The sequence below is a fragment of the Silurus aristotelis genome (assembly GCF_946808225.1).
Source record: "Silurus aristotelis genome assembly, chromosome: 14".
Taxonomy (NCBI): domain Eukaryota; kingdom Metazoa; phylum Chordata; class Actinopteri; order Siluriformes; family Siluridae; genus Silurus; species Silurus aristotelis.
The window spans coordinates 16,581,831-16,653,097 of record NC_139587.1 but is presented as its reverse complement, the minus strand read 5'-3'; the positions used below and the strand labels follow the sequence as shown (position 1 = coordinate 16,653,097).

General features: G+C 38.0%; 6 protein-coding genes across 20 annotated transcripts in view; 3 read left to right on the top strand and 3 right to left on the bottom strand.

Moving 5' to 3' along the window:
* Positions 1-12,485, top strand: part of tenm2a (teneurin transmembrane protein 2a) — a 295,269-nt gene extending 282,784 nt beyond the window's left edge. For all 10 annotated transcript variants that reach the window (XM_083561554.1, XM_083561553.1, XM_083561551.1 and 7 more), the window contains 12 exons: positions 178-321; positions 639-888; positions 1,010-1,030; positions 1,162-1,391; positions 3,665-3,819; positions 4,091-4,980; positions 5,823-5,998; positions 6,959-7,194; positions 7,291-7,587; positions 7,779-9,396; positions 9,564-9,694; positions 10,215-12,485. In XM_083561554.1, coding sequence (XP_083417680.1) covers positions 178-321; positions 639-888; positions 1,010-1,030; positions 1,162-1,391; positions 3,665-3,819; positions 4,091-4,980; positions 5,823-5,998; positions 6,959-7,194; positions 7,291-7,587; positions 7,779-9,396; positions 9,564-9,694; positions 10,215-10,955 — 4,889 coding nt within the window. In that variant the 3' untranslated portion in view covers positions 10,956-12,485. The remainder of the gene's footprint in view (positions 1-177; positions 322-638; positions 889-1,009; positions 1,031-1,161; positions 1,392-3,664; positions 3,820-4,090; positions 4,981-5,822; positions 5,999-6,958; positions 7,195-7,290; positions 7,588-7,778; positions 9,397-9,563; positions 9,695-10,214) is intronic.
* A 3,262-nt stretch (positions 12,486-15,747) lies between these two features.
* tstd1 (thiosulfate sulfurtransferase like domain containing 1) lies at positions 15,748-18,811 on the top strand. The gene is made up of 4 exons (XM_083561668.1): positions 15,748-15,843; positions 16,671-16,796; positions 17,792-17,954; positions 18,095-18,811. Exons 1-4 carry the CDS (start codon positions 15,759-15,761, stop codon positions 18,147-18,149), a joined length of 429 nt encoding a protein of 142 aa, XP_083417794.1. The 5' UTR covers positions 15,748-15,758; the 3' UTR covers positions 18,150-18,811.
* On the top strand, positions 18,505-24,449 carry cfap96 (cilia and flagella associated protein 96). Of its 5 annotated transcripts, XM_083561645.1 has the most exons (12): positions 18,505-18,633; positions 18,863-18,962; positions 19,402-19,530; positions 19,610-19,696; positions 19,951-20,103; positions 20,240-20,371; positions 20,550-20,769; positions 21,460-21,597; positions 21,965-22,040; positions 22,148-22,330; positions 22,425-22,597; positions 23,626-24,449. In XM_083561645.1, exons 6-12 carry the CDS (start codon positions 20,278-20,280, stop codon positions 23,675-23,677), a joined length of 936 nt encoding a protein of 311 aa, XP_083417771.1. In that variant the 5' UTR covers positions 18,505-18,633; positions 18,863-18,962; positions 19,402-19,530; positions 19,610-19,696; positions 19,951-20,103; positions 20,240-20,277; the 3' UTR covers positions 23,678-24,449. The 5 variants fall into 5 exon arrangements, with proteins under 5 accessions (XP_083417771.1, XP_083417772.1, XP_083417770.1 ...); XM_083561646.1 differs by lacking the exon at positions 19,610-19,696 and having other exon boundaries at positions 19,402-19,544; XM_083561644.1 differs by having other exon boundaries at positions 19,402-19,696; positions 20,266-20,371.
* On the bottom strand, positions 24,123-34,341 carry pdlim3b (PDZ and LIM domain 3b). 2 transcript variants are annotated; one of them, XM_083561640.1, is made up of 8 exons: positions 33,993-34,341; positions 29,408-29,559; positions 29,021-29,105; positions 26,639-26,706; positions 26,173-26,364; positions 25,817-25,944; positions 25,280-25,391; positions 24,123-25,140 (listed from the first exon to the last, which is right to left on the bottom strand). In XM_083561640.1, exons 1-8 carry the CDS (start codon positions 34,083-34,085, stop codon positions 24,951-24,953), a joined length of 1,020 nt encoding a protein of 339 aa, XP_083417766.1. In that variant the 5' UTR covers positions 34,086-34,341; the 3' UTR covers positions 24,123-24,950. The 2 variants fall into 2 exon arrangements, with proteins under 2 accessions (XP_083417766.1, XP_083417767.1); XM_083561641.1 differs by lacking the exons at positions 26,173-26,364; positions 26,639-26,706 and adding an exon at positions 27,107-27,294 and having other exon boundaries at positions 33,993-34,337.
* Positions 34,342-39,675: 5,334 nt separating this feature from the next.
* Positions 39,676-68,028, bottom strand: LOC310736459 (sorbin and SH3 domain-containing protein 1-like). The gene is made up of 28 exons (XM_083559968.1): positions 67,858-68,028; positions 65,404-65,457; positions 64,245-64,340; positions 63,165-63,191; positions 62,892-63,016; positions 61,943-62,425; positions 61,068-61,391; positions 59,874-60,015; positions 59,073-59,227; positions 58,387-58,453; positions 57,716-57,766; positions 57,402-57,603; positions 57,002-57,116; positions 55,566-55,649; positions 54,995-55,051; positions 53,396-53,445; positions 51,761-51,963; positions 49,092-49,177; positions 47,602-47,648; positions 47,360-47,474; positions 47,131-47,259; positions 46,227-46,412; positions 43,805-44,617; positions 43,434-43,619; positions 42,284-42,394; positions 41,193-41,230; positions 40,890-40,996; positions 39,676-40,661 (listed from the first exon to the last, which is right to left on the bottom strand). The coding sequence occupies exons 1-28, from the start codon at positions 68,006-68,008 to the stop codon at positions 40,600-40,602; spliced, it is 4,266 nt and encodes a 1,421-aa protein (XP_083416094.1). The 5' UTR covers positions 68,009-68,028; the 3' UTR covers positions 39,676-40,599.
* Positions 49,833-51,629, bottom strand: LOC310736460 (sorbin and SH3 domain-containing protein 2-like). Its single transcript, XM_083559969.1, has one exon. The coding sequence runs from the start codon at positions 51,567-51,569 to the stop codon at positions 49,944-49,946; it is 1,626 nt and encodes a 541-aa protein (XP_083416095.1). The 5' UTR covers positions 51,570-51,629; the 3' UTR covers positions 49,833-49,943.
* Positions 68,029-71,267: the final 3,239 nt, after the last annotated feature.

The window sequence follows — 71,267 nt, the reverse complement described above, 5'->3', positions numbered from 1 at the left end:
TTTTTTTTAATGATTCAGCTTTAATGTGGAGATTGACATTTAATCAATTAAATGTGGTTTTAATGTCTTTTGAGTGACATGCCCTGTCCTCTCTCTCTCTCTCTCTCTCTCTCTCTCTCTCTCTCTCTCTCTCTCTCTCTCTCTCTCTCTCTCTCTCTTTATATATTGTCTTTGCAGTCTCCGTGGGTTATGAATATGAGACATGTCCTAGTCTGGTGTTATGGGAGAAGAGGACAGCTGTACTGCAGGGGTATGAACTTGAGCCCTCTAACCTTGGAGGATGGTCTTTGGACAAACATCACATCCTCAACCTACGCAGCGGTATGCAGTTCCTTCTAAACCTGTTGCTCTCGTCTTTTTTCTATTGAGTCCTGAGTAGTACTTAGGTCTATACACGTTCCTAATAAATAATTGCACTTATTTAGAATTTTGTCAGATTATAAATGGATGTATTGCTTCTATTAAGTGGCATTGACGGACCAAACCTGATAAAGAGCTGCGGTGTATTGAATCAGTCAATAACCTAAAGCATAGTCTAAGAATGTGGAAGCAGCAATTAAAACACAAAGCTTATAAAATGCAACTTGTAAACAGCTTTTATTGAATTCGTACATATTCTGCTTTCTGTTAAATTCTAGGGATCCTTCATAAAGGCTGTGGAGAAAACGTCTTTGTTTGCCAGCAGCCCCCAGTCATCACTAGCGTTATGGGCAATGGGCGTCGGCGCAGTATCTCGTGTCCGAGCTGTAACGGATTGGCAGATGGGAATAAACTGTTGGCACCAGTCGCACTGGCAGCGGGTATCGATGGCAGCCTGTACGTGGGTGACCTGAATTTTGTACGCAGGGTGTATCCATCTCTCAATACTACTCGTGTGCTAGAACTCAGGTACCGCAGGAGAATTACATATATTTCTTGCATATACTTTGTAAAATTTACTATAGTTGCACATGTCAGAATAATTTTTTCTGTTTTATTTTCTTATAAAAAAAAATTTCTGCCACCAAAGAAATAAGGATTTTCGACACAGGTAAGACTTTTTTAGGTAACTTTAGTGTTATGAATTATATATTATAAATATTATAAATTACATGTAAATTTCATATCTTTGATATACATAATTAAAGCTGTAGTTGACTCCGTCATGATAATTTCCTGCAGCAACAACCCAACACACAAGTACTTCCTGGCTGTAGACCCAGTCACAGGAGCTCTGTTCATCTCAGATACAAACTCCCGAAGGATATACAGAGTGCGTTCACTCACTGGGGGTCGGCTTCTGGCTGACAATTCTGAGGTGGTAGCAGGAACAGGAGAGCAGTGTCTGCCTTTTGATGAGAGGTGTGGAGATGGAGGAAAAGCTGTGGAGGCTACTCTTATGAGCCCAAAAGGTAAAAAAAAAAAAAAAATAAAATAAAATAAAATCTAAGTAAATTTGGGTGCATATCAGGCAGAGGTGATGATTTAGTACTATTGGTTCTCGTTCCTTTGGCATTTAAACAATACTGAAAAACTAAAATTTTAACCCTCAACATACCTTGGTATATTATTGTCACGATCATACAGTTTGGACAATTTTCAAATAAACACGTTCCCTCATGATATGAAGTGAAAAATACTGAATGTGGAATATGAAATATGAAATTTTGGGTAAGACTCACATTTCATATAAATGCAGTATGCACCATATAACAGATTTGAGCTATGTGCATGTGGTGAGTTTCACTGAAACCCGAACACAACTCTTCAATACAGAACACTGAGTTGCAGAGGACTCGATAAAACACTGTTTTTGTACACACACTGAACTTGCACAGACTCAACAAACACTCAGTTTTTGCACAGACTCTTTTCTTTAATTCACCTTAAAGTTTTTAGTGTTTTGTATTTCTTAGTATTTATCGCATGCCTTATTGCCTGTTTGTGGATACTGCTGGAAGCTGTAAATCTATCTATCTATCTATCTATCTATCTATCTATCTATCTATCTATCTATCTATCTATCTATCTATCTGTCTGTCTGTCTGTCTGTCTGTCTGTCTGTCTGTCTGTCTGTCTGTCTGTCTGTCTGTCTGTCTGTCTGTCTGTCTGTCTGTCTGTCTGCCTGCCTGCCTGTCTGTCTGCCTGCCTGCCTGCCTGCCTATCTGCCTGTCTATCTGCCTGTCTATCTATCTATCTATCTATCTATCTATCTATCTATCTATCTATCTATCTATCTATCTATCTATCTATCTATCTATCTATCTATCTGTCTGTCTGTCTGTCTGTCTGTCTGTCTGTCTGTCTGTCTGTCTGTCTGTCTGTCTGTCTGTCTGTCTCACATCAGTATTCAGACTTCATACCTAACTACATCTTAATTATTTAAATACATTTAACACTCTGCAAATTCACCAAAACATGGGGACATTTTTTTAATAATAATTATTCAACATAATAGCTAAAATGTAAAATAAATACACACACCATTTTCCTCAGTTTCACTAACTTTAGCATTTTCACAGGTAAGGACTCTTGCTGGGCATTTCTGCCTGGCACTACTCTGACATTGTAGTTGTGCCGACTGCATGGTCATTGGCTCCTGTCTTAGGACCCCACAGCCAGCACAATGGTACTGTCGGAGTGGCGCCTGGCAGAAATGCTCAAAAAGTGTACCTACCTGTGTTCCTATCAAGCGTAGAAACAGGAACTTTTATGTTTTATACTGCTGTCAGTCACGCAGAAATGACGATTTGCTGTATCAATTATTATTAGTTGTCTTGCAGCCAATTAATGCAGGTGGAACTCGTATTGTCAACATTTAAAAAAACTTTTCAAAAATTGCCTGTGTTATAATATAAACAGAGTGTAAACTGTACTTGTTATTGTCTTTTTACAATTTATTAGTTCTTGCTTGGCATGTTACATTACAGTTGACAGCACAGGAAATAATGCTGTCTGCTTTGAGCACATTTTGTAAAGCTCGTCCTAAAAGCCAATACGCTAGAAAACTAAAATCTCCTGTTTCAAAAGGCAATTAACAAGAAAGATCTGGCAGATGTAAAGGTCTAAACTGTTCATTGGGCAACTGAATGGAAAGGATATTCCCTGTTTAAATATTGACAAGTTTGTTGAACTTAAGTTGCCGGTTCTAAATATGTACCTTATTGTGAAATCCTGTGATTCATTGTATAAAATAAAAAAAAGAAACTTGACACCAAACTGTCAGAAATGTCACACTGTCACATTTTTCATCTATGACATGGAATCATGAATAGAAAGGGTAGCAGACTACACAGGCCTGATTCCTAACTCCCAGATGACTGTGAGAAGTGCACTCTTGCATCTACTGTGCTCTGCATTTGCTCTTTTCGGGTTTGTCTTCCTGTCTTTCTGCTTCTCAGTTTAGTCACAACGGTGGTGCAAAGCACCTTTGACCTCCACCATCAGACACCTACACAGTTCCCTCTACTTGTTTCTTATTGTCTCAATGTCTCCAAAAAGCTATTTTGGTCTATTTCATCCTCCGCCCCCATATGTGAACCGATGTGCTTCAGAGAAGGTGGCGTTTGATGGATGGATATCATTGCCGAAGCAGAAATTGGATAGGAGGGTCTGATATTTAAAACAACTGATGGCACATTTGGAAAAAAGAACCCATGTCTTACAATTTCTCTTAATGTCTTAGGTATTGCAGTTGACAAAAATGGAATGATGTTTTTTGTGGATGCGACCATGATCAGGAAGGTGGACCAGAATGGGATCATCTCCACACTTCTGGGGGCTAATGATCTCACCGCTGTACGACCACTCAGCTGTGACGCCAGCATGGACGTCAGCCAGGTGCGCCAAGAACACTAATCCTTGCATGCTCAGAGGATCACACAAATCCTCGAAATAGAAGTCTTTTTTTTTTTTTTGTCTTGTTTTTGCATTGGAGTAGTGAAATGGTTTCAGATTCTCAATCTGTGTGGCCTTAAAATGCAAGTACACAGGCAGCTCTGTAGATGCTGGATTGAAAGATGTGTTATTAATTCTGATTTAATAGGCTACTAACAATGATTCCTGAAAAATGTTTCTACTGGCACATGAACCATGACTGCTGTTGTTTCAGGTACGTTTGGAGTGGCCCACTGACCTAGCAGTAAACCCCATGGACAATTCCTTGTATGTTTTAGAGAACAATGTTATCCTACGCATCACTGAAAACCATCAGGTCAGCATTGTGGCTGGTCGGCCCATGCACTGTCAGGTTCCAGGCATCGACTACTCCCTCAGCAGGCTGGCTATCCACTCAGCACTGGAGAGTGCCACTGCCATTGCTGTCTCCCATTCTGGTGTACTGTACATTGCTGAAAGCGATGATAAAAAAATCAATCGGGTACGCCAGGTCAGTGCCAACGGGGAGATCTCATTGCTGGCTGGGGCAACGTCTGAGTGTGACTGCAAGAACGATGTAAACTGCAACTGCTATGCGGGCGATGAAGGATATGCCACTGATGCCAGCCTCAATGCCCCCACCTCACTAGCAGTGGCTCCTGATGGCACACTCTACATCGCTGACCTCAACAACATTCGCATTCGAGCTGTGCACGCCAACCGCCCAGGCCCAAACGCAGCTGGCCAATATGAGGTGGCATCACCACGAGAACAGGAGCTCTATGTGTTCAGTGAGGAGGGTCTCCACTTGCATACCATCAGTCTGGTCAGTGGCATGAGTCTCTACAACTTTAGCTACACGCCTGAGGGAGAACTTGCTGCCGTTGTGGATAACTGTAACAACACCGTGCTAGTGCGCAGGGAGGGTGGAAGCCTGGGTGGCGCTAGCACAGTTAGACTCCACCTACTCCCTGACAACAAGGTGTTAACTCTGGGGTTGGATATAGGAGGCAGTCTGCGCTCTATCTCCACCTCTGACCAGGAGATTGTACAGCTCAGCTACAGTGGCAGCACAGGTCTGCTCGCCAGTAAGGCTGACGAGACAGGCTGGACCACATTTTATGAGTAAGTGAGTGAGTATGTGTGTGTGCGCGTGTGTGTGTGTGTGTGTGTGTATGCGTGCGTGTGGGTGTGCTTCGTCTATTGTATTCTGTTTAAAAACACATACACAAAAGAACTTCACATTTTAATAAGGTTCAGATTCAATTTCCTCTGAATAAAAATGGGTTGTGGAGGTTTATATGACGTGTCTATTCCCCTATGACTGTGTGAAATCAGGATGTGTAAATATTTGTATTCAGGATCATCCCTACATAATGGGAATTATGTGAAACATTGCTTCCATCTGCTGTCTGCCTATGTAATTGCACCTGCTTTCAAAAAAATAAATAAATAAATAAAAATGTAAAGAAAGAAAGGAAGAAAGAGGGAAAAAAAACAAGCAGCTGAACAGGGAGAACGTGTTCCCTCTACAGCACTCCACTAAAACAGACATCAGTTAGTCTGGAACAGATCTGTGATAGGCTCTAAACAGTGTCTCCATGGAATTCCAGACAGAGATTGAGAGAAAGAAAGTGAGAACACAGGCTAGGGACAAGCCTGCCAATTGAGAACCTCACCATACGATAAGCTTTCTAATATTTTGATCTCGGATATTACCATACAAGTTCACATGAGAGCATGCCTGCTTTTATGTGACAGAATTGTCATACACCCACAGTGTCTGCTGTGCCTCTGATGCTAAAAATCAGTCAGACCCAAATGATGCAATGATGCATTTATATGAGAAACTGTCTGCTGCGGCAGTTTGAAAGTCATAGAAATCACAGAACTTGATTGTGGTTCCACGGGTTATTTCAGAATTGTTTTCTATTAAGTATATTTTTGTAAACTTCTTGCGCCTGCAGATATGACAGCGAGGGGAGGCTTACGAATATGACCTATCCAACTGGAATGGTGACAAGTCTGCATAGAGAGATTGAGAAGTCCATTAACATCGACATCGAGAGCTCAAACAGAGATGATGACATCACTGTCATTACAAACCTTTCATCAGTTGAGGCATCCTACACTGTAGTGCAAGGTGTGTGCGTTCAAATGTTTCATTATGAACTTTGCCATGTCGTTGCCTCTGCCATGTCAAACCGAAATATGTTTTGGGAGAAACAGTAAATCCATGTCATTCGGGGAGAGAGAGAGAGAGAGAGAGAGAGAGATGATAGATAGACAGACAGACAGACAGACACACACACACACACACACACACACACACACACACATACACCCATACATACATACATACATACATACATACATACATACATACATACTGGAACAGGTAAGAAATATACACCAAGAGCGGTTGGCCCCTTTCCCTGAACCATACACCAGATGAGATAGAGCCTAAAGTAATAGCTTTACCTTGCATTCTAGGGGCATAGAGAGGGAAAATGTCCAAGTTTAATTAAGGATTCAGCCCAGGAGGGCAGTGAAAGAGGAGAACTTTCAGCTACCTGAAGTTGAAAATCATTAAAATCTCCAGATGTTTCCTGTTCGACATCTGTGCACACAGATTTCTAATTAAAATCCTACTTCCGCCTCTTAATTAACTGTATAACTTAGTAATACAGATAAGCGAAAAACGGCATATTTATAAAACATTTAGTCTGTTGGTCTAATGAACGAAAAGACGAGCATTTTTAATAGCCAACCCCACATTTATTTTATTATACTGTGATAATTATGTAGTGGGTGGGTGTTATACAGCATGCTTGCACAAAAGTAACCAGAAGTTATTTATAGTCAAAGGCAATATAATTTAAATCTGAAGCTATTTATTTGTTTTTTTTTTTGCTGAAAAAAAAAAAAAAAAAAGGAAAGGAAAGGAAAGGAAAGAAAAGGAAAAAAAAAAGGCTCGTGCTAGAATCTAGGATATAATATTTACCACCAATTAAAAAAAGGCTTGTGTGGAAGTCCAGAGATGAAATATTTAGCACAAATTATAAAAAAAAATGTTGTCTTTTCCCTCTGTTTGTCTCTCCAGATCAAGTAAGGAACAGCTACCAGCTGTGTAACAATGGCACGCTGAGAGTGATCTACGCTAATGGGATGGGTATCAGTTACCACACGGAACCTCACATTCTGGCGGGGTCAGTGAGCCCTACCATTGGCCGTAGAAACATCACTCTGCCCACCGACAATGGACTCAACTCTATAGAGTGGCGACTGCGTAAGGAGCTTACCAAGGGCAAGGTCACGGTGTTTGGCAGGAAATTAAGGGTGAGTAAAGCTGCTTAGTTTTCATCAAACATTCGCAGTTAATGGGGTCAGACTCTCTTCAAGGAAATTACCCTTTTACTGACATCTTTTTTTCAGGCCCACGGACGCAACCTGCTCTCCATCGATTTTGACAGGAACACACGGACAGAGAAGATTTATGATGACCACAGGAAGTTCACACTAAGGATTACTTATGATGCTCAGGGCCGACCTGCTATTTGGCAGCCTAGCAGCAGCCTGGCTGTAGTAAACGTATCCTACTCTTCCACTGGACGGCTGGTGGGCCTGCATCGGGGCAGTATGAGTGAGAGGACAGAATTTGACCAACAAGGACGCATCCTCTCCCGCGCGTTTGTTGACGGCAAGGTGTGGAGCTACAGCTACCTAGACAGGGTGAGTTCTCAGGTTGTCAGTGTCAAATAATTTCAATTCCAAATCAACTCTAGCTACAGTGCTATATGTAGTATTGTATACTAGACTAGTGTAGTATTCTAAATGGCTGTTAAACTATAAAAAAATTTTTAATCGGTGTATAAATCTTCGATTGCAATAAAGATAAATGTCTTATTTTTTTCTTTATACAGTCGGTGGTGCTGCTCCTGCAGAGTCAGAGGCAGTACATCTTTGAGTTTGATCCATCTGATCGTATCACTGCGGTCACTATGCCTAGTGTGGCTCGACACACAATGTTTACCCATGTGTCCATCGGCTATATCCGGAACACTTATAACCCCCCTGAAAGCAATGCCTCCATTATCTATGATTTCAGTGAAGATGGTCGCCCTCAGGCCACATACTTCCTGGGTACAGGACGCCGTGTCCTTTACAAATATGGCAAACTGGCCAAGCTCTCCGAGATTTTGTATGACAGCACTGCTGTCACTTTTGGCTATGATGAAACATCTGGTGTGCTCAAGATGGTCAATCTGCAGAGTGGAGGCTTCTCGTGCACTATAAGATATCGTAAGATGGGTCCCCTAGTGGACAAACAGATCTACCGCTTCTCTGAGGAAGGCATGGTGAATGCCCGCTTCGACTACACCTATCACGACAACAGTTTCCGAATAGCGAGCATGAAGCCAGTCATTAGTGAGACGCCACTACCTGTGGACCTGTACCGCTATGATGAGATTTCTGGCAAAGTGGAACATTTCGGCAAGTTTGGTGTCATTTATTATGACATCAATCAGATCATCACCACAGCCGTAATGACGCTCAGCAAGCACTTTGATGCACATGGTCGCATAAAAGAGGTGCAGTATGAAATCTTCCGCTCGCTCATGTACTGGATGACAGTGCAGTATGACAACATGGGTCGTGTGATCAAAAGGGAGCTGAAGATTGGGCCGTATGCCAACACCACGCAGTACCGCTATGAGTATGACGGTGATGGGCAGCTCAGTGGGGTCAAGGTCAATGACTGGTCCACCTGGCGCTACAGCTATGACCTCAATGGTAATCTGCACCTACTAAACCCTGGCAACAGTGCCCGTCTCATGCCACTACGCTATGACCTGCGGGACCGAATCACGCGCCTTGGCGACGTGCAGTACAAGCTGGATGAAGATGGCTTTCTTAGCCAGAGGGGTTCTGACGTCTTTGACTATAACTCCAAAGGACAGTTGGTGAGAGCGTATAGCCGTGTAGGAGGAGGATGGAGTGTGCAGTACCGCTACGATGGAGTTGGACGACGAGTCTCTACCAAGAACAGCCTGGGGCAGCACCTGCAGTTTTTCTACGCTGACCTGAACAACCCGGTGCGAGTCACGCATGTTTTCAACCACTCAAGCTCAGAAATCACTTCACTCTACTATGACCTGCAAGGCCATCTGTTCGCCATGGAGGTGAGCAGCGGTGAGGAGTACTATATTGCCTCAGACAACACAGGAACACCACTGGCCGTTTTTAGCAGCAACGGACAGATGATCAAGCAGGTGCAGTACACGGCCTACGGTGAGGTGTACCACGACTCCAATCCTGAGTTCCAGCTGGTAATCGGATTCCACGGTGGCCTCTACGATTCGCTGACCAAGCTCGTGCACTTCACACAGAGGGACTATGATGTATTAGCAGCCAGATGGACATCACCTGATTATACCATGTGGCAGAAGATCAGCAAGGACCTGGCTCCATTTAACTTGTACATGTTCAAGAACAATAATCCTCTCAGCGATATGCTGGATGTGAAGAATTATGTCACAGGTAAGTAGTGGTCTTATATCAGGGTGAATAGGCTCACCAATGAGGGTGGCACAAAGCCTTTGAGATTGAGAGCCTTTAATGTGATTCATTCAATACAAGCTTTTGACATCAACATAGTGGGTTTCTGTGAATTAAAAACTCACGGTTTTTATATGTTTCTTGCTCAGATGTAAAGAGTTGGCTGGTGATGTTTGGCTTCCAGCTCAGTAACATCATCGCTGGCTTCCCTAAACACACTTTATACTTTGTGGATCCGCCATATGAACTACAAGCCAGTCAGGAGTGTGAGAATGGCCAGGTGAGTTTTCAAGTTCAAGCAATTGTAAATCCTATCTATAAGGGGGAATGCTATTGATTATAGAAAAATTTTAACTTTCATTGCATCTGTAGTGTATTGATGATTAACACTACCAATAATTTCAATACATTTCCCTTTTACACAACTTATTGTTTTTACTCAAAATTTAAAAACCCGTCCAAAACATTTATATTGACATTTATTCTATAAATAAATCACCATATAATAAATGATTTTATGAACAAATGATACTACTGTAACCAAACACTGAATCAATACAAATTCTTGAATTTTATAATGTGATCGTCTGTAAAATGAAGCACTTCCTTGTGTACTTTAAGCTACAATGACAGCTTTTCCTGAAAATGAGTTGATGTAAGCATAACAGAAAAGGTTTCTTAGAAATATTTGTACTGCCCTAACAACTGTCCTTGGATGTTTGGTATTCTTGTCTGTGGTAATTATCCCTATTTTTAAAGCGTGCTGCCACTAAACTCCAGCCGTTTCCTTTTTCTTGCAGCTGATGTCAGGAGTTCAGCAGGAGGCTGAGAGGCACAACCAGGCTTTCATGGCTTTAGAGGGTCAGCTGCTCAATAAAGATCGACAGAACAAGCGTGATAAACCAGGTCATTGGTTTGGCACAGTGCCATCCATCATTGGTCAGGGCATGATGCTGGCTGTGAAAGAGGGCCGTGTAGTGACGGGTGTCTCTAGCACGGGCAGCGACAACAGCAGGAAGGTGGCTCTGGTTCTCAACAACGCCGTGTACCTGGAGGGCACGCATTACGTGCAGGATGGTCATGACTGCCACTTCTTTGTGAAGATCGGCTCCGCTGATGCAGACTTGCTGGCGCTGGGGCTCAGCAATGGGCGCAGGGTGCTGGAAGGGGCCGGTATCAACATTACAGTGAGTGGGCGCTCGCGGCGCGGCGTTACCGTCGAGCTGCGGTCGACTGCACTGTCCCTGAGCGTGCGCTACGGCCTGGCGCAGGACACGCTGGATGAGGAACGCGCCCGGCTGCTCGAGCTGGCACGCCAGCGGGCACTGGCAGGCGCCTGGCTGCGAGAGCAGCAGAGGACACGAGATGGTAAGGAAGGGAGCCGCCTGTGGACCGAGGGTGAGAGGCAGCAACTGCTCTCGACAGGGAGAGTTCAGGGCTATGATGGTTACTATGTGCTACCCGTGGAGCAATACCCTGAACTGGCTGACAGCAGCACCAACATCCAGTTTCTCAGACAGAATGAAATGGGCAAGAGGTAACAGAACTCCGAGCGCATTCTTATCTTCTGCATTTTTCATTCTCTTTTCCTCTGCACCACTCTGTGTCTCACCCCTGTTCTCTTTTGACCTATCTCCTTTACCCACGGAGAATAAATAAACTTAAGGGGTAACTCTCTGAACGCTGCAGGGACTTTTAAAAAGAATATTATTGTTACTGCCATGGGCAAAAAATAATTTGCAAGAACTGTTTTTGTGCACTGCAAATAACTGAAACAGATCGGCTGTTAATATTAAAATAAAAAATTAATCCCCTTTTTAAAAAAGAAATACTATTTTTACCCATATTTTTTGGGTTCGGAGAGGATGTTGGTGCCACGTGGTACTATCTGTTTCTGCGTGATCTGGATTGCAGAGAGGATGCTTCTCTCGAGTTGTCACAGGGGCCTATAGTCACAACACTGGAACTGAGCAACATCCACAAAGTGGATTATCAGTCATACCAGTCTCAGGCCTCATACTGTATTCTCAATAACTGCGGCTGTGTAAAGTACCATCCACAAACTGCTTTATGTTCCTTCATAAGAGCAGAACTCCAACAATGGATAACTGTTTCTTTGTTTGATTTGTTTTTTTTTTTTTTGTTCTGTTTTTTGTTTTTTGTTAAACAAGGAAAATTATGGCTATATTTGCATAAGATCAGTGTCCAGCATTGTTCTGTTTTGTCACTGGAGGAGTAGAATAATATCTGTGGTGTGTCAGTGAACACTGATGTTCTGGGTGGGCTTTAGATGAGATAGTATTGTACATCTCAGTTGCAGTAGATTTGTGAGACTCTAACCGGGGCACTTCTGTACAGAAACATCGGGGAAAAAAAAGAAAGATACATTCATGCTATCCAGATTAAACTGCTTAACTGTAACTAGTGTAAGAAACAATTTTTTATTTTACGTTCATTCTTTTTATTTATGTATTTATTATTCTTAGTACTCTATGACAATCATGAAGACGTCACCATTTTTAGCCAAGAAAACAGAGTATTTTCTTTTGTAAAATATGTAAGAAATGTTCATTAAGTTTTTATATTAATTTTGAGTTGCTTAAGCAAATTAGTCATAGACAAAAAATCATTTATGTAAAGTGTTCAAAATTGTTTATACTTTAAATAAAGTTTAAAACTGTGAAACTTGCTTTTTTTCGAAATATCTCTATGTACAGTGTATAGATTTTCCTTTATGCAGTAGAATATTGTTCATAATATCACATTTTATATTTCTAACAAAAGGTGGCTTGTAATGTGCAAACCTATAGCTGGTATAAAGACGCTAGGATTTGTGGCACTCCAATATTCCAGATAAACAGTATTGATCCCCAGTTTGATGTTTTTGTTTGATTAGGTTTTGTTTTCATGCAAAGTTGCTGTACTAGAACCCAAAACCGTAGAAATGGATTCTATCCACTGTGAAGAGACTCATTATGGATGTCATTATGTACCAAATCAGTATTGAGGGATCCGTACATTTAAGCAAGTCTTCTCTGAGACCTTATCAATAAAAGGTTTACTTCATGTGAGTTTGATTTGTCTGTTGCATTTCTGAATACCGAAACGACCGATGGATTAATCCATAACTGTAACCAAACCCAACAAAGCAAAGACAACAGTTTGTCTGTAATGAAGGCCTATGTGTAGCTTTCAAAAAGGTCTGGAATAAAAATACATGAATATTTATAATGAACAACCATGTAATTCTTAAATCTGACTGGTCAGAGGCAGATTCATTTTCTACAACTGAAGCTCTAATAGTTAACAATTACTATCATTGCTCATATTAATATTTTCATTCTAGTGTTATTAAATTATCTGATCATATAATATACTATTTAGTATAATCAACATTGATATATTTTCGAACCATGCTCATCTATGTTGCATTATACCAAACATTATATTGAAATTTAAGCTGCCATGGATCCTCTCATTCATTCATGATTTCATAATATTTAAATATAAATAAATACAAATATATTACTCTGTAATCTGTTTACTAACGCAGTTGTGTTTTGAAAGTTCCAGTTCAGTAAAACTTATAGTACAATTAGAAACAATCCAATTTATTGTACAGTAGAGTTCAATGCCTAATACATCTCTTCAGTGACCACTAATGACATACATGAAGCTTGTTCTTATTCAAAAGTCTTTCCAAATGCCATTTTTCCCTGTTTTTTATCTTCTCATATACGGTATGCTGGGCAAAATAAAAGGTCACCATGGACCATTACACATCTCACTACACCAGACTGTACAATCTACCCTTAATACAGTAAACATGCCACACATGCACCTGCTGAACCAGTATACACCATACATAAGGCATAACATTATGAACACCTGCCTAATATTGTGTTGGTCCCCCTTTTGTTGCCAAAACAGTTCTGACCCATCGAGCATCAACAGCATTAACTTCTTCAGCAGTTTGAGCTACGAGCCAGCCTTCGCTCCACACATGCATCAGTGAGCTACGTCCCTGTCGCCGGTTCACTACTTTTGATAGATACTGAGCACTGCAGACCAGGAACATCCCACAAGTGCTGCAGTTTTGGAGATGTTCTGACCCAGTCCTCTAGACATCACAATTTGGCACTTGTTAAACTCACTCAAATCCTTGCGCTTGCCCATTTTTCCTGCGTCTAACACATCAACTTTGAGGACAGAATGTTCACCTGCTGCAAATATCTCCCACCCAATAACAGGTGCCATGATGAAGGGATAATCAGTGTATTTCACTTCACCTCTCACAATGTTTAATGTCATAATGTTATGTCAGTGTATATACACTGTATATGTGTGTATGTATAAAGGGGTTATACAGTGGGTACGGAAAGTATTTAGACCCCCTTAAATTTTTCACTCTTTTTTATTTTGCAGCCATTTGCTAAAATCATTTAAGTTCATTTCTTTTCCTCATGAATGTACACATAGCACCCTATATTGACAGAAAAACACAGAATTGTTGACACTGTTGCAGATTTATTAAAAAAGAAAAACTAAAATATCACATGGTCCTAAGTATTCAGACCCTTTGCTCAGTATTTAGTAGAAGCCCCCTTTTGATCTAATACAGCCAGGAGTCTTTTTGGGAAAGATGCAACAAGTCTTTCACACCTGGATTTGGGGATCCTCTGCCATTCCTCCTTGCAGGTCCTCTCCAGTTCTGTCAGGTTGGACGGTAAACGTTGGTGGACAGCTATTTTTAGGTCTCTCCAGAGATGCTCAATTGGGTTTAAGTCAGGGCTCTGGCTGGGCCATTCAAGAACAGTCACGGAGTTGTTGTGAAGCCACTCCATCGTTATTTTAGCTGTGTGCTTAGGGTCATTGTCTTGTTGGAAGGTAAACCTTCAGCCCAGTCTGAGGTCCAAAGCACTCTGGAGAAGGTTTTCGTCCAGGATATCCCTGTGCTTGGCCGCATTCATCTTTCCCTTGATTGCAACCAGTCGTCCTGTCCCTGCAGCTGAAAAACACCCCTACAGCATGATGCTGCCACCACCATGCTTCATTGTTGAGACTGTACTGGACAGGTGATGAGAAGTGCCTGGTTTTCTCCACACATACCGCTTAGAATTAAGGCCAAAAAGTTCTATCTTGGTCTCATCAGACCAGAGAATCTTATTTCTCACCATCTTGGAGAACTCCATGCGGGCTTTCATGTGTCTTACACTGAGGAGAGGCTTCCATCGGGCCACTCTGCCATAAAGCCCCGACTGGTGGAGGGCTGCAGTGATGGTTGACTTTCTACAACTTTCTCCCATCTCCCGACTGCATCTCTGGAGCTCAGCCACAGTGATCTTTGGGTTCTTCTTTACCTCTCTCACCAAGGCTCTTCTCCCCCGATAGCTCAGTTTGGCCAGTCGGCCAGCTCTAGGAATGGTTCTGGTCGTCCCAAACGTCTTCCATTTGAGGATTATGGAGGCCACTGTGCTCTTAGGAACCTTAAGTGCAGCAAAAAATGTTTTGGAACCTTGGCCAGATCTGTGCCTTGCCACAATTCTGTCTCTGAGCTCTTCAGGCAGTTCCTTTGACCTTAATGATTCTCATTTGCTCTGACATGCATTGTGATCTGTAAGGTCTTATATAAACAGGTGTGTGGCTTTCCTAATCAAGTCCAATCAGTATAATCTAAAATTTCTGGACTCAAATGAAGGTGTAGAACCATCTCAAGGATGATCAGAAGAAATGGAGAGCACCTGAGTTAAATATATGAGTGTCACAGCAAAGGGTCTGAATACTTAGGACCATGTGATATTTCAGTTTTTCTTTTTTAATAAATCTGCAAAAAGGTCAACAATTTTGTGTTTTTCTGTCAGTATGGGGTGCTATGTGTACATTCATGAGGAAAATAAATGAACTTAAATGACTTTAGCAAATGGCTGCAATATAACAAAAAGTGAAAAATTTAAGGGGGTCTGAATACTTTCCGTACCCACTGTATATGCACTCAACAACAACGGGTATCGTATTTAAAAACTGGTTAATTTTCCTTATCTAAATGAGTCTTGATTATGAATAATGTGTTGTTCTATTTCTCACACGCAAGCATGTGCGCGCATTACCTACAGTTACATGCCTAAAATAAAACCACACAATTGTAGATCATTTCGTGTAAATTATTGTGTATAAAATGCTAATTTTGTAAGTCGACATTGTTGACAACTAGTTTTGTCTTCCACGACTTTTATTTTATACACCCGTACATGAAAGAATGTGGTTCGAAAGGCGGTGTCTATTTTGAATATTATTAATCGGACAGTTGCTATTGGATGGCGCGGTTGTGCCACGCCCACCGGTGTATGAATACACAACAACGAGGAAGTTGTACATACATTCAACAGTTTTCTGTCGAGCAGGTAAAAAGCGTCAACATGGCCAGTACAGGTAAGTAAACTCTGCAATCTATATATTTATTTTTATTTTTCAGCGTTTTACAATGCTTATCTAAAGAGAAACAGTGAATAAGTGATGATTCTGGTTTGAATGAGCCGCGCTTTGTATTTATTTACCGACGAAGGCTGCAGATAAACACGTTCTGTATCCTCGGATATGCTTAGTCATAATTAGTCAATCTTTTTGTTATTTAATTGTATTTATATATTTAGAATTTTTGTAATCAGTGTGGCCTGTGTTCTTTTTTTTTTTTTTTTTTTTTTTTTTTTTACATAATATTCTATATGATCGCCAGGGAATCGATTTAGCAACTATTGTTTTTCCACCCTTGTTTCCCTGGTGTTAGTGAGGGATCTCAGGAGATGGGTGACGCCACATAATCATGACTTGCACTTTTTTGCCCCTTCTGAAGACGGTCTTAGAGAAATCACTGTTCTACAAGATTACACAGTGCTCGCATTTCAAGTGAAATCTACTGGAGAATAAACATTCTGTTCTTGGATTACATAAAACACCCTGTGTGTGATTTTTGCATCTTATATTACAAACTTTCTCCATCAAAAAAGCTGAATTTTTGTTTTACAAGCTGGCAAAGCCAGCCACTAGCTCCTCTCTTCTAGCACTGCAAGAACTTAATAATAAAGTCAATAACAATTTTTATAATAGCAGGTTATGATTTTCAGCACTAAAACAAAATTAAACGGTAAATAAATTCAATAGAAATCACAGAACATGCTTGACTATGCTTCAGAGACCACTTTGTGATCGAGTGCTCTTCAGCCAAGATTCTCCATGTGACACTTGTTATATAATTTTAGGTAAAGAGATATCCTACAGCGATCTCAAATCCCTCCGAGAGAATAATAAAGACCTTTTGCTTGTGGACGTGCGTTCCAAAGACGAAGTGGATAGAGGACGCATCCCAGGCTCCATCCATATCCCATGTGAGTCACAGAGCAAAAACAACTGTGATACTGGGCAGTAATGGCACAGTTATTACTAACTCATTACTACAGCAATATTAAACACACACTCCTCTTTATAATTAACACGGATCTTCTGTGGTCCAGATTTATAATGTAATAAATCTACTGTTTTCAGTTTTCTTTTACATACATCGGTTGGTTGGTTTTTATTCTGGTTTCCTGCATTAACCACAAAGCCATTTGACTACAAATGACAGTGGCCCCAGTCGGAGTTATCCTCAATTCTTTTCTATCTAAAGAGCTTGATGTAGCAGCATTTTTGTCTGTTCAGCTCTCCTACATCCTCGTCTGTACACATTGCTCAAACAGAACAGATTCAAGCTCCTGAGTGGTACAGCAGCAATGCTTTCGCTCCATCATCCAGAGATCACGGGTTTGCATCTTGCCTCAGCCATGTATAGATAAAAGTTCAAGAGTCCAAGTCTTTGCTCTCTTGCATACTGTCTTTCTCCTCATCAATCACAGCAACACTTGCAAACCAAAGGCATTCGTGCATGTGGAAGGGGCGGATATTATGTGTCTCAGAGGAACCATGTGTTAGCCTTTGCCTTCCCTTGTTGGTATGTGTCCTATGTAAGAAGGTGGGGGGCTGATTGGGGGGTAGGAAATGATTAATACTAGATTAAGGAGATCAGTCAGGTGCACTGCCCGGTGCCACTCTGATCAGTGCAACATTAACTGTCTGCACCACATGTTTCTATGATTTCTATAAATAAGACATTGATCTTAAATATAATCAATCTGATCATGACCCTTTAATGATTTGAGATAATAATACTTATAATAATTATAAAAAAACATTAGCAGCAGCCATAACATTAACACTCGAATATTCAAGCACTTCACAAATACTTCAGTGTGTTTCACATTGGACTTAAATATATATCTGTTATTCTGTTATAGGATAGTTTATAACTATGCCATGTCCCTGTTGTCCTTACTGTGTCTTATAGTGGAAGACGTAGAAAAGGAATTCTCTTTGGATGCACAAGCATTTCAAGAGAAATTTAATGTCCCCAAGCCCTTGCTGGATACCCGTGATCTTGTGTTTCACTGCCAGATGGGAAGGCGTGGAGGAGTCGCTACAGATAAAGCCAGAAACCTCGGCTTCAAAAAGTATGATCTGGATTCTTTGTTGTTATGTGCAAGCAGCTAATACAGTCAATGTATATAAAAGTGGGTTACTTCATTTCAACTGAATTGCATTTTCGGTTTTAATTACTCGCTTTGTGTGTGTGTGTGTGGTTTCTCTTCAGTGCACAGAACTTTACAGGAGGTTACAAGGAATGGGCAGAGAAGGAAGGCAAGTGATGCTGCTGAGGCACCCGGCACAGCTGTCCAAGTTCATCTGATAAGAGTAGCACTAGACACATTTGGGCACAGTTTCTCTCACTGGATTTCTACTGTATAATATTTATATCCATATTATCTAGATCATTTATCTACTGAAATTTAATTTTAATATATGCAACTGAAGTGGACTTTTTTCAGGAATTTGTCATAAATATAAATGTTACTCCAATCCAGAATTGGTACTTTAACTATAAATTTGAGAAATTAATTGAACATTTAAGGGTTAAGAAAGCGGTGTCTTTTTTTTTTATTTGTAGATTCTACTTTTGTATTTTATTTCCATTTCGATGCTGTGGTTGAATTGCGCATGCGCACAAAAGTCTATTCTGTTGTAGATTGTTACATGGTGCTGTTAGTGAAGCGGTGGATTGTTCGTTTATTTAGTCAAAAAGTCGGACCTCAGAAACATGGATATTTACACTACTTTGTGTTCTTCTTTCAGGTAATAACCTGCTAATCAGTCACCAATCATTGTTTTTACAAAAAAAAACTGTAAAGTGATGTTTCAACGTCAATGTAATACACATGTCATGTTATGAATGTCAGTCATTTAGCTGTAGCTGTTTGCCTCTAATATGTTGTGTAAAGATTAAAATATGAATTAAACACGCTGTGTGTTCGCTGTGGTTGTCGTGTGTGTGTGTGTGTGTGTGTGTGTGTTCACCACACAGTGTTCCTCTCTGGGTGGCGCCATTACTTCATGCCGCCTCCAGACTAAAATGTGACCCGGCCAGGCGAAGGAAATCCTACCGCCTCATCCAGCGGAGATTAGTAAGAACAGAAGGAGCACTTCTACATTTATTTATTTTCTCTTTAAGAATATTCAGTCATTTAGAAATCAATTTCAGCAGGGGACAATCATTTTATTATTACACATTATTTAAAAATACGTATATTATCAAAATGGCACATTAGGAACGATGGAATTGGAGATACTAAACAAGATCTAGCTTTCTGCAGTAGCTGCACCTGATATCACAGTGTATAAGTGTAATAGGCTTTCGAACAGATATCCGTCATTCTGATTGGTTAATCCTCCTCACCGTAGCAGCTGACAGCCAATAAAATCTTCAAGTCTACAGACAGCTGTTAAATGTGTATATAACGATAAGTGCTGTGTGAATAAGCGTTTGACACTCCAGCACCTGTCTGTGTCTCGCGACACCACGTTATTGTCCTGTATAAACGCTTATGTCTGTCCCGCCGGAAGCAGCAGCACGGGATCGGATGCGACCAACTGCCCAAACCCACGTACGTTTTTCCGGCTGAAGTGAAGCAGCTGATTCGCGCCGCATTCCCGGAGCAAATCTGCGACTATCACGACCCTCAGCACCAAAATGTAACCGCTTCACAGTCTCCATTCCTCTGAATGCAGTTTGTTGTTTTTTGGTCGTCACGGTGTTGTTTATTTTGATCAGGTGGTCGCTGTCACCCTGGAGGACCTGAACAGTGTGAGATCAGATGATCAGAGCTCTTAGACACAGATGTTCGGTTGAGTGTGTTGAGTGACTTTTGTTTCTGATCAAGAAAGTTGATTCGCAGGAGTTTGAGGAGTTTTTCAAGCACTGTATGCATGTAACTGTGTGTACTGTAGTCATGAGTCGTTCATTTTGATCTCCAATGAGGGGCTGAAAACCTTGTAATCGTGCATTAATGTTATGTACATAATAAACTACTAAAACACCTTTAACGTCATTGTGATCGAGTTTTTCCCTCCTGCTGTGTGAACAGTAGCTGACCGGTGTGACAGGCAGTTCAGCTCAGTGTGATGGTTAGCGGTTAGTTTACAGCCGGTACCAAGGAGACAGACATACACAACCCCCCCAACAACCACGAAACCACAAGCAACAACTTCTTCCACATTTCCAACAAGTTATAGAACGCAGTGAACAAGGTTTCATATATTTTAAAGGTAGGTTATTAACTAATTAGCTATTTTTAGGTTACAAATAAATTATAAATAGGTTGTCTATGAATAGAATGTAGTTTGAGTTAAAAAAAAAACTTGAATTGCTATGTATTAATATGTTTAATATTTATTTACGTAGCTGCTTCATTCAGGACATTTCTGCAGGAGTTTGGTAACATGCCTGATTCAAAGTCTGACATGGAGCGAGTTGGGCTCTTCAAAGAGATGGGCTACATCTCCATAGGAGACAAATACAGACCTTTCAATTATCGTAGGTGTAAATCATATTACACCAAATCCCACTGTACATAATTCTTATCCTGATCAGGGCCGCTGAAGCTGGAAATGTTTCTAAAACTCATATAGTGATATTTATCATCTTAAACCTGCACTTGAACTCTGTCACAGTATGTGTAAGGCTGTCTATGTGTATTCCATCTTCTTGAAAGGTCCATTTAATGAGGCTGCCCATAAAAATAAGCAGATGTTGGTCAGTGGGCCGAAGACGAAATCAGCACTCCAGGCTGGCTACTTTGATACAGGGTTCAAGCGGATCTTTGAGAACGAGGCGTTGACCGACAAAATCCAAATCCAAAGGCAGTACCAGATTCAGCTGGCCAAGAAGAACTTAACAAAGGCATTTTTACCCTGCAGTGGGGAAAAGAAATCGTAAGGATGAAATTTAGTAACAGTCTTTTTTTTTTTCTTATCAATTTTCCATTGAGAAAGTGTACATGTAAATTTACTTTTACAGTGATCGGAGGGTGGAATTGATTATTATGCTATTAGACTAAACTAACCTACATTAGCCCCATTGAATTTGACTTTTTTGTGACATTTTGTTAGGTGAAAACATTAACAGATAAAAACACAGCCACCTTTGGCAAAGGTTGATGGAAAATGTACTATTAGACAATTTAATTCAAGTTACGACAAGGTGTTATACTCATTAAAAGTTTACTCTAAGCAGCATGACAATGACATGATTGTGAGGCCACAGAGGGCAATATGATGTAATGGTCATTTTTTCACTGAGAAGAGGCAACACTAAGAATTTCCATTCCATCATGGGTCTCATGGCTCTGGAGTCTGGCCCAAATACAGAACTGCACCAAGGTATTGTCATGATCTTAATGAGGAAAAATGGAACTCTGCCTGTTTTCATACTATCTCACTACCACATAATACTTACATTAAAAAAAATACATTTCTGACATGTGTGGTGCATTTTGGTACAAAAGAATATTAATCACCAGTGTTTTTTTTCCCTTAAACATCCTCAAAATTGACTTTTTTGTGCAATGTGTGTTTTTGTGTGTGCACCATTGGCGGTTAATTATATTTGTTAATGCTGTGCAGCTCAGGTATTGGCAGTTACTATGGAACACTTGGTGGCCCTGTTCAGGCTATGAGTCCCCTGCTGATTCCCAAGAAGCCATACAAATCCCCAGGCAAGAACATATTCACTAGTCCACCCAAGAAAGGAAGTGGATATGGGTCAGTAAGGACTTTATTATTCCTACTGCGATGATTTTCTTTTCTCTGTGTGTGAACTATATAAAGATAGTTCCTTGATCTTGTGTGTTTATTTTGTCTTGACTCAGTGTATTGTTAGAATGGCATTTTTCCTCTTGAGGATATCTCAGGCAAAAACCATTTTTCATCTAACTCCTCTCAGAACTGCACGGATGTGATTTAGAATGAAAGATGGAGTTAGAGCTCAGTGCCGTTGCTTAGGGAATTTCCTCTCATGGGGAATTCGCTTAACTATTTTTAATTCCACTACAGTCGAGCCTGAGGAAAGTGCTTTCTATTCAGACGTAACTGGAACTGAGACTGAGTTATATTCCCATCTGTATAATAGCTTTCCAGGTGTCACACTGTCCAAATTGGAATTGTATTCTTCTGACCCCTATGATCGTGTGAGAGAGCTGCTAAAGGTATACAATTATGAAAAGAAAAAAAAGAAAAACAATCGTACATTTGCTTTTTAAAAACAGGTCATCATACTGCATTAACAATGAACAAACCATAATCTGTTTTCCAGCATCAGAAGACAGCTCACAAATCTCAGATGAAAGGAGGGCCATTTCGATCAAACCTTCATCCAAGGGAATGTTTCGATAGCAATCCGTACAAGTTTAATAAACCTCTGCCACTTTCAGCCATAGCAGAGGAAAAGAAGCAACACTTTGCTGTACCCTTCAAACCTTCATCTCCAAGTAAAAGGGTACGGCATAATGCATGAGTTTTAACTACCCAAACATGTCATTTTAATCGTTATTCATTATAGTGGTTATTATTTTGTCTTCACATTATATTAGATTGGAGGAATGAAAGCAGGAACATTCGACGCATATCCATCCCATTCCACCGACCCCTACGTCATTAAGAAGCCAAAGTCAGTGAGCACAAATAAGGAGATGAAAATCTTCCACCCATCAATTGGCCCAAAGAGCATGCCAGTTAAAAGCATAATCTCTCTGAATGTGAACAGGTAAGTCTATGATATGCAAAATAAGACATTTGTCAACTATTGTAATGTAAACATCAATAATATCAAGGTTTTTTTTTATGTTAAAATAAAAATTGTATTCCATAAACTGTCAAAAGTGCAAATACCACATATGTATGTGTGGGGGAGTCTGGGAAAATGTGACTTTTTTTTCTTTTTTTTTTTTTTTTAACAAAACTCCAGTTTTAACTCCAGACATACACTTCATGAATATGAACACTGCTTGTGCTTTTTTTTGTTTGTTTGTTAATTTTTGTTTTTGTTTTTGCCTTATAACCTATTATACATTCATTACATATAATACTGTGGCTAGTCAGTAGTTCATTCTGCTTACCACTTACAGTATAATGGCTGTAAGCCATCATTCCCTTATCATGTATTATTTACTCTCTCCAGAAAATCCAGAAAATGCAAAACAGTTACTTTCCTTTGGTGGGAAACAACTGTCAGAAATGCTGCTATAGAAAAAGGAACATTCCATTTTAACCAATCAGATCCAAGAATGAACTGGCACTGTATATAACTATAGCACATTTTGAGTCTGGCTCAACCTAAATTGAATAAGGAGCACATTATATTTAAGATTTCATTGATACAGTGGCACAGGAGCATCACAGACAACACGACGGCTGATATCTGATATGGAAAGTTTTGCATATGTCACCCTGACTCTTCACTGTGTATACATTTTCTTTCTTATTTTTTTTATTTAAATATTGTTGTACCTACAATATTATGGTACCAAAAACAAATTCATTGTGTGTGAGCACACTTGGCATTAAAACCCTTTCTGGTTCTGATTCTGATGGTTTGGATTATAAGCACATGTGACTGTTGTGATCAAAGCATAACCTTCACTATGATTAAGTCACACCTGCTTAGCTTTTGGGCATGTTTAGGACATTTTGTACTACAGCACTTGTTAAACTGGCTCCTTATCTAAAATGATGTCAAGATTCAGGCAGGGAAGGATTTTAAATGATGTATATTTTGCATTATTCTATTCACAGGTTTGTGAACTCCACCAATTACAATCAAGTCCCCTCTGTAATGGCATACTAAGTGGCGAGGTCTGGAAGCAGCCATTTCATGATGTTGTAAATCTAAAAATCAATTCAATCTCCTGGGTAACATCCTGTTGCAAGTGTAATTTCATTAGTGCCAGACACGAATGCTCTTGTGGCTGCAGGCACGCATACCTGTAAACCATACCTGTCATACTTTTCTTACAAGCCCCTTTTATCTTCTCATCATTGTGATATTCTAAAGTATGTTGTTAGACTAAAAGATAAAAGCAGCAAAGCAGCAGAGCTCACTGTGGTCAGATTTGCAAAACAGATTGTAGACCAGAACCAGAAGGTCCTGAACATTTTCACTTGCAAAACATGTATGTGGAAGCTGAAGCTGCGTTTAGACACAGTGTAATATAATCCTGCATTGTTGATGCTTGTTGTTTAGTGCATGCTTTATCATTAATTATATAATAAAAAAACACCCAAAATAACTATTTCGTATAATTTTGGTGAGTTTAATAAAATTTTCAAGGTCCAAATACTGCTACCATGTGGACAGAGCTATGTAGTGCAGCAGGTAGCTATATAATCCTTTTCAGGGCTGGCCACCTTCAGAAATACTGTATAAAGAGCAGTAAGTCTAGATTGATTAAGTCCGAATAATTAACTGTGTTTACTGATTTCAAGGAAATAATATCTTTATTATAAAACTGTAATAGTCAAGAAAAACGCATATGCAGGGTCCATCCCACCTGAAAGAATTATTAACTGGTGTTGGTAATAGGGTGTGATGGGACTTTGGTTTATATCACAAGAACAAACCTTTCTAAAAAAACATTTCACTTTCTAGAGTTTATAGACTTTTTAAGGATATTATGGGTTTTTGTTTTATTTATATTACTGTGCTAAAATAAATGCTAAGAAATATTTGGTTCAATGTTAAAATAAAATCTGTAGCCAGTAAATATGACTGTGTGAATACTTGATGGCATATTATAAATGAGTATGAAATAAATCACTGAAAAATTATCCTCCTAAAATAATCATGTTACACCTGAAAGAACCAGTTTTGACATTCTATCCTTAGAGCACAGCAAAAATGACACTATGTTCGATCTCTTGCTTTTACTCTTTTGGTGCCTAAATGAGGTCTTCAAACTGTCAAGCAAGCATTGTCTTTTACAATAAACAAAACCCATCTTGCATAATATTGTGAATATTTCCCTTAGAGAAGACCAGGTTTCAACAAGCAACAAACATTCCTATATTCTTCAATGGGTTGCAGCATCAAATGGCAGTAAAGATTGAAGCTGTAGTGTCTTTTAAGCATTAGGGTACACAGTGACCAGATCCTGTCCCTCTGGAGGTCTCATTCGGATTCGAGCATGAGTCTCACAGTACAGCTGCCCCTCCACAAAGAAGTATCCTTTCTGCTTCAGGTTCATGCCGCAGTCAGCGCACACAAAGCACGCAGGGTGGCGAAACTTGTCCCGGGCTTTGACCACGGTACCCCTGTCAAACAGCCATATAAATTAAAGTTAACATTTGAATTTACATCTACATCATAAAAAGGGGGCTGTACAGTAAAGGGGTGGATGTTGGACAGAGCTTTCGGTTGCACTCATACTGAAATATTTGAGGCTGAACTCACACAATGCCATTGCCACATTTGTCACACAGAGGCAGTTTCTGTAGGGAAGCTGTGGCTGCGTGGGTCTTTGTCACTGGAGCTTTGACACTCCTGGTTATCATAGGCTTTGTACCTGTCAAAAGGCCAATGAGTTGTTATAAATGATGTGCTCGTACATAATTGTTAGAAATTGGAAACATTTCTGGCACACTCTGGTGGTACTCAACCATTCATTCATTCATTCATACATTCATTCATACATTCATTCATTCATTCATTTATTCATTCAGTAACCACTTTATCCTAGATCACATTGGATTACAGTAGCTAATCCACCTAATAGCATGGTTTGTCCAATGTTAGAGAATCAACGCATTAACAGAGAGAACAAGTAAATCCCTATACAAGCAGTAACCCAAGCTCAGGATTGAACCCTGAAGTTGTGAAGCAGCAATGTTTTCCACTGTACCACCATGCTGCACAATTTAGATTAATTAGAGATTAAATAGCAACAAGAGAATATATATATAAACACACATATATGTTCTGGTAACTAACCGTCACTCTCTATATAGTCCTGCAGGGCCCTGAATGAGCCGGACTGGCGAGGCTCATGGGGAGCGTCATTGTCTTCCTGCAACATTCGGTACACATCAGAGTCCTCAATGGATGTCAGGGTTTTACCACTGAGAACACAAACAGGAACAAAAATCACACTAATGTTCCAAAAGGAGCCCCTATATATTCTACATCAATAATACATGTCCAAATCAGGCACGTTAGCATCCAAAACACTTTGTTACAGTACAGAAAGGCATTAATGATTGCATTATTATAAATATAGTGTTTATTGTAGATGTAGATGTAAGTTAGTTAAGCTGAAGTAATGTGAAGTTTAACCAAGCATAGGTTACCTGGTTGCTGGTTTATCAGCTACATCAGATAACTGAGTGTGCTGTAGAGCTTCTGACAGACTGGCATCTGAATACATGTTAATGGGGGTGTTATACTGAGTGGAACGAGCCAGAACTTCAATTTGGCTGCGATTAGTAACTGGTGCTGTCCCCTGAACTACATTCGACGTCACCCTCTGAGATGTGTTATTTCTGAAGTTGAAGATTTTGGGGTTTAGAAAGCCATGGTGAAAATAGAGTTGGAGAAAAGGACAGCAAAGAGCACAGAGTAGAGAAGAACCAGAAAAAAAGGAGATGATAAGTAAAAGAAGGTCAGTAAAATCCAGTTAAAGAATTTCACAGAAAAAAATATGATGTTTAGTGTAATACAATGTCTAAATTTGACAGATTTCATTGCATTACTGTAATCCGAAAGTTTGAATTTTATGCTGTTTCTCTTATGTTGTTTTAATAATAGTCTAATAACCTGCTTTGACCCCCAGGTGTGAAGGGCTTTGGCCTGACATTAAACTTGTGTTCGAAATAGCCAAGGTCCTGCAAGACATAAGAAGGGAGGAAGGAGAGTTAAGAAAGCCAGTTAGAGGGTGAAAGGAAGAGCGCAGACGTCCTCCTAGATCTGACATTTCTTACCTAAAGACGTGATCTATTTATGGATTAACCAAATGTACCTGAAACTACATGGGTAAGCAAAAACCGTATCTATGGTGTGAAATAAATCCAATCAATATAGATTTGATGCATTCTGAAATTCTTATTTGCTGTAAATGTGGATTGGATGGACTTTGGCTATGTAGCAGGACCTAGGAGAACCTCTGGCTCAACAGATGAAGTGTTATAACACAGACATGTGTTAGAAATCAAGCAGGTTAATCCAGGATGAAGAGAGACTAGTGAGGTTCTTTCTATAGCTGCTGATAATTAGACTGTCACTCACCCATTAGGCCTGTCATGCACCAGGCCACGGATTTGTCCATGCAGGGCATCTTGGATGTTGCCCTCAGAGTAGAGGCCTATGGGACTGTTGTAAGAAGAGCTCACCACCTGCCTTTTGTCATCCAAGGTGGCAGCAGCCACAAACGGCTGTGCTTTTCTGTTATGGCCTGTGCCTATTGGCTTAAACCCCTGCATACATACACACACTGCATGCTGAAGCATTATATAGACTATGCATTTTTGAATCAAAATCACAACACAACTTACTATTTTTAAGTTTTCCTTTAGGCTGATATTTATGATCATATTGTGCATTTGAATATACTTGTGGAATAACAATTACTTCAGGCCTGATATTTCTCCCTTCAAAAGTCATTCATTCTGCTCACACACCTATTATTCAGTTATTTATTCATGCATTCCTTCATTTATCTTCAGTAACATTCATCCTGGTCGGGGTCACAGTGGATCTATAGCTAATGGACCGATCACAGGGTGCTAGGCACACACATTCATATACTCACTAATATCTAGGCACATTTAATGAATCATTGTGAATGTTATAGTTATTTTTTTTAAATGTATTTGTGGTTAGAATAAATCTATATTTAGTATTTAAATTACATTATTTAATTATTTTCATTAAAGCATGTGTTATTACAAACCTTAGTCGAACTTATATCATTGTTAGTAACGTTTAAATATTATTATTATTATTATTATTATTATTATTATTAATATTATTATTATTATTATTATTATTATTATTATTATTATTATTATTATTATTATCTAACATCTAGTTCATTTGATTTCTCTCTGAAACAGAAGAAACAGTTGCAAAGATTATACCAATCCTACAGCAGCAAAAATATAGTCATGGGAAAAAGAAAATTCTTCCATTCTGTGTTTTTATTTAGCAGAATTAGCAACTTGAGTAAACAGCAGTAAAGCTCAACAACTTGAGAAGGGTTATAAGGCCATCTTCAATCAGAAATAGAGAGCCCTTGAGACAGATGAAAATCTTCCCAGGAATGAGCATCCATGCAAATACATTCCAAGGCAAGACCATTTGACAAGAGACACAAAAAATTTGAAGCTCAATGTGGCCTATAGGTGTTTCTTAGTACATCACATTTTTTTTATAATTTAGCATTTAAATACTGATTGGTCATCACACCCAGTGCCATGTTCTAAAACAAAAGTTAGTTTTGTGGATTGATATGGACCACAAAATTTTTTTTATTAGTTCCTGATGAATAAAAACATTGAAGAAGTGTGTACTTTGTTTTTTCCTCATGTACTTTCTAACATGAGGTTAGCCTCAACTTTAAAATAGATTTAATGCTAAATATTATTTGTATAGTGTATGTATGTTTTATATGCGCTTAACAATACTCAACAGTCAGTGTATGGATTCCATCTTGGTGGTACAGCTTCGACAGACCAAAAGTCATAGTGTTCAGTTGAAAATGTATATCTACCAATTTCTAATGGCCTAAAGAGCTAGTCATGAAACAATTCCCAAACAAATTGATAGGGACATTGGGGATTTGCTCAGAGGTGATAAAATTGTGGGAAAAAAATGAGTGGTTACGAAAAGAAATGGATAAAAACAAGCATGCATGCATAACGGCTGGAAGCAGATTGTTAGCCATTGTTAAAGGAAATATCCAAGCAGTTAAGATTTTATTGTGGCCATTTCAGCCAAGAGTAAGTCTGCTTACTCTTGGCTGCTAAACTGCTTTTAAATCAACTTCCCTTCCATCAAATAAACCAGAGCAATGGCACTCAATCTTTTTCATACCTCTCATGCACGAGCATTTAGCAAGAAATACACAGAAAAGCCTCTGTTACATTATATAAAAGCAGAAAATCATGTTGCACAAGTAACTGCTTTTCTTGTTAATCTTACTTGTTGCTCTGCTTCCAGGTTGACTTTGAATGGTTGAACTTTGCCTTCCTCCATGACTTGTGGTGACCAGAGTTTGGTTTCAGGCCTACAAAACATACAGTATACAATACAACCAATCTGATTTAAACAGCAAAAGTGTAACAAGTTCATTATTTGATCTAACAAGCCTTGGCAGTGCAAAATATATAACATCTGGCATTGTATTTTTTTTTACTTTTCTTATGCTTTAGTACATATTGCAATAAACAGGTGTGGAATAATGACAGGAGAGATACAGATTGTAAGATACCTGGAGTTTATCTCTGAATAAATCAAAGTGATAATGCTATTTAAAAAAAAAAACCAAAAAACAAGTCTTTAATGATGCAGGGCCTTGATCATTCTCACCTCTCTATTTTGAGGCTGAGCTGATTAGTAGAGTCTTTTATCTTGTTCTGGGCCTCAGCGTGAGTCATTCCATCTGTTGGGACTCCCTCAATAGCCAGGATGACATCTCCTGGGCACAGGTTGACCACTGAGGCCTTACTGCCAGGAGTCACCTAAAATCGTGTACTTAAAAGTTAAAGGTGCACAATAAACATACAGGCAACAATCTATGGAAAATAACATAGTATGCTACGTTAACATTAAGAAACCTATAAACAGAATTATATTTTAGAGATATCACTTGACTCTTCCATGCAGAAAGTCATCTATAAATAGTAAAGTGTGCATGTCAATCCAGTGCAGTATCACCCACAGAGGGGCTGAAGCTCGGCCCAGTGTTGGCTGATCTAACCTCTGTGGCATTCACTGCACTAGATCTGTCTCTGCTTCATTACTGGATCCTGACATCATTCTTTACTTGTCTCATACTTCACTTTTCTTATCCCTGACCAACTCATTTCCCAACTATTTTTCTTCTCGCTGCAGACATTTATCTCATTTGCCTGATGGGTTGGTCTTGTACCTGAGGCTGTGACTAATCTCGATGGATAAAATCCTTCTCCTCATCACCTTTCAGCTTTGTTTCTCTCCCCAGAGGGATGTAAATCATGCCATGGCAACTATCAAACACAAGAGGGTTTAGTTTCTCGTCGTTTGCGTTAACGTCTTAGACATTTCTGAGGTTTTTATTTTCATCTCCAGATTTATTAGGTGAAGATAGCATCGAGTAAAGCAGGGTTATAAATACACTTGTGTATTTAACATGTTCACTGACAACTTCTCAAATTCCCTCTTATATAGCCTGAGATACAAATGACCATCATTTGCTCACCAGACCAGAGATTTTGATGTGACAGACAGTAATAAGAAGAGCCTTTACTGTTTTCAAGGTGGGCTGTTGTCTGAATGCTGTTACACATTCTGCTTTATTGCAAACACCTGGTAGTATTGTGCGAGCCCAAACAAGATAATTGCTGTAAAAATGTGCATCAACAGCACTTTAGAACAAACAAGGACTAAATCAGATTGGTCCAGTGACACTATTCTAGCAAATGACCAACACAGATTTCTCAAATGCAGATAAGGATACAGAGCAGCTGCTAGAAAAGCTGGACTGTAAATATCATAGAAAAACATATGAGCTCATTTTGGTTGTAGAGAACACCTGTTGTCTGTTGTCTGTGTTCAGACTGAAAGCACGGGGAAATTGTCCAGAGCGAGACATGCTAACGTGGCAGTATGAGATAATGCATGATAATAACACAGGGAAAAAGGAAGAAAGAATATATAATGGACAACTTATGGTTATCAAAGTTTTCTTTCCTTTTCTTTTTTTCTTTTCTTACTTTCCTTACAATTTATTTCATTTATATAGTTTGTATATTAGAAGAAAGCAGCAGAAACTTATGCACCTACTTATAGCTGAACATTGCCATGATGTTATCACATAGGCATCGGTTTTAAAAACCACTTATGTATTCATACTTTTAGGTGGCTTTTGTGCAAAGAAGCTACACGGCTGTTTTTATCAGCTTGTATTAAAGATTATATCTGCACTTATGTTAAATCAGCTGTTTCTTCAATTCTTAGATGAGAAAAATACAATCACTAAGTCTATCTGCTGAAAGTGTCTGTCAACCAGACATTAACAGACTGTATTATTTTATTGCATTATATAATCCTATGGTTTCTTTCTTAATTTCACTTATTTAAATACATGTTGATGTTTTTATTTTATTATGATTATTTTTTATATTGTGATTTGTGGTGAGAGTAGGGAGCAGGTCGAGAGGAGCCTGAAGAGCTGGAGGTACGTGCTGGAGAATAAGACAGAGTACATGTGTGTGAATGAGAGGGAGGGCAGTGGAGTGATGCGGTTGCAGGGAGAAGAGGTGGAGAAGGTGAAGGAGTTCAGGTACCTGGGGTCAACAGTGCAAAGTAATGGAGAGTGTGTTAGAGAAGTGAAGAAAAGAGTGCAGGCAGGGTGAAGTGGGTGGAGAAGAGTGACAGGAGTAATTTGTGATAGAAGGGTATCTGCAAGAATGAAAGGGAAAATATATTAGACTGGGGTGAGACCTGCGATGTTGTATGTTTTAGAGACAGTGTCATTGAGTAAAAGACAGGAGATGGAGCTGGAGATGTTGAGATTTTCACTGGGATTGATGAGGATGGACAAGGTGAGGGAGGCGAGATTGAGATGGTTTGGACATGTGCAGAGGAGGGACATGGGGTATATCGGTAGGAGAATGCTGAGGATGGAGCCGTCAGGATGAAGAAAAAGAGGAAGGCCAAGGAGGAGGTTTATGGCTGTGGTGAGGGAAGACATGCAGGTAGTTGGTAGAGGACAGGGGGGGGTGGAGATGTAGAGGACGGGGGGGGGGGGGGGGAGACGGATGATGTGGCGACCTCTAATGGGAGCAGCCAAAATAAGGACAAGATAAAGAATTATTATCATTTTTATTTTTTATTTTTATTATTATCCACAGCCCAACAAATCTTTAAGAAAGTGAAAGAAAGAAAACCAGGTCTCATGCTGCCACAGATGCTTTTCATTATTCCTTGTACAGTCAGTTCTCATACACTGTTAGTCCATCAGAAACTATGGATGCATTGTGTAAGAGGTAAAAAACAAAATCACCAGCTGTCACATAAGATGAGAGTCTGGAATAAGTCTGAACTATATCTTGCAAATTCTAAATGTATTTCACTGAACAGCAGCTTTTTTATTGTAAAGCCCTATCACCCTCTAAAGCTCTATCATCAGAATCAGATGATTTGATATGTTGACAGTTCAGGGATGTTTATTAAAAAGGGATATAATAAAGTAACCCCTGGTCACAGTTAAAACCCAGATACATAGTCAGTTTAAACAGATAAAGAACAAGAAGTATATTATCGAATTAATGTTTACTACCTTCCACTAAAACAGATGTTCTATCAGAGCTATATTGCAGTGAATACATCACTTATTGCATGTACCTACTGTATTATTATTATAATGTCGTATCATAAGCCATTAGCAAGAGTTATAATATTAATTAGAAAGATTCAACAACATTCTCACACAGAACAGAGACAGGGTAAATGTAACATCTTATCAAGCTACATAGAGTAACAGCAACTGTTTATGAAATATAGTAGTATTTTGATGATTTTCACAGAGCTGGATGGATTTACTGTACTGAGCAATAACCCCAAATTACATGGTTGTTTTTTTTTTTTAACCCAGAGTTACTGTATCTACTACCCCTCTTTTAACCTTACACCTTTCATAAATTTCCTCCTTCAGCAGATGGCTAAGGAGCTGTGAGCTAAAGAGACTGACGAATCACTGAGCAACAGGTGTGGAGAAACCCGCTGGAGCCAAATTGTAGACATGTGTGTGTTTGTGTGGCTGTTTTGGGGGGTTGTGGGGGTGGATGAGTTTCTTTCTTGGTGGGGACCAAATAAGCCCACATGGGTAGGACAGGAATATCTGACAGTTTTGACCTTGTGGAGGCTGTTGAGAACTTTAATAATAATAATAATAATAATAATAATAATAATAATAATAATAATAATAATCAGCCAAAATATTAACTTTTCTATAATGAGGTTACTGGTAGGGTTATGTTTAGGTGTAGGCATAGCATTAATTGTTAGTTAATAATTAATTAATAAATAAGCTACAGTAATGATATTAGTTGAAGGTTCTCACAAGACTAGAGAGAGAGAGAGAGAGAGAGAGAGAGAGAGAGAGAGAGAGAGAGAGAGAGAGAGAGAGAGAGAGAGCGCTCTGGTGTAGTGATAGTATAGTCCTTCCCTATATTTAGCAGCATCAGGAGGGTGAACAATCCATGAATTTTCCAGGGTAATGAATGTATTAGGAGTAAAACAACCAGATCATCTTATTTTCATAAAAAAGTGAAGCCATCGTTGATGAATGCATTAGCTGAAATCGCAATGTGTGATTTATACTGTACATGTATCCTTTGTGGCAAAGTTATAACTTTGTTTAAAGAGGATGACATTAATTTGTATAATCCTGCTGTCTATATGTTACATTCTCTGGTGATGAAATTGTTACATGGAGTGTTTGTTCTTTCAATATGATCCAAACTTTCATATACTTTATGACTTCTCTAATGCTATAGAAATATAAACAACACTGTACTGTATATCATCACTTCCCTGGAGTGAATACAGTAATACCACAGACATCACTTCATCTTTTGTTTTTTTACAGAAAGAATTGGTGTGTTAGAGTGCAAATTCATGTGATCCATAAAGCAATGCGATGATTTGCATTGCATTAAAAAGTGTGGTTAAGGTCTATGTTCTCCAGGAGTATTTCAGCTGCTTGGCTTCACAATCCTCTCTTGTGTCTTGTCCAGAACATAATAAGAAAAGCTGCATTGTTTTTTAGTTCAACCCACAGCTTTCTCCTTCCTAGGCTTCTTCTGCACATCACATCTAAAGCATTCCTATCTCTGTAAGCCTCTCGACCCCTGCTGGAGCGTGTGATGAAAGCCAGACTATAGCAAAGTGCCCGCTTATTATCACTCACCCTGGTGATGGTTAGAGGTTGGTTGAAATCTTTGCCACCACACAATCGAAATCCCCATGGTGCCGGCCCTTCCAGCAGCACGTTCTGCGGCATGTCTCTACCTCGTTCTGCTTGTTTTCTTGTGTCTCGATTTGTTCTTGTCTTGCGCTTTTTACACGAGCACAGGGAAGCAGGAGCAGCAGCTGCACAACTTCAAGAATCAGCTGTTCCTCTGTATCTGGACACACCAACACTGATTGGCAGTCAGTGCCTGTGCTTCCTAAATCCCTTTTATGTGTGTGTCAGTCAGTGTGAGGTGGATGCCAGAATGCCCCACCTCTCAGAGTGAGATCATGCAGCAAACTGAAGTTCTGAGGTAGTGCACTACAGCATGTTCTCTCTCTTTCTCACTCCCTCTCGCTCTCTCTCACTCTGCCCCCTCTCCCAATTTATCCTGCTGCTCATCCACTTACTTTTCTACTTGATCTCTCATGCTACTATGTGCCTCTCTAACCATCTACTCAAGAGTTCTCTCCTCTCTCTTAGACAGACATTTGTGTAGATCTGTCAGGAACATCATTCACGCATCACTCAGCACATCAAAGATATGACATGAGTCAGAGACTTGGCCTACTGAGAAGATCAAACTCGCCATCTCAGCTGTTCAGTACATGCTTGACGGTGTCAGAAATAAGGAAGCCACTGGCTTTCATTAGGGGAATATGAAACTGCTCTGACACTGATTCTGATTCAGAACTGATGAGCGATGGATCACCTGGAGCAAAGCATGAGCTCCTCTTTCAAAGGCTGCATGCCACAGTAACAGTATGAAGGTATCACATTGCACCTGAAATCAACGTGGACATTTTTTCCTGCCTATTCAACATTCCTCTATGATCTTTCTTGTGGTTTCTCTCCTGGAGCAACCACAAAAGACCTCTAACTCCCCATTCATCTTAAGCCATCTTTGTGGGTATAATCGGTTTGAATTATATTATTCATGGAAAACTCCCTGTAGCTGATTTATCGTTTGCTCACCAAATGAAACCCAAGTTTCAACAAAATAAATCAAGAGTCACTTGTAGTTTATGGCAGGCACAAGCCATCTTTACTGTGTGTATGAGATGTTAAAGGGTGGCTGTTCTGTTTATGAGATCTGCTTGATTGTATTTCACACTTGAACAACTCCTTATTTGGTTGAGCCTTCAGGTTACATTACTGAACCCGTGTCTCTCGCTGCTGAGAATGGATAATGCTGAACGAGAACGAAGGTTTTTTTTTACTTTATTTCCACTGAGAAGTATTGCTATTTTATAATTTCATAAGGTGCTACATTATGGAAAATGTTCTTGATTGTTTTGTTACAGTAACTCAGCTAAAATAATGCTTCTAGGAACGTTTGAGTCAGCCTACAATGTTTCTAGGGGATCAGAGAAATTTTTTTATTTAACATTATAAACTTTTTATGCTACCAGCTCTCACTGACATAAATCACTCACTGGCTATGGTGAATAAAAAGGCATTCCTTTTGTGAAGTTATTACATCTTTAGGCTGCTGATGTGGAACATTGCGGAACATTTCCTAGAGAAAAACTAAGCAGATTTTGTTATTAGGACGTGGCAGTGCTCCACTGATTAATTGACTGTAGCATGCAGAACTTGCAAGTGAGAATTTACCATAAAACAACAACCATAATCCGGGGTATCTCATGACATATGCATGTATCTTTTTATAGGTGACTCTCAGTCCCACATTTACTCTCATCTTCCAGAACCAATCAGGCCAAATGTGTCCCCAAAGCCATATAGTGCAGGCAATCAGAGAACCAGAGTTATGTTTATAATTTAAATAATTATCACTGATTTGCTGTACAGACTCAAACACTGATGCCAAATAGAGCTGATTTATTTAAGAGTTCACATTGTAGCCAGATTGTGCTATGGTTAGTTTTCTCACATCAAGTCTAGTCAACAAAACACAACCCAAGTAAAAGTTTCAGCATGAACATGGCAATCTGCATTTCTGTATAGCAACAAAACAACAACTTTCATATGCCATTAACTTTGGTATCAATGTAGAGTTAAGATTCAGTCAACACTTAGCATTATCCTGCAGAATCTGCATACACAGTAAGCATAATGATAAAACATGAATCTCCCTAGTGCCAGAAACAGAACCCTTTCAGCAAATCATCTAAAAGTCCACACACAAATTTCACGGACAGATGACCTTCATCAGTCATGTTTTAATGTCGTCATGGTGAGCTAGCTAATTCTACAGTTTAGACACAGGCTAGCTGCAACAGATGAATATGCTCTTGTGAGATGACACTGATAGAGGCAGAGCTCTCTGAGTGGTTGGATCGCTCTTATGTTAACATGTTAACCTCATCATCAGAACGGGTTTTAGACTAAATAGATGACGTTGCATCATGAGTTATTAGGCAGAAAGAAGTCCAGCTTCTATAATGCACACGTCTCATCAGCCATATTCCTTTTAATATGAGTGGGCATGTGACATGGTGAGACACTGATGTGAACGCTTGAAAAATAACTATCTGGAACGTGGTCTATTAAAGCTCAATAGAATACTACTAATCCTAATAATAACAACACATCTGAGCCTTTAGCTTTAATAACAACCAAGAGCAGATTACAGACTCCATTAGTGAGCAATGACATCAAGCGTGTTACATTTACATTTGAATTGTGAAATTAAATTCTGAAATTGTAATTTTTTTACCTTGCTTGTACTCGTATGTGGAACTAACACTTTTGGCTGCAAAATGTTTAAGGTTGAATTGTAAATGTGTGTGTGTGTGTGTGTGTGTGTGGGGGGGGGGGGGGGGGGTGTAAGTGAGTATTTGATAAGTGAGTAGCTTGAGAGAACCCATGTAAACCAATATTGTAAAATTATGTGGGTTTATTTTGATTCCCAAGAAAATAATCTTTAAAAAGCTGAGTTGAGTTAATGTTATTTTTGTTGACGTCGAAAATAGCCTAAAGCCTAAACGTCCGTTCTGAGATTGGTGACCTCCACACTTAATGATGTGCCTCTTCTCTCTAAAATTGTTTTGAACATGCTGCTGTTTGCATATATATATATATATTTATTCATCCAGCTGTATTACTTCAATGCTGCAGTAAGCCTAAACAAAAGCTCACTTCTCATTTGCTAACATAATTGAGTGATTAACAAAACCCTGGCAAGATGTGTTTTATATGAAAAAGTTTACCGTGAAACAAAAACACTCCAATTGTGGATAGAAGCTTTGGCATCCCATCAGGACAACAGATGCCTCTGATTCTTTCTCAGCAAGAGGAAACCCAGGCTGCTCCCTGCAACTCTCTGTTTATGGAGTTGCCATGGTGGCGAGTGGACAACTATAGGAAGGAGTGAGGATATTAATAGCCAGGGTTTAAAGCACTGCTCAACACTACCAGACACTGGCAATTCCTGACTGCAGCTCTTACATAGAAAATACTGTCCATGTTAGAACATTTTAATTTGTTCAATCTGAATAAAGAATTGCATGTGTAATGTTCTGTTTAGATTCAAAATTGAGTTACATTATTTTATTTTTTTTTCAAGATTCTGTCTAGACGTTTTCTTATTATCAGCACTGTGTAGTCATCCTGAGCCGATAAAACCCTTGGGCTGTGATTTTAAATGCAGCTCACAAAACCACACATTTCCTACAGGTCTTCCCTAAGCGAAACGCCAATAACTCTGCTGCTCTCCAATGCCAACGTGCTGTTTATATGAGCTCAAGCTGAACATGAAGAAATCACATTGAAGAAAAATTGATTAGCTGTAGACTATTTATTAAATGTACAGAGCCACAGAGAGAAAAAGAAAGAAATATAAAAATAAACATTGGCCTTGGGGTTTAAATGATTGCTTTAATAGCATATACTGTACACAGATAGGAAGATACTTCTGAATATATATATATATATATATATATATATATATATATATATATATATATATATATATATATATATATATATATATTCAGATACTGCAGGCCAAAGGTGTGGAAACAAGCTGTGATTTAAAACAATAATAATAAATCTTAAACAACACAATATGAGATTTAGTACTAAGTTTTTGGTACAACTGTTAACTGCTCTGTGAGAAATACTTCGAAAATGATTTATAGACTTTAAATAATTTAAAAATGACTTGGAATGTCATACCAGCAACATATATGTTGAAACTTAAATAATTATATATAAAATGATTTTTAAAGCCATTACAGAAAAAAAGATTATATATTTTGGCTACATTTAAATTAGACTGCACTCAGTTGTAGACTATTGCTGCATGCATTCATTCAACCCTTTTAAAACAAGTTTAAAAAAGAAAAAAAAACATTTTATTATTATTATCCATTGCTTAGAAATTGTGTTTTACATTGCTCGCGTTTCTTTTAAACCTTTGGCCTGTAGTGTACACACAGTATTTGACATCTCAGCACTGTACGGTGGTTCTATCTGATTACACCACTGATTTATTTCATTTACTCAGCGTCAGATAATCACAGTATGCAAAAATACTGCACCTTTAATCAATTAAGTGTTCAGTTAAACAGTATTAGTTTGACAAAATTGAACATGATAGTCTTAATAATGAAATCACATTGATTTGATCACATTGAACGTTTTTTTTTTTTTTTTTTTTTATATTTATGCCCCACAGTGTGTCTAAACACAGTACCATATTAACTGCATGAGATAAAACTTTCTATACATTTCCATTTTTTTTTTTTTACACCTGGACACGTCATATTCTGCACAGATGTAGTTCTGTATTACATTCTACACTGAATTGCATTTAAGGACATTTGGTAGACTTATTCACCAAGTACAATATAACAGCAACTAATAGCAACCTCACTTTGCTAGACCTGTTACTAAAAGATGGAAGACTAGAGACCTAGTTTAAGTTCTCATGGCTCTAACACACCAACACAAAGCACTGCAGGGTGACTTTAATACTAGCTGAGGTCAGTGGTAATGAACCTATTGCTTCGTCTAGAGTCTTCTTTTCCACAGTTATTATGTCAGAGGTCACTGAGCACATTTTGAGATTTAGAATTTGAAAAGAGCCTAGCACGGATTATTATTACTTATATATGCTAATTCAACTGAAATTGGAAGAAAGGAATTATCAAATTACATGACAACACACATAAGCCTGCAAAACTATATATACTGCCTCAAATAAAATAGTGGAGATGCTTTGGGTTTATTTTTGTGCTTAAGTCAAACCATAAGGTTTGTGGGGCTTCCAACTGGTGTGACAGAAAATTGTTAGGAGATTGAGCACTCAAATCCCTATGATGCCACTGCCATCCAGTAAAACTGGTCATGCTCTCAGGGTGGAAGAAATGGCATTACTGACGCTCCTCTGTCAATCAGAGCGACACTGGGCAATCTTTAAGCTCATGAATGCAGAACAGGGCAGACAGAGCTTTTTTTTTCGAGTTATGCTGACCTGTGACGCTCCATGAGTAGCAGTTTGAAAAGTCACAGAAGCTTCATGTGTCTTTTTACGTGTTTCCTACACAGTTGGTGGCTCTCATGCGATAAGAAACATTAAATATTTTCTAAATCTTAAAGCCTGACCACATGTCAAAGATTAACAAAATAAAATGTTTATAATTCTGAACGAGAATAACACTTCTGTCTGAATGAATTAAAATAATAGTTCTTTTTTTAATACACTTTCACTCAAGCAATATCACTGTGAATTATAAATAGAAGAGTACAGTGTGCAAGATCATTTGGTAATATAAATATTAGTATTAGACAGTAGACAGTATTGTGGTTCAGTTAAATTATACCAGTAAAATGCATAAACACATCATTATTCTTTAAAATAAATGTTAATGACTTCTGCATTGTAAAAAACATGACTTTCTCTGTCCTAAAAATATCCCAAGCATTTAGAAAATCCTTTCGATATTTATAGGATTGTCTTGGGGACAGAAAGAATAGAAAATCAGAGGGTGTTTATTCTGAAACACAATGTGGATGTGATAGAAGTTGTGAAGTGTCCTACTCAGCATGACACTGCAATACTCATCAATCTAGATGCAGATTAGATCACACTGCAAATTCAGGCAGACAAATTAACAGGGGCATGTCCTTGTTTCTAAAACAACAAAACATGCTTAATCTAGCCTCAAAACCTTCCAATTTACCCCCCAAACAAGAACAAAAAAATATATGCCTCTCAATAAATAAAGATAAATAGGCCACTTTGTTAATCCTTTCCTTTAAAATTCATCTTCTTTACTAAAAGGCAGGCATGCCAATTTTCTTTAATGAAAAATAATGTTAAAAATATAGACGATCAAAAAAGCCATCTTTTGAAGTCTTTGATGAAATTCCATGTTTTCATATGATTGCCTAAGAATTGAGGGATTCCAGTCCTTTATCTGTACAAAGTGTACTAATCCACTCCATTGAGACTAGTTTCCACACAATTTTCTCATGCAGTATTGGGCTGATGGTAATATAATAAAGCTGAAAAATAGGTGACTTTTTCCATCTACCCTTTGTGGCTTCATATTAACAGAAATTAACAGAAGAACACAGGGAGAAGTTTAGCTTCAGCTTAAAGCCTCTTCACGTAGTTTCCGGGGAAGGTTCCAAAGAACTTACTCCTCCTGGACGTTCCTAAAAACAGTACATAACAACACGTTAACAGCTTGTGGGAAGGAAATAACCAAATGAGCATGAAGAGCAGATTTAGAGCTTATTCAGACTGTTAAACTATGTTATTGTTATTTATTTATTTATTTATTTATTTATTTATTTATTTATTTATTGAAGAGCAGCAACGCAAGCAGGAAGATATATTACTTGGAGAAACAGTGCCATCTTGTGGTGAAACTGTAGACTCACCCACAAACCAGCCATCATCACATTTCTCCATTACATCTACGATGTCTCCTTCTTTCAGCTCCAACTCATCTTCGTTGCGTGGCATGTAAGTATACAGGGCCTGAAAACTGTGGTTAATACTATACAGTTATAGTCAGCGTGGAACAGGAGACGGTCATGTATTTATTTTTACATTGTGCATTTAGCAAATATATTGTGACAGCAATACATCATAATGTAATTGAATAAAATGCAACAACAAACAAACAAAAACAAACATATACATTTACAATGGGTGTTGGTATAAAATATTAAGACACTCACGGTTCTCCACCACCTTCCAAAGAATCCTGTGCTGGACACTAAGAAAAAAACAAAAACAAGAAAAACAGGAGTGATATAAAAAAATGCTGCACGCTTCACTGAACTACACGCCCAGCTAAAAATAAGGTATCCACTGGAGTTCACAGTAACTCATATAGTAATGCTTTCCTGATTTAAATGTCTATATGAACATAAGGAATTAGACAAAGTTGTTCCATTACACTAAAATCTATTTGAAGGGACAGCGCTGTAGTACTGAAGGTTTATATACACATCAAATTGAAGGTCCACCAGGGGCTAATGATTGTTTCTAAGCAATGCACCAGACTCTGACACCATATCCACTGATTTTTCAAGTCAACCCTCTGCACAGTCATGTCTGAGATCCCAGAAATGAGGATTGTACTCCCCTTGTCTGGCTGGACTTTGGGGGAATGAGCCACTGGTCTAGCTCTGGGGAGAACACCTTGCTTATGCTGTGTACACAAGAAAAATCATTGGACATTCCTACGAGCAATCCCAGGTACACCAAGCAAGTGTACTCATTGTTCATCTCACTACACAACAGAAGAGGCCCTTATGCACATTTCAGCTGCTCAGCTTAAGGCTATTTGTTACGCACAGACACATCCAGGTCATAGCAACGTATACGCACAAACACCACATGCATAAACTCATATTCTTGCAGTCGTAGTTGCTTTAAACATGCTGAATTGTGCTCATATTGTCACATTGGGCAAAATTGGTGGAAAAGGGCATGTGTTCTAATAAACACGTCCTCTATATATTATTTTATTAATACATATTGTTTTGCCGTACTCGCTGGTACTAAACTATAATGAAACAGATACAATAAATAATAATTCTAGGCATGTCTTTATCATGCATGAATGCCAAATTTAGTTAACATTCTTTAAATGATTAAACCCAGTGTTAATTTCCTGCATAGAAAGCTCAAGTCAATGCATTACTTTAAGAAAGAAAACTGTATATTAGAATATGCATACTGCATGTATGCGATCTGACATGACAAACCTTAGTATACACTTTAGACACAACGTTCCATTTTCACAAAGTGCACGTTTTCATACCCTATGAGATGGATAATTTTGCCCTCTAACAGGCGATCCACAGGACCTCCTAGACATCACAGGGCTACGGGGGGGCTTACCGATAACCACAACATCATGCCTTAACACAGGCTGTAAGAACCAGAGCCAGAAGAGTCTTCCATCAGGGTTGACACACACACACACACACAGCACAGAAAAAAATAAACAGAGAGAGACATATGCGGTACATATTGCAGGGCTATTGGTTTAGTTAACTCGAAGACTTTACGTACAAATGCACTCATATTTAAATTAAAGAGCAAATCTCTGGCCATGTGATAATTGAATCATTCATATTTGCATGCAGAGACTTGAAGTAAACTAAAAACTGAAGTGGTCGTAGTGTAGATTTATTTTCTTAGTTTAGACATTACGAGATGTACTCAGTAATGCACACATAGCGAGAATTTAGTACTTACAATACAGTGATTTTTGTGCACAAGTAGCTGTCGGCACATTGAATGAAAATAACACAATGTCCAGATAAATTGCTTTTTTAAACGTTTTCTGCCATTAAACCATTAATGTGATTAATATGAGTTGCAACTAGAATGATTCACATTGCAATATATTAATAGAAGAATAGAACAATTTTCTTTTTAAATGTCTCTCTTGTTTTCATGACATTTTGTTACATATAGCAATACATATAGCAATTGGGGGATTTAATTGAACACTGATATTAAATATTATCTCAGACTACGCATATTTAGTCTAGATTTGCTATCCCTGTTTTGAGGGGTTTGTGTTTCCCTCTCTGTGACATTTCTACACAAGAAATATTCGGATACCCCAGAGGCATGACCTACATGTAGCTCTTTATTTCATAATCTGAATGGGCCACTGAAAAAATCAATTGAATGTAAAACAAAAAAATGACACTTAGGCAGACTGAATCAAGAATGAGAAATCAAATGAAAACTTGCGATGACTAATGTGGAATTGTTTTGGTGGTAAAAATACACATACAGTAGCTGCATCCAGTAACAGGAAATACTTCCAATATACAGCATAAGGAATAAATACAGACACATCACTTCAATTAGTGGTTGTTAGTGTCTGAGTTACAGACGCTTTGTGGGTTAAGAAGATTTTTGAGGAAAGGTACTGTCAAGCATTTCCTCTTTACCTTGACCTTGGGGGAGCGAAGCTGTCTAGAAGAAGGGGTGGGTGACTGAGAAAGCCCGGGGAGTGGAGGGGTGGAGCGAGGGGTAGAGGAGGAGAACATGGGAGATGTGGGGGACGTGGAACTCAAAGGCTTTGAAGAGATATTGGATGACGGACACATAGGGGGACTTTGTGCAACTTTAGCCTGCTAACAGGAAGAAATTACTTACTTATATTCAGTGAAAACAGAAGAATTGAAAAAATACTTATAATAGCAAAAAGTAATCACCGGGTAGTATATACTCCACATAAGTATGGGTTAGTCGATAAATACTTTCTGCTCTTTTTAATATAAACACACTAACCAAATCACACAACCAAACCAAACACTACCTCATGTTCTGACATCTCACTACAAACCGGGCGGACTGGAGTAAAGTTGTTTGATGATTGGTGGTCTGTAAAAGCCTTGCTGTATTCACTCGGATCCTCCTCTATGAACAATTTTGGTAGATCCTCTGAAGCAGTGTGGTCTTCCCTATCAAACTCTGCTCTCTCCACAACAGCACGCTTTGCCTGGCTTGCCTGGATGATGGACACAAGCTCTTCACATATATCCTCCTCAGTTTCTCTAGAGGATAAGGGGAACTTTGAGGATGAGGGCTGTTCATCAGGCTCATAAACAACCAGGTTAATTGGGCAGCCAGATCTGTGTGAGTCCAACTTTTCAAAGTCACAGTTATCTGAAAAATCTAGCTTTTTTCCAAGCAGACCAGGATTGGGACTCGTGTTCAGTTCTATCACACTGCCAAATTTGGGGCTGGAATCAAAAGTGGGAGAGATGGGGGATGGGGTAATGGAGGCTGAAGTAAGGTAGGCCTGAGGTGAGGGACTGGGCTCAGGTGACATGTGTGATTTCGGAGAGCTGATGGGAACAAAGTGACCCTCTTTGAGGAGGGGGAAGGGGCCCAGCGCAGAGGCAGCAGGGGAGTCCTGTCTTTCAAAATCTAGGTGAAAATTAGAGGGTAAAGGGGGAGGTGTAGGGGCAGGAGTGCCTGAGGGAGATAGACCGAGGGTAAGGGCAAGCCACTCGCCAGTCACTGCTTGCAGATGAGCTGCTCTCTGGGAGCTGAGGGAGGGTGAGGGTGATGTTTGCTGACGGGGAGTGGATGTGGGAGAGCAGGCCGTGAGACGTGCAGATGAAGGCTTAAAAAACAAATAGACAGAGAAAGAGGAAAGTGAAGGCACAGATTGGAAGAAAAAGTATAAGGAAGGAATAGATAAAGTATAGACAGATGAAACATGAAACATGTACCTTTGTTTTCTGAAAACAACATGGGCTCTGAGGGGCAAAATCATGACTGACTGTTCTGGTCCACCTGGTGATTAAACTGCACTATATGCAAATTACATCCTTAACCTGTTAATAAACCATGGTGCCGTTTGATTAAAAAAATACAATAGTTTTTAGCTTTCTGCGAGAAACCTCTTGCTAATATCTGCATATATCTTGCATATCTGGCTAATATTCTACCTGCTATTTTACATTAAACAACCAAAATGCCTTGCAAAAACTCTGCTAATACATAATACCAGTCTGATTTATAATGGGTGATTTAAAAAAAAAAACCAATGTGCCATTTATAATATGACCACCTGGCATCCGCTTTACTTTTTTTAGGTAAACAATAAATAAATAAAAAAAACTCTTAAAAATCCAGGAAAAAATTCCAAAAATATCTGCAACTCCTCATATACCAGACGAATTACATGATTCTATCACATCTTGCCCACTTTACACCATCTGATAACTAACCCTTTGAAAACCCTGTACTGTCAGCATTACTTTTCTTTGTCTCTCTCTTCAGCAATAAATCTGTGATCACGCTAAGTATTTGTTATCTAATTAACTATTAATTTGTCTAATTAATGCCTGCTTTAATACTTGTCTATTCATGATGAAGTATTGCCCAGCCCTTGTTTTTTGAAATACCAGAAAACCTGCAATTGTTGTGCATCTCTCTGCTTCATAATGTTATTTGTCTTATGGTAGAGCATTTCCAGAACATTGATGGATGGATAGCAGCCCATTTGTTGCGATGTACACTTTATCAGAACCTTTTTTGAAAAGAAACCACTGGTGGACAACTCCTCAGATATTATTTGGGTGGTAAATCATTCTCAGCACAGCAATGACACTGATATTGTAGTGTGTTTGGCACTGTTGTAAATAGATAGAATTTGCCATCAAACCTAAGATGCAATTTTTTTCTAAAATTGGACTCTCAAATCATGAAGACTGTGTATCCACTGTGCCACTTCTATTTCTCTCTATAGAAACAACTAAGTGAAGGACATAGTGGCCCAATTAGCACACACATACACTTAACCTTTGCAGCCCATAATTAGCCTATGATAATGATTGCACAGGCTGGATAATTTATCTAGGCTTAGCCAGGTCTGTCTTAACATGGGTCATATGAGCAGTGGGTCAAGTGTCTACTGCATTGTGTTTCAGTTAGCATTACAAATCAAGTGCACATAATGACGGTTAACACGGTGCTAATCTACAGGGCTGCTGTAATAAAGTATTTGATTCTCAGCTAAACAAAGTCTAATTAATCCATAGCATAAGTACACTACTGAATTTTTATTTTTTTGTCAGTTGAACCGTGAACATGGTCATCACTGTCTCCAATAAATAGGAGACTATGAGTATTTGTCTTATGAAAAATGTCTAACACCAAATTTCTAAAAATGGTGACATCACTTGCTAGCAAGAGCTAAACTCCATATGTGATGCTCAAACACTTACCCTGCCATGCATTCGATCACTGAAGGAACTATGCGTGACTCCTGATGGTTGGCTAGGACTTTTTATTGTAGATTTCTGGATGATGTCCACATAAGATACCGGAAAGATTCCCTGTTTGTTTGTCCCAGGGATCTTGCCTGAGTACCAGTTCTGGTCGATTTGGCACAGGACGATAACGCGCTCACCCTGGATACGAGGTTTAGATAACATTCAGAGTTATTCAGAGTTGGAGGCTCTATATAATATAAAATATATAAAATAAACAAATGAAAAAAATTGTCATTGTTTTAGATTGTGTACATCTGTAAATTTTAGGCAGTTTAATGTAAAGGGTTATTTAATTAATAATTTTTTGTTTATTAATAATGGCAGTTTTACTGTAAAAATGTGATCAGTTTCATTGTTACATTTACAACATATAATTCATTTTATAATAATAAAATATATTCTTATATAATCTAGTTATTTCTGTAAAGCTTCTTTGGGACAATGCCAAACAAAATTTAATTGCTTTGTATTGTATTTTTATAGTATAGTTTTTTACTATAATGAATACAACAAATACTGTATAGTAATTACATGTGTATTACATAAAATTGCAGATGTGTAAAGATGAAGTATTGTAGTAGGGACATATAAACACTGCATTTCTGAGAAATACTGGACTAAAAATGACTTGCAATCCCAAAGTTATTATTTCATAAAGTCTTATCAGGACAGAATAACAGCACTAGGCCTCTGTCTATAATGTCTAACAACTGCTGGATGAACTCTTTAATTTAGAGCCACAGACTTAACCACATGGCAAAACCAACCAGGTTTGATAGCAGAATGAATTATATCTACAATATTTAGTATATGCAAAACAGTGCCACTATATCCTGCAACATCTATTGAGCCTTGCCTTTTTTAAGGAAAGCTCCACATTAGTGTCAGCACTAAAGTTGTAGCGAGCCACTGCTTCCCCAAGCTCTGCAGTCTCGGTGGGAGGAGGAGGCCTTACAGGCTGGCGTCTGTCTAATGGAGAAATTTTCTGACAAAAGCAAAGACATAAGCACAAAAGGCATAAGAAAGCATGCACAAATCAAACAATGTATTGACATGGGATTAAGTATTGTATAAATATAACAAACCTCCACATAAGAGATAGGAAAGATGCCCAATTTCCCATGGTATTCTCCTTCATACCAGTTATTATCTATCTGCCGTGTGATGTATACAATATCCCCTTTATTGAATGAAAGCTCTCTGCATGGGTCATTTCAGGTAAACAAATCATTAGAATGTTATAGAGGACAATTATGACATAAACAGTGACTGTAAAAGGATGGTGAACTTAAGTCTCTAAATACACAGAATTTTGAACATTTCTTACTTTGCTGTCAGTGCCTTGAAATCGTATATTGCTCTGGCTGGCAGTTTCTGTATGATAAAAACACAGAGACTATGACAATCGAGATTGATGTACAATTTCTGTAATCCATTACTTGAGAATTTTATTTCTTAATGCTCCCCTCACTATCCTAACCACAGGCTCAGTTTTCTATATGTACAATCCTGTGAAGACTTTTACATTTTTCCACCTTATTCTATTACGACAGGTTTTACTGGCGGAGCTATTGTTGTTTTTATTTTTATATTTTGTGTATTTTGTATTGTCCTGCACTGTCCTATGTTGTCTCGCACTGTCTTGTGTTGTCTTTTGCACTGTTTGCACCAGTTGCACACATGCACTTTATGTGGCGAGGATCTTAGTTCCTGGCCCTGTGTTCTTCTGTTCTGTGACTGTTGTTTACTGTTGTTTTATGTTGTTTTATGTAGCACCTGGGTTCAGGAGGAACGTTGTCTCATTTCACTGTGTACTGCATCAGCTATATATGGTTGAATGACAATAAAAGCTTCTTGACTTGACTCTTGACTTGACTTGAAAGAGGAAAAGCTAATGTAAATACAAGTAGACAACACTTAACTAAATAAACTTAGGTTGTGTGACTCTGCTTTTAAAACTGCATTAGTGGTGTCAAATGTACTTCATACACTTTTATGAGAATATTCTCTCATCAGTTATTTTAAGAAACTTTAGGAACCTATTCTAGCTCTTCTGGAGACTAGTTCTTCCTGCTTTTGTTTTGCAGATAAAACCCACAATCTTATTTTTTTTTATCTGAAATCTATTACATAATCTGTTACTTTCATTACTGACATACAAGCATTTTATGTAAGATTAGTTTATTTCTAAGGAAGTTTCTAAGGAAGTTTCTGTTGTGTGCTACAGTATTAATAGTAGATGTGGACATTGTTTAAGGTATGAAAAGTTTCCAGGAGAACAGGATGTTTTGGACAAAAGTCATTTATCCATTGGGCAAGCAAAATGCTTCCCAGCTTTAGTGGATGCTACAAATGTTTAATATGAAACTTTTTTAGCCTTTTGGGCTGGTGCTTAACAGTAAGTGACGTTAAGTAAACAAATCCACAATCCACCCCTAAGTCACATACAATTCCTTACTTATCTATTCTACTAATAAAACAGTAGCAGGAATGATACATTCCTTATGCACTTCCAAATCCTGAGGGTTAATACAAAGGATGCACCACCTACACTAATTTCTTACTGACTACGTTAAAGAACATCAAAGACATGCCTATTAGGAGTAAATCAAAGAATAATGTATGGTATGTTTATAAGTATGAAACCTTTAAACAGTGTGCAAATTATTATAATTTAATTATTATTAATTGTTATTATTGAATCTAATATTATAATCACAGTCAGCCCCAAAATTATATTGTGATCTTCAGCATGACTTGTGGCTTGACCTTTTTTCTTTAACTTCTGTTTTCTGAAGTAAGCTGTTAACCACTAACCTCTCTGACTTCAGGTGTGGGCCTCCTGCTCTGTGGAGTTTGTCTGCCTATATCAGGATAGGAATAACCCCTGGATGTGTCTTTGTCTTGAGATTAGAGAGAAAAAAGAAAAGATTAGGACAGGTTCAGTTCTTCCAGAGACAATACCTACTACAGGTTCATGCAGAATGAATGGATTTTTGAGGGTATGATGTGTTTATTCAGAACAATTACAGAAACCTATAGAAAATATAACACATTCACAAAAACACAAACAACCAAAATGACACACAAAACTGAAGTTCCTGTAAAACCATTGCTATAATCTGTTGGATCCCCTTTAAATGACCTATACAAGTCATTAAACTTACATATGTCATATGGCTTATACCAGATTTATAGTCTAGCAGTGGAAACAGATCCCATAGGACAAATATATTTACGTGTGTCACACATAAGAATTTCTCACTGCCAAATTCTTGCATGATTCTTTGCTCAGGGGTATAATCATATAAAAGCTCTTGCTACTTTTCATACGTAAATAGGATTTCATGTCCATTCAGTTTATATAAAGATTGTGGAAAGTCATACCCTGTGCGAATGTAAATAAGCAATATAGTATTCATGCCATAAGACATGGAATCAACTTACAGGTATCAAGTGGTTGGCATACAGAGTTTTAGACTGTAACCTTCATACAAAGCAAATTATTATAGAATTAATACAATTATAGTGAAACCATAGTTCAATGAGACATTCAATGAAGAATGACAAAACCTTTTCTATACAAAAACATGAAGATCATGTAAATGCAGGGCATGAAGGGTGATTGGAGGAATGACAGCCAAAACACATGGTAACATTCATGACTGGTCAGTAGAATCCACCTTGACAGCATCTTGACGTATTATGGTTCTTCTGGTTGTTGTCTATGTGGTTGCAGGAGGCACTGCAGGCCAGATAGGAGTAGTCTGACTGGTCCTCAATGTACATGTCATCAGGCAGATCATGAAAAGAGGAAAGCTGGTCTGGACTAGATTGTTCCAGAGCCTGAATAGAAGACTTCCTTTCGGGAATTTCAGGTATCAACTCTGTCAGAAGCCTGTGGAGAATGCTGTTTTCTGGAAGGCTGCCCCTTTGTTTTTCAGTGCAAATATGTTCATAGATGTCCTTTAGGGCTGAGTCAAGAGCTCTGTACATGCACTTCTTGGATTTTGGTATATGGAAGTTCTTTTTTCTGCAAAAAGGCACTGGGCTGACCAGAAAGGCCAGCTTGCTAAGGCCAATATCAGACTCATTCACATGTAATTGATGCTTTTGGTCTTTTTTGGCCCGCTCATGTTTGATCATAGTAGTAAAGCGTGTTAAGGTGGCAGGGCACATGCCTTTGCATGAGCTGATCAGCTGCCTATTGTAGCGATGATGATGACTGGAGCCACAGAAGCTATCAGAGGATGTAAAGGAACAGTGGTCAAAGTCACTCTCACTGCAGTTGGATGATCTCTCAATCTGTATAAAGTCACCAACATCAGACACAAAAGCATCATGATCACTGTCTGAGAAATCTTGCTGGACAGTAGGGCATTTTATGTGGTTGTTGGCCATTCGGATGTGAATTGGAACATTAGCATGAATCTTGTGGTACTGTGGCTGTCTCTCTGGAGGCTTTCTGATTGGTGGCTCTTCATCCAGCAAAGACTCAATGGAGTAGCTGCGATTTTGGTTGGTAATAATCCTTGGCATGCCTGTGTTCTGGCAATCACTCTCTAGGTTTGGCATAGATTTGGATTTTTGGATTAAACTCTCAAATTCAGAAATCCTGTTGTGCACCATATCATGAGGTATCTCATTACTGGAACCATTGTTTCCCAAGCAATGGGCTTTATCTTGCTCACTCTCATAATTATGAATCCTGGCTTTGACAGAGCAAACGTGTGAATTGCTAAGCTCTTGCCGGTTGATGTGGTGCATCTTCTTGTACATTTTGAGGAAACCTGGTGCAGTATGGGCTGAAGAGTGCCGACTGCGCTCGCTGCATTCCTCAGAATTCTTATTGTCACTGTGGGAAAAACCATTTTGTTCTGGCTTCTGCATCACAGAGATGATGCCTTCAGGCCATTTTCTCATTTCTTTATCCTGACTCTCACTGAGGAGATCATCACAGCTCCAGGATCGGGGCTTAGGAGAAAGTTCCAGACTCTCTTGGTCTGATTGCCAGCCATTTTTTAAGTTCTCTGAGGGAGATGGAATGATTGTGTCTCCATTTTGGTCATCAATTAGAAATGTGGCTACTGTGGCTACATGTGAGGTATCACTGTTTGAATTTTGAATGAAATAGCCCTTATTTTGGTCGTTATTTCCATATGATGCAAGAACTTCAAATGAGGTATCATGGCACGGATTTTGACCATTTAAATGTGCTGAGTGCTGTGTGCTAATATCCCAACCTTTATATATCCACAATGAGCAGCATGAGAAGAGAGAGACATGAGAAGACATTAAAATGACTTGTGCTTAAACAGCAGGATTTGTGCTTACACAGCAGCACATCTATCAAAAAGGGAAAAACACTGATTTTCTACTTTTTCCAGCAAAGATTTCCTGCTATAAGGCTTATTTTATATAGAGCAAACGCAACTGAAATGGTAAAAACTTTAACCCCTTTTCATTGTACTGTATATTATATCTACCTTTTGACCTGGACAAAGAGGAAGTGGAAGGGGTGTTTAAGGGCCTTTTCTGGGTATTGCTCGTCCTGGTTGGTTCAGGAAGGTGAGCAGAATGAATCTGTGATGGTTTTCCAATGCTCTGGGCAGAGCTTAGTGAGGTTTGTGGCTGGGGCTGGGAGGCTGTTGGCTCTGACTTCCTTCTTGTCCTATTATCACTGGCAGAACTAAAAATGGTAAGGAAAAAATAGTCAATCATATATATATATATATATATATATATATATATATATATATATATATATATATATATATATATATATATATATATATATATACAGTAAATATATAAAATTTTAATATCACTAATGTTATTGATGCACGGTTACTGCAGCGAGCATACCTGTTTGACCATTTTTATTAAAATATAAATAAAAATAAAAGAGGCGAAAATAAAACCTTCAACGGGAACAAACATTTATTCACAGCGTTTCTTCATTCAGATACAAAAAAACTCCACCGAAAAAAAATGACTAAACATTTGTTTTACTGATGCACCAGGTCTTAAATCAAGTGGCAAAATGTAAAATGACGCACACATCCGTCAATTAAAACCGCCCGTGTGGAAACAGCATAATTAGGTTTCCATGCTCTATGTTGAATATGGTTTCACTAATAATAAACATTAATGCGTAAAGCATCCATATTTGTCCATGCCCATGTTGATTAGAGTATTAAAAACTTAAAAGGTATTAATTTAAGGTACATTCCGACCAGATAAAAATGTGTGATTAAGTTATGATTAATCATGAGTTAACTCATGACAATCATGAAATTAAATATTTGTATCTTTTATTTTTTAATATTCTGATATAATATATATAATTTGTAGAATATTTGAAGCTAGAATATATTTGTTTCTTTGGCAAATTGACCATTGATGCAAATGACACCCAGTAGATTCTACAAAGAAGGACTCTTTCACTTGAGAGACAAAAGTAGTTTTTTTCTACAGTTTAGCCACTAGAATTGAAAAGTGCAATAAATACTCAATTATACTCAATTCAAAGATAAGCTTTTTGTTGTGAAGCAGAAACACTGGAGGATAATAGGACATTTTTTTCCCATAAATGGTGGAGAATTGCCTCTAACAAAAGGAATGAATTATAGCAACAACAGGCTGCCATAATAAGCTACACCAGCTGTATAACATCCCAACTTTCAAACATGCTGCTTCAAAATATTATTGAGATAAAATCTTTTGAAAAGCTATACAGATAAAAATGTAGACTTTTTCTTTCTAAATAAATATTCAAAAAACATGGCTCTGAAAGCCAGTTATTTTTGCACATAATATTTGCAGGGGACAGCGAGGACAGGTTGAGGTTAGGACAGGTGATGGGTCAGGGGGAACAGACTGATACCCTTCTGACAGTCTACAAGGTTAAGGCTTTTCAAGCTTCTTCCCTGCTATTTCAGAACTGCTACAGCATAGCTATATGTTTCCTGTGCACAATCAATTATATATATAAAAAACAGATGTGAAAGCATAGACATTTTCAAGTTCATCTTAATGTGAATAAAACAGACATGTCTTCATATTTCATTTCTGAGGGTAAAATGAATAATGGATGCTGTACAGTAGACAAAAAAACTTACCTTGAGGGCCGATCAAAGCTTCTGTCAGCAGACGGCTGATAAAGAAAGGTCTGAAATAAAAATAAAAGGGTAAAGAGTTAAAGGATTCCTTTAATTAAATTAATTCCAAATAAACTGAGTAAAGCTGAACACGTTGCCCTGAATTAAATAGTTGCCACCATTCTTTAAACTACAAATTCACTACATTTTCCAAAAGGGAACAACAGTCACACTTGTACTTGAGAAGAAATACTTATTAGCTTTCAGAGCAGTATGAAGTAGAACACTTACAAGTGTTTCGATGTCAAATAAAGCAGGGAATTCCTTGTGTACATGGCTGGAGTAAATAACCATTTTCTCCTTTACTGAAGCACTGAGGAGGCTTAACTGGTGTTATTTTCTCAAGCTATGGGAGGTGGTCATCAATTTTTTTAACAGGCTTTAAAAGTAGCCTATGTGAGATGGCAGGAATGTCCACTTGCTGTGACACATTTGGCGCCAGTCAACATAAATAACAGGAGCAAGTGACAGCTACCTCACGACCAAGCTTGTAATAGTGCAGTGAAACCCCACTGCAGGTTTAAGTTCAAGTAGCTTTCTGTATACTTTATATAAGTCGTACAAATATAAATGTAGTGAGCACCAACCAGCGTTAGCTACAACAGAGCTTTAGCGCTGTCTTCTATGTGTTGCCCACTATTTAATCTCTGAAATTGATGATGTATTGAATAATTGTTAATCATAAACAAATAGGATTACTCTGAAAAGTTCCCCTATCTTTACACATGCAAGTTGTAAACAAGTGGAAAAAATCAACAAAGTGACTGACTATTTTTAACTGACAGAAGTGGCAGCAGGCTAATTTTATCAACACAGCAGATGTGAAATGGGATGTATATTTAAACATCAATGAAGCTTGTGCACATTCTTGACTTACTCCAACTAGTTCTCTTGTCTCACAACAAAACACAGGAATTTATAAACCATGTACAATGAGACATTATTGTGCATATAACCAATGCTAAAAAAAATTTTATATAACATTTTTTATTTTATATAAAATCTTGTTTCGAATGAAATGGTTTTACCAAAAAAAGAAAGATGCTCATGACAGAGAATCATGATTATGATTAGTATGAAATGGGGTGAAAAATAATGTAACATAAAGCATTTTTTTGTTACACTGTAGCTTTTCTTTATCTCCTATTAAGAAATCCATTCGTCTCTTACAATTTATTTTCTAATTCATTTCACGCACTTGTGCTTTTTGCATTTTCCCAAACTACCTTTTTTTTCCCAACCTGATGTTCATGCCATGTCACAAGGCAATTCAACACCCTGAGAAAAGCTGCTTTCCTCTAAATAAATAAACTAATGATTTATTAGCACCAATGATTGGCTAGTATTGCAGTGATTGACAGTGGAGAAAGCAAGTTCATCCTTCACACCCATTGAGCATGGCCAATTTTTGCTCTCATGGACTTCTGACCACAAATAGCTGTGGCATCAGAGCCATTTCATAACAATAAGGGGATGAAATTTCCTTTGCACCACAACTTGTTTTAACATCTTCAGTTTCTTTTATTCATTGATTTATTCTTTTTCCCACGCCTTCATTACCTCATTACGGATTCGGAGAGCACTCTCTGGATCATAATCCAGGTGTTTTTTAGGAGGCTTGACCCAGAGGAGGAGGAAAGAGTAGAAGTTGAGGTGAGCCAGAAATGAAAGGGGAAAAAAGAAGGAAGCAGTTACCTGATTGTAACAGAAGAATCAGATGGCATGCCACTACACACCAGCACACTTTTAGCATCACTAAAAACAGTACTAACTGTTCACTACTGATCACTACGATTATCCTTTATACCTTTCACCAAAGCAATATGTTCTAGGCAATATCATGCAAGTGGTCTATAAATCAAACATGCCATTTGCATGTGATGTGTGAAAAACAGACACTTGGTGAAACTATGAAACACAAGGCTAAAATGTTGGAGGGTCAGAGCAGAACTTGTCAAGTTACTGTTAATTGGGCTATCAATTGATTTTTACTCATTATTAAGATGCTCCCCTAAATTCTTCTGCTCATTCCACCCAGTCATTCCAGACCTGACCACAGCAGTAAGGCTCCCCATGGTAGATGCCATGCTAGCAGTATCAAACCAAACAAACACAACTACACCCCACTTACCGGCTTTCCAAACTCCAGCTCTGCAAAGAACTTATACCAGGGCTCATTCTCTAAAGCTAGCTCTTCTGGTGTTAAGTTACTCTTCTGGTTGTAGAATGGGCAAAAGTGGGGAAAGAGGAGAAGGATGAGAGAGTGAACAGGAATGAAGAGGAGTAATGACCATATACATGCAAGTGTCAACAAAAGGTATGGATAACTGACAAGATAGAAACTGTGAAATATGAATATTTGTTTGGGATAGAACATTATTCCTAGACTACACTACATTTTAATAAATAACAACAAAAAATGTTGAGTAGCAGTTTATTAGTCAGCTACAGTACCTTTCCTATTCCACGAGAGGGCAGTAACAGACCATTTACCCAAACTAAGCCAGATGATACAAATTCTCACAATATGCACTTGTATTGCATTTAATAATTCTAACCTCTCAAAGATTACAGTTATTATAATATAGTATAGAATTAGGGCAGGTACAGGCCCTGAATATAAATTGGTGTATCTGAACTAGGGATGGCTCGATACCATAATTTTGGCTTTGGTAAGATACCAGAATGTAATACCTTGGTATCGATACTAAATCGTTACCATAAGTGACAAACAACTAGCCACAAAAAATAAGTTAATTAAAAAAAATTTATTAATATCGTAATACCTTTGTATCAAACTGTAAAAGAAAAACCTACAGCAAACATTTTCATGTTGGAAAAAATATACAGTATATAAAACTGGAGAAATAAAAATATATTTGAAAATGATCTTTTCAGTGCAAACACATAGTGCAAAATAATGTTTTAAAATGTAACCAAAAACCTACCAGGAACATAGGTTACATTTGACTGCAACTGAAGTAACACAATAATGCATGTGCAAATCGTTTTAGTCTTTGTAACGGTTTCGCAGCACTGCCGCCTACAGGTGAATTTCGGAACAGCAGTGTATGAAATACCGAATTCAGCAAAATTATGATATCGTACCGTCTAAATTATAATATATACCGGTATTTTTACAGTGCCGGTATACCACGCATCCCTAATCTGAACACATCCCCACATACGAGTATTGGAACAGTTACAATTCATAATTAACCAATTATGGATATATGCACCTTTTTGCAGGTGCAAAAATATCATTGATGGCAATAATGTATTAATATACTGGCAACAGAGTAAATATCACTATCACTAACTGTTTTATCATAAAAATTTGTTTTATGCACTAAAACAAAAAAGTTGATGGCAATATCAAGCCTGTTGACTTGACAATATAAAGTACTGTGTAAAGCTACATTCACACATACAGAGAATCAAAGCAACAAAGTGAATGGAGACTTTATTTTCAATGAGACCTGGTAACTTCCTAGCAACACGAGTAACAGAACGTTTGCACTGTTTGCAATGCAACAAAATGGGGGGAAAAAATCCGAGAACACTTACTGCTTTCTCTTGATCTAGAATAGAGGACTTCCCTGGCTCATAATCGAAGATACTCCTGGGCTCTGCTCTGTATTTGCGGGTATCCACTTTTCTATCTGGAGGACCCCACTGATTCCTAAGAGCATATGAGTAGCAATTAAATGAATTCTGTAATCGAACTTCACATAACCACAGTTTTGAAAAAAACTGTGACTTTGGCAGTGGCTACAGTATGTATGCTATATCTACTCCATAATTGTAGATGTATAGTACACAGTCTGTGGAAACTACACATACAGCAGTTAGGACTAAATCTGCTTATTCTTATTATCAGGCTCAAACCAAACTGAACATTTTATTAAAGAAATTCTCTCTTTTTTTTTACCAGTATATATGGGACAGAGAAGAAACTGGATCTCACATGTCTGGAGTGCTGCTGCCACTTTGGTGGATATTATGATTGTGAGACATTGGCTGAGCTGATGAGGAAGTTGGATAAGAAGATGAGCTGGATGTTCTGAATCCACATGTGCCATTATCAGAGATGCTCTTGGTTATGGGTCTGTATGTACTGCTCTTAGGTGCAGGGTGTGCATGGACATTAAAAGTTGTACTGTGCTTCTCTGTAAAAAAAAAAAAAAGAAAAAAAAAAAAAAGAAAAAAAGGTAAAAAAATTCAAGTCAGTTTGCAAATACATTATTGTGTAATTTTAGAGAAAGTGAACAAGACACACACCATCATTTGTAGCAGTCTGAGGAGTAGTACAGGAACCAGAATATTCAAACTCTGTAAAAACAAATAGAAATAGACATAAAGATGATTTGAAAATGTAATATTCAAGCAGACTCAAGTATCATTCTTTTTTAACACTTTTCGATTTCAAATAAACCTCATTTAAATTTCTAAGAATTGCTTAGTGCACATGTCTCTTTGACCTCTGTAATCCCCAGGACAACATTCTGTCAGATTCTAGTGGGACTGCACCGTCAGGCTCCAGGTATGATTCAGCTCTAATTCACAATATGCTGAGTAAGGTTCTTTTAGTGTTGCACCATTTATAAAACTTGTCAATTCATCTCTCTGCAGGTTGATCTTAGCTTGAGCCTTAAACACATGGCAATAGCAGATGCCACATTTATACCGAGAATGAAGGGCACACAAAACATTTCAAGGATTATACAGATGTAGTTAGCTATGAGACACTAAAACATAACTGATTGTGTGAGGGGGCAAAGAGAAGATGAAAATCTAATCTAAACTGTTTTACTATGTGGAACATTCTACACAACAATGTCAATGTTTTGCATATTATGGAAGTAACACAATAAAAGTTTCATGACAGTTCATGAATTTGATTAAACGGAACAATTTACTTAAATATAATTGTGTAAAAGGTTCCATCCCACCTGGTTTCTGCACCACGTGAATCTGCTTGAACATAGTCTTGTACCAGTCTTTTGGCCTGTCCACAGTCTTGTTAGCGGCAAACAAAACAGCATTTTATTTAGACATTTTTGCACTGCATTCAATAAAATAATTACTAATGAAAACTATAGATGCCAATATTATGCTGAGACAAGAAAAATAATTGTGTGGCTGTTCAACAATGCTGATCCAAGAACCATTAAGATGGTTTTGGACTGTAGTTAATATAAACAGTTTGTAACAATGGCTTAGGGCTGCAATTGCTCTAATTGTTTTACACTTGAGTCTCCCTCAGTAAGAATTTGATAACTTCAACAGTAAACTAGGTTTCATTTGCATACCATCTCAAGGAGTTTTTTCTTTGACACTGTCATCACTGTTTACTCATTAGGAATAAACTTACAGGGACAAATGTATGATGATTAAATGTATATTCATAATATATTTGTTTCTGTAAAACCGCTTTAAGACAATGTCTATTGTTAAAAGCGTCATACAAATAAAATTAAATTGAAGAGAATTGAGCCTTAAATGTCACCTGCTTTTCTGAGGATTAACATAAGAAAATGCCTTAAATGCCAGGCTCAAATAATCTATGTTCAGTCTTAAATACACTAGGTTTAACAAAAAGGACATGCACATGCAAACTCATGCATGGGTTACTTACAGTCCTGGTAGCGGTGGGAATTCCAAACTCATCTATAGGGCCAATGCCTGAGTAATGGGAAACTTTTTCTGCTGTACCTCTCTTTTCATCATCTGGTGCATGCATAGAAGTCACTGAACCCACAGCTGAGTAGACTGGAGAAACAGACTCGGAAGCTGAAATGGAAAAGCCAGGGTAAGTCGGACAAGTTGACAATCTCAAAAATCCTGTTAGTAATAATCTATGCCGTTATTTTTTTTTTGTAGAATTTGAAAACCCTCATGAAAAGAGAAGTGAATATAATAAACTCACAAGCAACAAAACAATGCTTTACTTATAAATCTGTCTTAATAGGAAAGTTCATTGCTTGGAGTTTTGAGGCTCTTATTCTGATCAAGTCTTAATGCATGTGGAAAATGTGTTAATCCTCTTTTATATACCGCAAACACTTCCTAACACAGATCTCACTTGCCACTTCGTATTAGAGACATCATCTGATACAAACTGAGCAAGGAAGTCACTTGTGTTGTCAGTCGACTAAACTGCGCCTGCATGTTCACACTAAATGCAGTACAGCTTGGCATGCCACAAAAAAGTAAGATGAAGTGTGAAGGGTGAGATCTTTCACCCTTACATTATATGGTTGCATATGACTCAACACATTTCTAATCATAAACACCTCAAACTCTTCCTTTTAACAGAATAAACCATCTCATGTGCTTATAAGTTACCAGTATCAGATTTTCAGGAATAATGGATAATAGATATCTATGATCCATAATCAATTTAGCAAATTCTAGATTGTGTGTAGGTTGTACTCACGAGTGCTCCGGCCCTGCTGCATGGCTGTGAGGCTAGAGCTGAAGGAGGGAAGAGGAGGATACATGGAAGGGGAGAAGGGTCGTTGGAGGTGACTCTTTAGGCCTGTAGTCACACCTACACTTCCATTTACAGTCATTTGGCCCTAATTAATAGAGAAAAGAAAACAACCCAGACGGTTTCAATGTAACACAACACACTATAGATCAGTTTTCACTGGACAGGTTTAAAAATACTGTATGTTTTAAACATGCAGGCTTGAAACTAGCTTCCAAATTGCAGAGAGTAGCAAAAACCTGTGGAGTAAATGACAATAGTAGATGTTAAAAAAATAATAATAATAATATTATCATACAGAAATAATGAATAAAAAACTATTTAACACATTGATTTTTGCAGTGTTGTTTAATATGTTATTAAGGTAAAAAAAAAAAAGATTAGGAAAATAATGTCAAAGGTATATAGTGTTAAAGACAAAGAATAAGAGTGCAGAAAGGAAGCAGGGTGTGGTATGCTTTTGCTACAGCTATTTCCCCTATATTAGTATTGTTTAGGCACAATCACAACACCACTATGATCTCATCCTGTAACCAAACCAAAGATCTTGCTTCAAAGATGGGCTATCACTTACGAATCTTACGAAGCACTGGAGTGAACTATGGGATTAGGGGAAGCTGAAAGGCAAATACATTTAGCAGGGTCCTGAGCAAAAGTGAATGTGAGTTTGAAACCAGTCTATCATTAGTATTGTTCAACATACAAACATTCCAGAGGCTAAAGGCGGTAAAACCAGTCAATGTGAATCACAGGGTGGTTGGTGTCTGTGGATTAAGCCTTTGAATTCTGAATAAAAGACGGCAGAAGAGGGTGAATGGAGAGGGAGAAAGAGCAATGGATGGAGGGAGGGTACTAACCAATCAAACAGAATAAGAAATGGAGGAAAAGGTCAAAGGGAAAGTGTGGGAAAAGTATAAAAAAAAGAGATTTAAAAAAGAAAAGACTTAAAAGAGAGATTCAAGAAGAAGAGAGAAGAAATATTTGAAACAGGAAAATTTTGGTTAACATGTTGGTCAACTGAGTAAACTGTCAGAGCAGGCAAAAGCACTGAAGTCCACTGTGGACACTGTAGGACAGGAAGAAAACAATAAGATAAAATGAGAGAGATGTTGATAAATCTGGACCCTGTGGAATAGTTACATTTGCACTGCTAGTTGTAAGGATGTTTAACGCCATGTTGTCAGTAGAACTGCTCATCTGGTAGTGGGTGGGTAAAGGAGTCTCAGAACCTCCTTCCGAATCTATTCCACATGTTCTCAGCTCCTCCAGCATGGCCATGGAAGACAGACTCTGAGCACGAGAAGAGGAGCCACTTAGAGGTGGATATGGATCCAAGTTGGAATAGGTAAGCCCATGGGAAAGAAGATGTGAATAGGAGTCAGAGGTACTAGAGCAGATGTAGTCAGTGGAGAAGTGTGGCCTGTTAGTGGATGACCAGGAGGCAACTGGTGGTCCTGGGTAGGCCTGACACAGAGGAGAGGGAAAGGTAAGCTGTGGCTAAAACAGTGGAAAAAATTGGTAGATTGATGGAGATTATTGCTGTGAATTAGACAATGCTGTGAAAATTAAGTCATTTGCTTTAGGAGAAAATAAAAGAACGTTGGATTGCTTGGTGGATGAAAGAACATTGTATTATATGCACTAAATTGTTAAACAATAATTAGTCTATACTTATTGCAGTCTTAGGAAAGATTGATTTCTATTATGGAGGTTTTGTATTGTAAAACCAATCAAAGTAATAATAAGATTGTACTTCTAATAAATGCCAAGGACATTAAATAAAAATACACATTATTATGAACATGAAAATGCATGTGTGAACAAGTGCCAACATGAAAGTGCAGTGTGAACAAGTACCAAAATAAAAGAAATAAAACTAAATCCAAATGACTTCAGATTTATTATGCAAGCTTACCATAGATTAAATTACATGAGTAAGTATTTCATGATGAACTATAAATATGCTGGTGTTATTATGATGATGGAATACCAACTATGAATATAAACATGAATACCACTTGTTGAACTGCAGGGGGCAGTGAAGGGTGAAAGACTGTTCTGGAATCCAGAGGGTCCTTCCTTTTGGGTGGAGTGTGGGAGTTGAGAGACAGAGTCTGTGTGTAACTGGCTTCTGTCTGGTGCCGTGGTGTGATGCATATGGACAGAGAGGCTACATGTCTCTTATTCTGCCTAACTGGGGAGTGCGAGTTAAGGTGATCTAAAGGCGATGGAAGGATTCTAGGTTTCTCAGGGCCACATACACTGGGGAAACTGCTAAAGCTGAGAGGCTGTTTAGAGTCAGTGGTGTTGAAGTCAGAAAATCGGTTGCCTCTGGACCTCTGCTCTGAGCTTGCAGACATTACTTCCCTGGAGAATGAGTTGTGTGTTATGAGCAGTGGGCCATCATGGCACTGTGTGGGATAATTATTGAGGCTAAATGTTCCTGTATTACAGTCAGCAGGATGCAGCTGAGAGTTCTCTCTGTGTGGAGCGAGGCCCTGTATAGCCATAAAAACATGCAAACAAGCAAAAAAATAAGACAGAAGGGAAAAAAATATAATAAATATAATTTAGATGAAAAAAAAAATGCGTTCAGTTGAACCCTATTTTACAACTTTGCTTTTCTACCAGTATCTGATTGCTACCTGTAACAATAGTTACAAATATACAATCTAACATCAAAATCCGACACTCCTTTGGCTTTTGTTGTTCCAGATTAGCAATTTAGCAAAAGTCTTAGAACTCCTGTGTGACGTAACTGAGAGCAAGGCGGTAAATAATAATAGCAATAACAAATAGTGTTTGGAGCAGGTCGAGATATATATTTGTTTGCTACCTTTAACCTTAACAAGACCAGTACATTTATGGCGCTTGTCCACTGCATTTCCACAAGCATGTCCTGTGAAAAAAATTGACTTCCTGACACATGCAGGGCCAAACATTAGAGAATGGAGCTTAACCTACCGGTGTGGGCGATTTCTTATCCTGCAAGTTGGGCCTAACACTTCTGAATCCTTTAGCCGCCAAAGAGGAAGTGGCCAGGTTGCCATTTCGTAAAGTATCTCCAGTAGTGTAGGGCCACCACATTTCTAAAACATTCCACATCAATCAAACAATATATAATCACTAAAAGTTCAAGTTTTATTTTTGCCATAGTCATCAAGATATAAAATAACTATATATTTAATATGACACTGAGTGTGTGGTTAATAAAAGAATAGAATAAAAAAAGGTTACCTGTATCTGTCACTGGAGATTCTGTGCCTATTTACCATAAAAGAAACGAGGCAGTTAGGTGTTTGAGATGCTTTTAAAAAAACATATGGGAAGCTACTACCTTTCTATCTATTGAAAAAAGCCTTGCAACATGAAGAATATTCAAATAGTATAAGCTACACAGCACCTGCACAGATGGCTAAAGCTCTATAACACTCATTAGTGTCCACTGTGTCTGAATACTGTGTGGCTCATCAGATATAATTACTGGCTGTGTTCAAGACCACTGATCACTCTTATTTCAGATCAATTAAAAGAAAAGTAAAAACAAATATTCAAAGCAAAATGCTAAGCTCTGGTAAGGTCACACATCCAAATATGCATACATTTTTTAAACTTTCTGATAAAGTCAAAAGCACACACTGTAAAGTCTCACCTAAAGCAAGACTACTGAGCATATTCATTGCCCTTAACTCTTCTCTTAGGACACAGGCAGAATAATTAAACAATGAGGACTGTGTGCGTGAGGTCATAGTCCATAAAGCTGCTCAAACAAAAAGGGTCACCAGCGAATGAAACAAGGCTGCAAAAACACATAGAACAAAAAGCAACAGGCTGCACAATTGTTGCCATGGAGCAGCACAAATATGGCAACAATACAGTTCCTGTGAAAGTCTGCTTCCTTTTAAGTAATGGGGAGGAACAGTTGCAAGCTACTAAAACCCAAAACAAAACATCTTGAGTGCTGGTTAGATGCAGTAAGACAGAGAAAGATAGAGACATGCAGGGAAGCAGGACACAGTAGTGAATGACGCTTATTAAGTTGAGAGGAATTCCTGTCTGCTGATTAGACATACTGTAGACTCTTGGACAGAGGTTGCCAATTTATATGCAAACACTGATTTTCTATGTAGAAGAACAAAAAGTATCAATTATATAAGACAGCCTGATCAGCATCTTTTTTGCAATGCCCTTATAAAACATTTAAGATTCTGAACAAAATCCTTTTATAATCATCTAAGGTCCAGCTTACCCATCCCATATACGTCCATTACATAGTAAGTAGTGGTTGTGTGGGTTTGCAGTGGTTATAAAGAGTACCTGTGAGCCCATAAAGGTTTGGGGAACTCTGGACTCTCTTCATGGGGGTTAGTGTGAGTGAGAGCCTGGTGCTCTTGGGAGCTCGTCCTCCACTGTCTGTGAGAAGCGTGGCAGCACACACAAACAAAGATATTCCACATGGGATGCCAAAGCACATGCATCAATAACACTTTTTTTTGGACAATCATGAAAAAAAAAAAACACAAAATGCTTTCAGGCAAGCATGTTATGATAACCAAACAGCATGCAAAGCTTTAGAGTAAGTGATATAAGTAAAGTCGTAAAATGTTTTGAAAGATTTTTTATGTTGTCCACAAACACTGATAAAATCATTGTGTCTCAAAAGGTCATCATGTGTCTAATAAAATTCTATAGTCCCCTCAAGTATGGCTGCATGATGGGTACTGTTTGTACTGCTCTAGAATCTATTTAAATCTTTAACATGTGTACATTTAAAATATTCCTAATTTATGCTTAAATCATAAAATTGCTAACTTCTACTACATGCTCAATATCATGTTAATAACTTTCTAGAAATAAGCCCAATCACATTCTACCACACAGTTACATCATATAAATAAAAAAACTTGTAATTAAAACACCAATTGCCTAAAATCACAGTATATCACAGTTGATTATGCTTGACTAATGACCACAATTAAAATGTGAATGTTTTGCATCCCCACTGCTTTAGCATCATTTATGATTGAGTCCATGTGAAGAAAATTAAACTGTACAACAGTGCATCAAGCTGACTAGTGTGAGAGTCAGTGTTTTTGCAGAAAGCCAGGGTGGGGTGCTAACAGTGCCAGACAGTGCCTGGTGGTTTCCCTCCAGAATGCCATGCTTGGTTTTGTATCACAGGAAGGGCTGGATGTTAAGTGTCAGCCCTAGCTTTGTAGTTATCTAGCTTCTTTTTTGTTTTGTAAAGAAAAAATAGCACATTAACAATGAGCGCTGCACAACATTTTCCAAATTCCCTGAGCCAAATGAACAACAACATGCTAAAAACAAATCTCGAAGACATCACACAATGCTGTGATGGGTGGCAAAGGAATCACTTAAATTTTACATTATACATTATATGAATGCTAGCTGTGGAATAAATCTTGAGCTATTGATTTTCCCAATAACATTCTTAATAAATGCTTCCTCATACCTGTATTCATGTTGAAGAACTCTTCCTCTAGCCTGGTCTTAAAATCACACAGTCCTGAAAAACCAAAATATCCATTATTGTCCTATTATAAAATACTGTATCTAAGCAAACAAACATGGCACCAGCCACACAGTAAGTACTGATAATGTGGCATTGGTGGTAAAGAGCTCTGTGAGACTCTAGATTTCATAACTCTGTGGCAGCAAGTCCTTTTTCCATGTAGCTGTTCAATCCCTCTGTGAATGAGTGCCCATGTGAAAGGTGATACAAGCCCAGCATTTCTGGTCTGAAACATGCAGCTTGGTTTCAAAACACACACACACACACACACACACACACACACACACACACACACACACACACACACACACTATGAAAAACACATATACCTCTTTTGCTATGTTAAAACATAACACCTGACTGAAAAACGTGCACTTGTGTCGAGCTAAGCACCCTCATGAAATTTTACTCCACTTCAGTTTGTCCTAGATTGATCACTTTTACGTGACAGATTGACAGCTCTTATGACCCTGTTCCTAAAATACCCAGTTTATTTTGGTATGAGCCGAATATTTCTGGGAGAGTCTATGTGGGGAAGTCATTTCATTACGTTGTTCGATTACCTAACCCTCCAACATATGCAGAGGTATTAGGTGTATGTAATTCTTAATTAATACACAGCAATATGTAATCCGTTCAGACATGGTACACCTGGCCGTCTGTATACCCAGGCACCTGTCCAACCTGAGAGTCTCTCTAGGAAACAGCCCTGCATATGTTATCTGCTAATGTTGCCAAATAGCATACAAGTTGATATTCAGCAGAGTCATTGATGCTTGATTAACTGACCATCTTCATCATGTCTATGAGTTAATCATTGCCAGAAAACAAATTCCTGTACTCTTTCCAACTTAGATTAAGGAGAAGCACTATATATTTATTTTGACTATTAATAAAATATGGCACCATCTTATATTTCTCCTGTTAAAAGAGAGCTTAAGTGTCAAACACAAAACAAATCTTTAACCAGCGTGGCCTATAAATCGGAGGTGATATACACATGGGACACATTAGCCTGTCACATTGCCGGACATGGGGAAGATCACAAGTTGTAATGGCCTGTCAGCAATAAGTGAAGAGGAGAGTATGGAGTTGAGTTTCAGGAGGGCAGACTAGTGGCGACAGAACAGCTGTGCTGGGAACAGGACAGCCACCCAAAGAGCTACATGGCTGTGACTGTGTTTAAATGCTTGAATATCTTGTAATGAACCATGACCCCAAATACGTTAAGATATGTAAAAAACAATTTTTATAATAGTAAATAAACTATATTCAGCTGACTTTACACCATTTTTATAACATTATAGCACTTGTCAATTATGAAGAATAAAAAAATAAAATAAAACACAATAGTTGGCATTATTTGGTGTATTTAATGTCCTTATCTTAAATGTTGTTTAATGGTAAGGGTTTCTTTACAACTGAACTAAATGGCACTGTTACATAACAAAACATAGTTACAAACAGTTTATACACAAAACAATATAATAATTATTTAATAGTTCAGCCATTGGATTATATGAGGAAATCAATTGAGAATCAATGTTATGTTTACTGATTACATACATTTAGATTCAGATCAAAGCCCAGGCAGCACTTAAATAGGCATTGCGATTACTGAGCTACAACAGCAGAAAGCATTGTAAACATAGCTGGTTCCTGATAAATAGCATTGTCTCTTGTTGAGAGCAGTTTATGTTTAGCCTGATTTATAGCTACAGTGTATTGAAGAGACAGGAAACTGAACCCCCCACAGACCTGATTGCTCTTGGCAGGAGACGCGTTAAAGTCATACCGCACACCTCATTGACAATCAGCTAAGTGTTGATACAGGACTAAATACCTTATGATGACATGCAACACTATATACAACATTGTAACAATTTAAACAATTAAAGCTTACATGTTAAAACTCATTATCATTTACCATGAGTACAAAAAACAGACATGCGTTGATAAAGAAGAGTGCGGTTAATAACTAATCACTTAACTAACAACAGATTTGTAGCTGCACTATCACAGACTGTAGTATGTGTTGTCATTGTATTCAAATAAATGATGATGCCACAGGCTTAATTAATAATTATATGTATTTTGGAAAGACACAGAAACAACCATACAGAAATACATATACATTTACTAGAATATACACATTCATATATATATATATATATAAAAACACCTACAAACATACATATAATAGCATGTACACTCATCCATATAATTCTGTATATTTCATATATCCGAACAAAAAACTGCACAAAAACTCTAGAAACATGAACTGATAATTATGCGTACTTAATCTTACTTACCTGGCATAGTGTATGTATACGAAAAAATATACACAAGATATTATCTTTACATCGGTTATGATGACCAGCCATAAATACCCACCTTGTATTGCTTTTATGACCAACTCATTCCCCAGGTTTTCCTCATAAAAATATGCAAAAAAGTGTTGAGTATTGAACAGTGCTGCAAAATAAAACGAGTACCGAACCGTGCTCTCTGTCAAAAGCCAAAAAGAGCTCAGGACCCTTGCCATGTTGCTTACTAAAGCCAAAATAGGAAGAATCTTCTACTCATCTGGGATTTGAAGTCAAGCTATTTATATTAACATTTTTGTGAGGACACCGGATGGCCTGTGTGGTTTTTAAAAAGCAGTTCCTCAATTAAAAATATATTAAAAGAAACCATGTGAAACATTTGTTTTGCCATGGTTTATTGTCTAGTATATCAATGTTTCCTGTACTCTTTTGTATGCAGGATAATTTAACTAGCTGTTACTATAAGTTTTTATAAATACAATTATTTAAAGATCTTAATAGAAAACGATTCAACCTCTGGGTGATGTTATCTTTTGAAAAATCAGGCCTTAAATGAAGAGAAATTAAAAGCTGCACTACATGCACCTTTGTATATAAAAGATAGGCTAAACATATTACCTTGGGTTGTAATAAAAACAAATTTTGGGTTGATTAATTTTATCAATTATTTTTTTAATGTTAAAATGTTTTGAACAGATAGGAAGCCTGCAGATTGGATAGAAATGTGATCTAGCCCTTTACTCTAATACTTAGAGAATGTAAATAAAAATTGATTGGAGTACACTAATCAAATCATTCCGTAGCAGATTCAATGAGACTGACACACATCAAATGGTTGCCATAAAAACTAAAATTATACATTATGGTATCATACTGTTTATCTGACATTTTTTTCTGACATTTCCTAACGTTTAGATTTAATTTAAAAAACAGGCTGTAAATTCATCCTCTCATCAGGTAAATATCCAAATAAGGCATGGCTGTGTTTGTGGCCTGGCAGTCTGCAGTCTCTCTGCTGGGTTTAAGTGACCATGCAAACTATACGCCTCTTTATGCAGCTGCCTAAGATAGAAAGTGGATTCATGAAACCTTCCCTTCATGATGCAGCAGATTTTGAGTAAATATTGTGATGACTGGTGTCTACAGGGTTGGGTGAGAAAGTGAGAGTCAAGCTTTAGCTGGGTGCTGCTTGGCTGCTGGGCAAGAAGAAGGTGGGAATACATGCCAAGTCTAGCCAACGCTTTAGTGGGCCTCGGAATCTCAGAGACATTCACTTAACATTCAAACAGCTTGAGTGTAAGTCACTGAGCCTCCCTTAGCTCAACAATCTGCTTCAATCACACACAGCAGCACACACAAAGTTCAAGAGCTTCTGGGAAAAGTCAAAGCTTGGCTCTGATAGTGTTATTTATTTCTGTATGGAAGTCAAAGCATGGCATGACACAGAGTTATGTTTGGGCCACAGTGAAAGCTGATTGCAGCACTCACAGATAAGATTTCTTTTAGGGTACTTTATAAATAGGGATGGGCAATTACAAGGAGTCAGCCGAGAACCTGCAAAGTCATTTATTTGTATACTTAAGCTATCCTGTCCTCATAAACAAAACATTGTCAGCTTCAGCCTCGTCTCAAAGTTGGTCAAAACACAAAAGTGCTTCGTAAGTAACTGTGCTCACATTAATGAGTCCAGGAAGTGGAAAAACGTTATTAAGGATATAAATTAACCAGAAGTTTATTACAGAAGTTTATTAAGTGGTTGGGAGTTTGGAGTGGAGTTAAGAGGGGAAAAGTCTGCTATGTGAAAATCCCAGAAGAATGAATAAAAAATAACATTCATTTCATTGCCTCTAGATTTATGATTAACCTGCTGTGCTACTTTTAAATACATGTATTTATAATATTTACCCAGAAAAACGTAGCTTAACAGGGGTTACATTTACACAGGGGTCAATCAGATCAGAAGAGCACAATAACAATATGTTGTAAGTGCTGCTGTGCTACTTAAAATAATCAACAACCAAAGTGCAATAAGCAAAAGAAACATTGCAACTCATATTAAGCACTAATATAAGTAATTCGCAAGATACTCTGAGCAGGGAAACATAATGTCTGCTGGATTCTTTCTTGAAAAAACATGTTTATTACATAATCAATTATGTTCACACCAACACTAATAGATAAATCTATATCATCAAGTTAGTTATAGGTAATATGAGCACATACAAAGAGTAAGTTAGATTAGAAAGTGTTAATAGGAGCACATACAAAATCAGACATATTATTAAAAACACCTGAATAATATTGAGTAGGTCTCCTTATTCCACCAAAACCAGCACATCCCATAGACGGGCAATTGAATTCAGATAAGTCAATATCTCGAAATCTTTGACATGTTCATTAAACCTTCTCTGAAGAATTTGCACTTTGGCATTATCATGCTAAAAGAAGCTACAATGCTCAAGAAGTCGGTAAGTAGCATCGAAATGACCGTGAATCATCAACATTCACTAAAGCTGCGGCTTTCCTTTTTCCCCCACAGTGCATCCTGGTGGCATTTATTCCCCATGTAAGTGACACACATGCATCCGGCTGTCCATGTGATGTAACAAAAAACATGATTCACCAGATCAGCCCACATTTGACCATTGCTGCATCGTTTAGTTTCAATGTTCACATGCCAACTTTCATAGACCACTTACACAGCTCCATAACAAAAAAGCTGTACTGCTCTGTGTTCTGACATCTTTGTATTATAGCCAGCAATATTTTTATAGGTAATGCTACAGTATATTTGACAAGAACTTCACACACGCCATCACAATTGGTTCTATACAAAGATCCTTCCATTTTGCACATTTTTCCTGCTTCCAACACATACACTTCGAAAACTGACAGTTCACTATCTGCTTAATGGGGCCACGTTGAACAGGTGCCATTGTGATGAGTAATCAATGTATTTTTACTTCAACTCTCAGTGGTTTTATTGTTATGGCTAAATGATCATTCAAGCACAAATTTCTAACAAAGATTTTCCTTTATTTGATTGTTATAGCAGCTTGTTAGCATCATTGCCTTTTCAGTATCAGGTGCCACGTCACTGCTTTTTCAAATATTTAAATTCAGTGTTTAATACATATCTGGATCTGGTCTGAAGGAGAGCATGATCTAGCATTTTTTTTTACATATTTTATATATATATATATATATATATATATATATATATATATATATATATATATATATATATATATATATATATATATATAATTTTACAAAAATAGCACGTATTGTGTATATAGCAGATATAATGGAACTTAGAAAGACTTTTTTATTTGCACTTACATGTTGTAATGGGGTCTGCTACCGCCCACTCTCAGCTCTGTCTGCCTCTGACCTCCAGACCTCTGAGCCATAGGCGCTCAAACAACATAAAGAATGAGTGAGTCACTACGTAGGCAGGTGGTTGAACCTGCTGTT

Coding starts and splice junctions, on each gene's coding strand:
- tstd1 (XM_083561668.1), top strand. CDS start 15,759: ATGAATACACAACAACGAGGAAGTTGTACATACATTCAACAGTTTTCT. Junction 15,844..16,670: donor CGTCAACATGGCCAGTACAG/GTAAGTAAACTC, acceptor ATATAATTTTAG/GTAAAGAGATATCCTACAGC. Junction 16,797..17,791: donor AGGCTCCATCCATATCCCAT/GTGAGTCACAGA, acceptor TGTGTCTTATAG/TGGAAGACGTAGAAAAGGAA.
- cfap96 (XM_083561648.1), top strand. CDS start 20,278: ATGCCTGATTCAAAGTCTGACATGGAGCGAGTTGGGCTCTTCAAAGAG. Junction 20,770..21,459: donor TGCAGTGGGGAAAAGAAATC/GTAAGGATGAAA, acceptor AATGCTGTGCAG/CTCAGGTATTGGCAGTTACT. Junction 21,598..21,964: donor AAGAAAGGAAGTGGATATGG/GTCAGTAAGGAC, acceptor TCTGTATAATAG/CTTTCCAGGTGTCACACTGT.
- pdlim3b (XM_083561640.1), bottom strand. CDS start 34,085: ATGCCGCAGAACGTGCTGCTGGAAGGGCCGGCACCATGGGGATTTCGA. Junction 25,945..26,172: donor GCTGATAAACCAGCAACCAG/GTAACCTATGCT, acceptor TTGTGTTCTCAG/TGGTAAAACCCTGACATCCA. Junction 25,141..25,279: donor AAATGTGGCAATGGCATTGT/GTGAGTTCAGCC, acceptor GCTGTTTGACAG/GGGTACCGTGGTCAAAGCCC.
- LOC310736460 (XM_083559969.1), bottom strand. CDS start 51,569: ATGTCTTCTCATGTCTCTCTCTTCTCATGCTGCTCATTGTGGATATAT.
- LOC310736459 (XM_083559968.1), bottom strand. CDS start 68,008: ATGGCAAGGGTCCTGAGCTCTTTTTGGCTTTTGACAGAGAGCACGGTT. Junction 64,341..65,403: donor GTTCTTCAACATGAATACAG/GTATGAGGAAGC, acceptor CGCTTCTCACAG/ACAGTGGAGGACGAGCTCCC. Junction 63,192..64,244: donor AAACCTTTATGGGCTCACAG/GTACTCTTTATA, acceptor TATGGTAAATAG/GCACAGAATCTCCAGTGACA.